The 70,832-nt window shown below is 43.8% G+C and overlaps 1 protein-coding gene and 1 long non-coding RNA gene across 2 annotated transcripts; both read left to right on the top strand.

Annotated features, from left to right (window-relative positions):
• Positions 1–11,253: 11,253 nt before the first annotated feature.
• LOC126106804 (uncharacterized) lies at positions 11,254–37,106 on the top strand. The gene is made up of 8 exons (XM_049913195.1): positions 11,254–11,288; positions 21,664–21,740; positions 23,271–23,361; positions 25,405–25,496; positions 25,826–25,952; positions 29,911–30,002; positions 34,553–34,691; positions 36,571–37,106. The coding sequence occupies exons 2-8, from the start codon at positions 21,666–21,668 to the stop codon at positions 36,672–36,674; spliced, it is 720 nt and encodes a 239-aa protein (XP_049769152.1). The 5' UTR covers positions 11,254–11,288; positions 21,664–21,665; the 3' UTR covers positions 36,675–37,106.
• A 22,263-nt stretch (positions 37,107–59,369) lies between these two features.
• Positions 59,370–64,442, top strand: LOC126106307 (uncharacterized). The gene is made up of 3 exons (XR_007523328.1): positions 59,370–59,400; positions 63,999–64,116; positions 64,291–64,442. It is a non-coding gene; the product is annotated as an uncharacterized LOC126106307 (long non-coding RNA).
• Positions 64,443–70,832: the final 6,390 nt, after the last annotated feature.

Raw genomic sequence — 70,832 nt, 5'->3', positions numbered from 1 at the left:
TTAAAAGATATTTTCTGATTATTTCGACGAAACATTTAATATGTCGTCGTCGTGGCCCTCAGTCGTTACCTGCAATAGCCCAAAACTGTTCCTTACCTTTTTTACTGTTACTGGATCGCCATCTGACTGCTACATCGAACGGAGACATGAATATGCATGAGAGCATGTTATTCTCAATGCAGAGAAGTCTTCCGAAGTAAGAGTGATTTCAGGTGTGCCGCAGGGGAGTGTCATAGGACCGTTGTTATTCACAATATACATAAATGACCTTGTGGATGACATCAGAAGTTCACTGAGGCTTTTGCAGATGATGCTGTGGTATATCGAGAGGTTGTAACAATGGAAAATTGTACTGAAATGCAGGAGGATCTGCAGCGAATTGACGCATGGTGCAGGGAATGGCAATTGAATCTCAATGTAGACAAGTGTAATGTGCTGCGAAACCATAGAAAGAAAGATCCTTTATCATTTAGGTACAATATAGCATGTCAGCAACTGGAAGCAGTTAATTCCATAAATTATCTGGGAGTACGCATTAGGAGTGATTTAAAATGGAATGATCATATAAAGTTGATCGTCGGTAAAGCAGATGCCAGACAGAGATACATTGGAAGAATCCTAAGGAAATACAATCCGAAAACAAAGGAAGTAGGTTACAGTACGCTTGTTCGCCCACTGCTTGAATACTGCTCAGCAGTGTGGGATCCGTACCAGATAGGGTTGATAGAAGAGATAGAGAAGATCCAACGGAGAGGAGCGCGCTTCGTTACGGGATCATTTAGTAATCGCGAAAGCGTTACGGAGATGATAGATGAACTCCAGTGGAAGACTCTGCAGGAGAGACGCTCAGTAGCTCGGTACGGGCTTTTGTCAAAGTTTCGAGAACATACCTTCACCGAAGAGTCAAGCAGTATATTGCTTCCTCTTACGTATATATCGCGATGAGGCCATGAGGATAAAGTCAGAGAGATTAGAGCCCACACAGAGGCATACCGACAATCCTTCTTTCCACGAACAATACGAGACTGGAATAGAAGGGAGAACTGCCAGAGGTACTCAAGGTACCCTCCGCCACACACTGGCAAGTGGCTTGCGGAGTATGGATGTAGATGTAGAATATACTGACTCTGTTTTACTATACTCTATTAGCTGCTGGTGGGGTGTCATAATAAGTGGCTGTATTTATTACCAAAGCTGATGTTATTCTTTAATAGCAAAGCTGACGTCATTCTTTAATTAATTTGACTGAAATTACGTAATTCATAGTTAAACTTTTTCTTGACAACAATAAAATTTTAGGAAGTTTTACGTTGATGGTTTTTGAGATGGATTATAATCAGTAATGCAATATTGCTGGCAAAAATTTATTATATTCTGAATGAAATGATTTTACAAACGTTCAAATGGGACTTACTTTTTACAATAATCTTACAACTAGCATTGCGCAAACATACGTTCAGTAGTCTTGACTTTCTCTTAAAAAAATAATTCAATAATATTAGTTCCTCTTATGATACTAGTTAGCTGATGTCTCTGTACATCCGTTTATAATCTCTTATAAATCATAGCTGGTGGCTGGCAGGCACACCGCTCCTCTCAACCTCTCGCTTCAGACCTGCTACCAACTCGCTTCACATCTCGCTTACTACAAACTTCCTACGAACGATAAAGTGCGGTCTCTCCCGCCAAAAATGCTTTCTAGTGCAGATAATCCCTGCTACAATTGCAAAATGTATCACTGCGAGGTCTTTCCCGCTCTTTTCTTAAAATGTATCCATGCGCTGTCTCTCCCGCCCTTTTTAAAATTGTATCAATGTGCGGTCTCTCTTGCCAACAACACTTTAGTGCAGACATTCCCTGCTAAAACAATTATTTCCAACATGACAAATATTAATTATTTCTACTTAATCCTGTTAATAAAATATAAACATCTTCCATAAATTGTGGTTTGACAATAGACAATAGAAATATACACGTCTTACAACCTCATCGACTCTACATCTGACCCGGTGGCCTTTCTTTGTTTGGTGTGTGGGTATTTCTGGTCTCAGTAACTTTTATCCCGTTCACTGTTTCATTCGCGAATGGCGCGTGCGGAAAAACGACAGTAGAGAAACCTCCGTATGAGCTGTAAGGTCTACAACTTTGCTAATGCCGTTTTAGAGGCTTTCTTGTGAAAAACTTTCACATAATTTACGATTCAAAGTATTCGCCATCGCTGATCACTACTTTTTCACATCTTTCTGGCAGCATAAGGATGCTGCGGAGGAAGATCTGGGCTTCTGTTGAGGAGATCCACGAATCCATCCAATTGTGCAGTTTTTCATGTGACGGGAGGCGCTGGTCAGCCACTGATAGAAAAAGGTAGCAGTCAGACGGAGCAGTGCCTGGAGAATATGGCGGGTTAAATAGGACTTCCAATTTCAACGTTTCCAAGTATGATTTGACAGCCCCCCCAGAACGAGATTTTCATCTGCAGCGGAGTGTGCGCTGATATGAAACTTCCTGGCAGATTTAAACTGTGCGACGCAGCGAGACTTGAACTCGGGACCTTTGCCTCTCGCGGGCAAGTGCTCTACCATCTGAGCTACCCAAGCACGACTCACGCCCCGTCCTCACAGCTTTTACTTCCGCCAGTACCTCGGTCTCCTACCTTCCAGACTTTACAGAAGCTCTCCTGCGAACCTTGCAGAACTAGCACTTTCAGGAGTTCAAGTCTCGGTCCGGCACACAATTTCAACCTGCCAGGAAGTTTCACATCAGCACACACTCCGCTGCAGATTGAAAATCTCATTCTGGAAACATCCCCCAGGCAGGGGCTAAGCCGTGTCTCCGCAATATCCTTTCTTTCAGGAGTGCTAGTTCTGCAAGGTTCACGGGAGAGCTTCTGTGAAGTTTGGAAGGTAGGAGGCGAGGTACTGGCGGAAGTAAAAGCTGTGAGGACGGGGCGTGAGTCGTGTTTGGGTAGCTCAGATGGTAGAGCACTTGCCCGCGAGAGGCAAAGGTCCCGAGTTCGAGTCTCGGTCCGGCGCACAGTTAAATCTGCCACGAAGTTTCGTAACAGCGGACACTCTGCTGCACAGTGAAAATTTCATTCTGGTCTAATGACTGACTGTCCACATTCACAACTGCAAATACGAATCATATATTCTGTAACGGCTATAATCACTGCAGCGCCTGTTGCTTAGTATATGCATGCATTTCCGAAGTAAAACTGCACCGTACTTCTCATCTACACATACTCTGCAATATCGTAATCGTCAGATGTCTGTGAGGGAATTTTCAAGTAATCGGAAAACCACACATTTTTTATTACTTCTCCATGAGCTTTATTACCCTTTCGGAATTTCTGTTTGGTTTCTTATGCTGTTTGCTTAGTGTATAGATTAAATATTGTCGAATACAGGCTGAAACCCTGTCTCACTCCCTTAAATGCGGCTTCTCTCTCATGTCGTTTGACTGTCATAGCTACAGTCTGGTTTCCCTACAAATTCTAAATAACGTTTCAGTACCTGTTTTTTCATCCCTACTACATTAAAAATTTAGGAGTGTGTAGTCCAGTCCACATAGTAAAAAGCTTTCTCTAAAACTAAAAATGCTATAAAGTTAGGTTTTATTACTTCAGACTATCTACTTAGATGACTCATAAGGCCAGTACTGACTCGCGTGACCGGCCGTTGTTGCCGAGCGATTCTAGGCGCTTCAGTCTGGAGCCGCGTGACCGCTACGGTCGCAGGTTCGAATCCTGCCTCGGGCATGGATGTGTGTGATCTCCTTAGGCTAGTTAGGTTTAAGTAGTTCTAAGTTCTAGGGGACTGATGACCTCAGATTTTAAGTCCCATAGTGCTCAGAGCCATTTGAACCATTGACTTGCGTGTTCCTACCTTTCTGCGGAAACCACAAGGTCATGTTCTACTAGTTTTTCTATACTTCTGTCGATAATTGGTGTAAATATTTTGCAAGTGTTACTTATTAAACTTACGGTATTTACACCAGCAAACACCCTAAACTTTGTGATTAGTTTATTAAATAACTGTAATTTATATATGTACAGGCAGTAAAGGACACATTTTAGTTGTTTAACTGGAATTAATCATTGATTATGCTCTAACTTCAGCGGAACGTAGTTAGGTAAAAGACTGACTTGTGAGCAAACATGGACAGAAATTGCTACACCATCAAGATGAATAGAAATATTACTTTACCGAGAAAATCGATTATCGACGTTGCAAATAGGAGGAGTTTCCCTGAAAATTTTCCAATGAACCGTAGTCGGTCATTCGTCTTTCCTACAAATGCACCTTCTTTCAATGCAGTTTGAATTATTTCATCCATCGTGAAGTACTATGTATTTCAGCTGTGTAATGTATCTTGTGCTCCAAATGAAGAAATTTTGTAATTGCTGGCTCTGACATGGATCTCACTAACTTTGAAAGAATATTGTAAAGTCCAAGGGCACTGTTTCCACTTAGTTCTGTCGTTGCCGTTTCAAATTCTTCTCGCCGTATCATGTCTACCATATCCTCTTCACCTACTCTCCATTGTTTTCCTTTAATATAGTTCTCAAGTTTGTTCCCCTTACACACCTTTAAGATTTCTTTGCTTAGTAGCCTACTAGCTTCCCATCTGAGCTCTTGGTATTCATCCTGTTGCTAATCTTTCCCGCCGCAAAGAAATCTTTAATTTCCCTATAGTCGACATCTACCATTCCTATAGTTACGGATTTTTCTACAGCCTTAAATTTTTTTTCTAGCCATTTCTGCTTAGCCATGCTGAACTTTCTACAGTTAGTCTCATTTGTTAGACGTCTGTATTCTCTTTAGCCTGCTGCTTCCATTGAATTTTTATATTCCCTCTTCTCTTCGATTGAATTCAATGTTTTCTGAGTTATCCGGCGATATGCTTTAGACACAGTTTATTTTTCTTTTTTTTTTTTACGTATGTATCCTCTGCTTCCTTCCCTATTTCCCCTCGAGTCATTCCTCCACCAAGCGCGGGCTTCGTTTACATTTCGGTTACCAGCTTCCGCGTTCTGAGCGAAGTCGCAATTTTCTTCCCGTACCTCAGGTCGAATCGTTTCTCTGTACGCTGTCCTAATTCAATCGGATCAGTCATAAGATAGGGAGAAATGTGTGATGTATCACTGGGATAATATAACGAGCCCAATGGAGAGGTGTCTTTCTCGTGGGAGTGTTTGGAGTCTTTCACGAAACTCATTTGTTTCTAACGCCACTGTCGCTGATTCAGCACAAGGTCTTCGACTTACAGTATTCTGAAGTTTTGTTTGGCGCATAAAGTAAGGTCAAGATACGCACTGACGTTTTCATTGTTACGGCAACGACACATTGGCAGAAATGTTGCATGATTGTGGTCTGTGAGGCATGTGTAGCGCACTTAGCCGCTATACCAAAAATGGACACCGCTGTTCGTACGGGTCTGGGGAGACGAGATGCGACCGTATATACTGTATGTTGCGGCATATTTCTAGTTTCTTGAATATGTTCTGGGTCGAAATGACCTTTAAAAAATTCAATAGCCTAATTAGAACAACCAGTTTTGGTCAAATAAACCACTCACAAGTATAAAGTGTAATCACCGTTGCTGATCACCAACTGATAGTATCTGGCTATTACTGTCTGAACATGCTTCAGATTTCATTCCTTTGTTACAGAGAAACTTCCCGGACAGAAAACCACTGTTGCAGAGATGGCAGACCTGAATCAGTTCTGCTGTGGGTGCTCTCTCAAGAACGCTACAATCATCCTTGCCTTCCTATTCGTGGTGAGTACATGAGGAAAAATAAAATAAGATACCTATAGTAATTTAAGTATTGGGGCTTCTTTGCATTGAAAACTTCACTGTGTTCTGTACATCGCGGGTAACGCTCGTTTCACAACAGTTCCTACAAACGTGACGTCATTCTGAAATCACATGCAATATCAATGACCGCATCATCGGCTATCGACTTTCGTTAGCGTTCGATAAAAACACGTCATTCTTGGAACGATTTATCATAACTTGATTTAGAAATTAAGCATGACACATGCTTGTTTTATAATTTGCATTATGCCGTTTCATGGTAACGGAACACTGAAAACACGTCACCATTATCATTAAATGTCAATAACGCATTAACGATACAACCCTCCAAGTGAGACTATGAGAACCCAGATGGCAGACAAAACACCGGATTAAGTGTGTGTGTAATGGATGACATCGTGGATTTTGGAGTTCGCATCGCATCATATGCCAATATATTTTTTTCGTGTTAGCGTTGTTAACGCATTCTGGGACTTTCTTATGAATGTAATACAAGTATGTTGTGCAATATTCGATGTTATTTACATTCCATCAGATCTGAGAAATATTTAGCGATTTTAGAGTGTGTGGTAGGGCAGGAACATAGAACAACTTAAATTGCTGCGACTGAAACGAGCAACAACAAAATTCAAATTTTTCCCTTTCACAAATATTTCTCTGGTGAGTGTGTGGTTAGACAGGAACCTAAAAGGACAGCTTAAATTGCTGCGACTGTATGGAGGACCAGTTACATTCACATATTTGACTCCCGCAGTGGGGTACACCACGAGTACATACCACGGGGTCAAACAATCACCTACAGGAATGTCCCACGTCGCTTACATCATGTTGGGCACGTTGCTTACATCATGTTGTGCGATGCAAGAGACTGGACTTGCGGCCAACTGGAAATTGGCGCCTCCATCACGACAACGCTCCAACACGTTCCTCACACTTGGTTCAGACTTTTTTTGGGCAAAAAATGAGATTCCTGAGCTTCTACAGGCTCCTTACTCTCGTGGTATGGCCCCACGCGACTTCTGCCTGTTCCTCAAACGCCGGCCGCGGTGGTCTCGCGGTTCTAGACGCTCAGTCCGGAACCGCGCGACTGCTGCGGTTGCAGGTTCGAATCCTGCCTCGGGCATGGATGTGTGTGATGTCCTTAGGTTAGTTAGGTTTAAGTAGTTCTACGAGGTGCGTTCTGGTTCTAAGGCCTCAGATTTTTTTTCTAATTAACTACTCACCCGAAATCTATGAAACTGGCGTTACTTCTCGATGTAATCGCCCTGCAGACGTACACATTTTTCACAACGCTAACGCCATGATTCCATGGCAGCGGCGAAGGCTTCTTTAGGAGTTGTTTTGACCACTGGAAAATCGCTGAGGCAATAGCAGCACGGCTGGTGAATGTGCGGCCACGGAGAGTGTCTTTCATTGTTGGAAAAAGCCAAAAGTCACTAGGAGCCAGGTCAGGGGAGTAGGGAGCATGAGGAATCACTTCAAAGTTGTTATCACGAAGAAACTGTTGCGTAACGTTAGCTCGATGTGCGGGTGCGTTGTCTTGGTGAAACAGCACACGCGCAGCCCTTCCCGGACGTTTTTGTTGCAGTGCAGGAAGGAATTTGTTCTTCAAAACATTTTCGTAGGATACACCTGTTACCGTAGGGCCCTTTGTAACGCGATGGGTAAGGATTACGCCCTCGCTGTCGCAGAACATGGACACCATCATTTTTTCAGCACTGGCGGTTACCCAAAATTTTAGTGGTGGCGGTGAATCTGTGTGCTTCCATTGAGCTGACTGACGCTTTGTTTCTGGATTGAAAAATGGCATCCACGTCTTATCCATTGTCACAACCGATGAAAAGAAAGTCCCATTCGTGCTGTCGTTGCGCGTCAACATTGCTTGGCAATGTGCCACACGGGCAGCCATGTGGTCGTCCGTCAGCATTCGTGGCACCCACCTGGATGACACTTTTCGCATTTTCAGGTCGTCATGCAGGACTGTGTGCACAGAACCCACAGAAATGCCAACTCTGGAGGCGATCTGTTCAACAGTCATTCAGCGATCCCCCAAAACATTTCTCTCCACTTTCTCGATCATGTCGTCAGACCGGCTTGTGCGAGCCCGAGGTTGTTTCGGTTTGTTGTTGCACGATGTTCTGCCTTCATTAAACTGTCGCACCCATGAACGCACTTTCGACACATCCATAACTCCATCAGCACATGTCTCCTTCAACTGTCGATGAATTTCAATTGGTTTCACACTACGCAAATTCAGAAAGCGAATGATTGCACGCTGTTCAAGTAAGGAAAACGTCGACATTTTAAGTATTAGTTCTCATTCTCGCCGCTGGCGGTAAAATTCCATCTGCCGTACGGTGCTGCCATCTCTGGGACGTATTGACAATGAATGTGGCCTCATTTTAAAACAATGCGCACGTTTCTATCTCTTTCCAGTCCGGAAAAAAAAATCGGAGGCCTTAGAACTTGAATGCACCTCGTAAGTTCTACGGGACTGATGACCACAGATGTTGATTCCCATAGTGCTCAGAGCAATTTTTTTTTTGTTCCTCAAACTCAATAGGCCATTGAAAGGAACGCGATTTCAGACGACGGACGACATTATGGTAGCAACGACAGCCGAGCCGAACTCCATTCTGAAAGAGGCTTTTCTGGCGTACTTCCAACAATGGCGGCAGCGCTGGGAGAAGTGTGTGGAGTCATAAGGCAACTACTTTGACGGTGATTAGGAGTCCAACGCGCGAGGTAAGAAAGATTTTTTTCCGGCCAAAGATCAGATACTTTTTTAACAGATCTCTTATACTGACACATAGAGGGAGCTTTACTGAGGCACGTCTGAGAAGAGCATAACCTTCTCCAGTTGTATCAGGTAAGATCTAGCCCGGATTCTAAGTCATGACAATGCAGCTGTGGCAGAGTAATGTGTCAGGAGCCGGTCGCTCAGGAAGATCCCCTCAGAGCCATTTGTATATTAGAATATTGTTTACATACATGACGAACAACAGTAGGTCTAAGATTGAGCCCTGAAGAACCCCATATGCGATTTCTTCCCAGTCAGAATTATGTCCTGAACAACGTTGGTTTGTATAGTTAAGAACTTTCTGCATTCTTTCGGTTAGATATGACTCTATCCCCTATAAATGGATTATCCTCAAACGTAATTAAGTTTGTACGATACCCACAGAACGCGAGCCCTATTCGCAACTGTCCGACTTATAAATAGACAATAAAAGTCCTTTATAATAATTCCTCGACACCGTCGTTAATCCGCGCGAATTTGGTGATTCCACTGACATTAACTGTCTCTGATTGTGCCACTTGCAATTACTACAAATTTTTCGCCTCCACTCTTTCATCACATTGTGCAGTGAGCGCGATGCCATCGTCTAATAATGTATCTTTCGGCGTCTAATGCACACAGAGTTATACACAGAAGAAAAAAAAATCAGAATCTAATTTACAGTATTTTAAAATATTCGTTCATAGCTCGTTTTCATTACGTTACGAAATATGCTGGATGAAAGAAAATGGAAAGAAAATATTATGTGGGGTTAATTTACGTTTGCCCATATGCCCGATACTTTCATAACGAGCACGCAGCAATAGAGAAAGAAGAGAAATTTCATATTCGTCTTAGGTATCATGGAAAAAAATTTAGACTCTTGTTTATGATGTTTTAAAATATTCCTTCACGGCTCATTTCCATTATGTAGCAAAATATGGCGCATGAAAGAATGTGTCAGGCAAATCCAACACCTTCCATGAAAACCCTGACATGATAGCAAATCCGACAGTATGTCACATAGTTCCGAATAAATCCTGACATTAAATTAACCAAAGTAATACGATCAACGAGTGAGCAAATGGAATACCACAGACTAACACAAGAATGCCTAAATGGATGTCATACCTCCCCACCGTGAAACAGACGCAGTTCCGAGGGGAGAAACGAGAACAGAAGCCGAGAGCAGAGTCGTGTAGGCTAGGAGGCCCTACAACAAGGGACGGACACCCACGTCGCCAGCCGACCGCCAAGGCTACCCCCAGCCCATGTTAAAAGATAGAGCCCTCCAGAAGAACAGTATAGATCTTACGAAAACACTAAAAGGGCCACACCAGCTGCAAGTTTTAGCGTGAGACTATACGCGTCTCTGTTACGTAGAAAACATTAAAAACATTGCCCCACCACGAAAAGTATAACGTTTCTCATTGGATACCCAGACTTTTTGTAGGCGGAGTTTAAGGTTAACACTGAGACCCTGACTGGTCAGTCGAAAACACAGCCAGATAGCTTTTCTCAAACCAACTTCGGTAAATCGTGGTAAGGAGAAGTTAGGAGAGAGTTGCTTCTGAGACGGCGAGGTGCGTGGAGCTGCGCCGCCCGCCACCCCCTGACGCTGCCTAACCAACGACAAGGTAATGAACGCACGCGATGCCACATAAGCGTGCATAAGGCTTCACTCAGAACTGCAGAAGTCTCATCTGTTACATTCCTTTTTTACGTAATACTAGTGTCGACGTCAATTAAACTTCGTGGTATTCACATCTGCTACTAGAAGTTAAATTCTGAAACGCGATGGTTTTTCTGTTATATAATTATTGAGAAGCCACATCAGTCACTGTAATTTATGACAAGTTAAATAAGTAATTAAAAATAATTGAGGGTCACTGTAGACCATTTTGATAGTTTTTTCTTTTATGAAACTTAACTTAAGCCTAGATTATAGATGTGATATGGCATAGGTCACCCTTCGATCCATTGTAGAACTTGGAAACCCATTCAGGGAATATTCGTTCACATTTTTGTTGAATGCAGGTGGTTTTTATCATCCTGTATTAAAATATTTCCTTTTATCAATAGTGCAATTTATAAACAATGTTTTGTGAGTAGAATAAAACTTCCAGTGGTAAACTTAACTGCTTTTTCGACGTTATTTTACCAGCTAACTAAAAATAGGAAAGCCTTGAACTCCTTCCACTAAATTTAGTTAGTATTAAGATTCTTTTACAGGGAGTGCAGTGGAGCTGACGCTGAAATCATTAAGTATTTGGTTATATCATCGTTAGTCTCACTGAACTCTTCTGAACTCTACATGTCATGTGTGGTCTGGCGTCTCCTTACCAGCAACAGGTCCCAGGTTCAAACTAGTCAATTCCCTAAAAAAAACACGCTCAGAGCGTCGTTGCGCGAAAGTGGCAGGGAGACACGACTTAGAACAGACAGACACCACGCAGAATGTTAGAGAGAATAAAGAAAGAAAGAAAAATATTACACCGAGTCCAGCTGCGTCCGGACAAATACCTGGTAACCGTCATGTCGGAAAACGCGGAAACAGAGGAAGCAGGAAATCAGATGTGTGAGCCAATCAGGTACAGTCCCTCTAGGCGTGGCCTAACGGGTGCGCAGGAAATGTCGATAAGAGGAAGCGGCGGCGCGGTGGGGGCGGCAGTGTGCGTCAGCGATCCGCGTAAGTACTCGCTCTGGAGGCGTTCTACTCGTCTGCTCTACATCTAACACATAGCGCGGCCGTAGGCGGCTTTCCTCTTTCCTGTTACATACGCGAACGGCACGTGATAAAACAAGACGTTAATCCTCCGTATGAGCTACAATTTCTCTCATTTTTCTCATCACGGCCATTTCGCGAGAGACGTTCGTGGTAGCAAGTAACATGTTGCCGGCCACTTCTTGCAACGTATGCGCACTGATAAACATCGTCGTGATGCGCAATGCCTCCCCTGCAGCGCTTGCCACTGTAGTGTTGGGTGAAGGGCTCTGTGCGATTCTAGCGCCTGCTTAACGATCATTTGTCGACGGAGCGATTGTTTTGTAGACCATTTCTTTCGTGGTCGAATTGAATTTCTCCATGATTCTCAGTCTGGCACCTACGTTTCAAAAATCTGTTTTTTTTTTTTTTTAGAATGAAATTTTCAATCTACAGCGGAGTGTGCGCTGATATGAAACTTCCTGGAGGATTAAAACTTTGTGCCGAACAGAGACTCGAACTCAGGACCTTTGCTTTTCGCGGGCAAGTGCTCTACCGCCTGAGCTACCCAAGCACGACTCACACCCCGTCCTTACAGCTTTAATTCCGCCAGTACCTCTCCTCCTACCTTCCAAACTTCAAGGTTCACAGGAGAGCTTCTGTGAAGTTTGGAAGGTAGCAGATGAGGTACTGGCGGAATTAAAGCTGTGAGGACGGGGTGTGAGTCGTGCTTGGGTAGCTCAGTCGGTAGAGCACTTGCCCGCGAAAAGCAAAAGTCCTGAGTTCGAGTCTCTGTCCGGCACACAGTTTTAATCTGCCAGGAAGTTTCACCTGTTTTTTTTTTTTATGCGATTGTTCTGCTTTATGTCACCAATGGTGTAATCGAATAGTAGTGGCCGCATCCGCCCCTTTGTGCATTACACGTTATACGAGAGTGAAAAATGTTCCTATCGTAACACAAAAAGGCGAATATTTCATGGGCAGAGAGAGGAGTGTATAAGAAGGGAAGTCGCCTTTCGACTTATCTGCCAACCTCTGATACATTTAGATCAAAACATCTTGATAGATTTGCGATTTTTTGCTAGTTAGTATTGGTACCCATGTCATGTAATATATTGCATCGTGTCAATTAAACTAACACGATACATGACATGTTGTGTAACACCACACATGCCATCATGTCATATCTACATCTACATCTACATGATTACTCTGCAATTCACATTTAAGTGCTTGGCAGAGGGTTCATCGAACCACAATCATACTATCTCTATACCATTCCACTCCCGAACTGCTTGCGGAAAAAACGAACACCTAAACCTTTCTGTTCAAGCTCTGATTTCTCTTATTTTATTTTGATGATCGTTCCTGCCTATGTAGGTTGGGCTCAACAAAATATGTTCGCATTCGGAAGAGAAAGTTGGTCACTGAAATTTCGTAAATAGATCTCGCCGCGACGAAAAACGTCTTTGCTGTGAAGACTTCCATCCCAATTCGCGTATCATATCTGCCACTCTCTCTCCCCTATTACGTGATAATACAAAACGAGCTGCCCTTTTTTTTGCACCCTTTCGATGTCCTCCGTCAATCCCACCTGGTAAGGAGCCCACACTGCGCAGCAATATTCTAACAGAGGACGAACGAGTGTAGTGTAAGCTGTCTCTTTAGTGGACTTGTTGCATCTTCTAAGTGTCCTGCCAATGAAACGCAACCTTTGGCTCGCCTTTCCCACAATATAATCTATGTGGTCTTTCCAACTGAAGTTGTTCGTAATTTTAACACCCAGGTACTTAGTTGAGTTGACAGCCTTGAGAATTGTACTATTTATCGAGTAATCGAATTCCAACGGATTTCTTTTGGAACTCATGTGGATCACCTCACACTTTTCGTTATTTAGCGTCAACTGCCACCTGCCACACCATACAGCAATCTTTTCTAAATCGCTTTGCAACTGATACTGGTCGTCGGATGACCTTACTAGACGGTAAATTACAGGATCATCTGCGAACAACCTAAGAGAACTGCTCAGATTGTCACCCAGGTTCAAAAATGGTTCAAATGGCTCTGAGCACTATGGGACTCAACATCTTAGGTCATAAGTCCCCTAGAACTTAGAACTGCTTAAACCTAACTAACCTAAGGACATCACACACACCCATGCCCGAGGCAGGATTCGAACCTGCGACCGTAGCAGTCCCGCGGTTCCGGACTGCAGCGCCAGAACCGCACGGCCACCGCGGCCGGCTGTCACCCAGGTCATTTATATAGATCAGGAACAGCAGAGGTCCCAGGACGCTTCACTGGGGAACACCTGATATCACTTCAGTTTTACTGGATGATTTGCCGTCTATTACTAGGAACTGCGACCTTCCTTACTGGCACTTGTCATGTCGTGCAATATGACACAACGTGTCATTAAACTTTAGAACGCATGCATCCTGTAATGCTATGTGAGCCTACTCCCTTTTTTTTAAACTAATTTGTGTTTGATTTTATTCTGAGAAGCTCAGTAATGTATGTAAATTTGAACCAAAAAGTACTTGAAGTGAAGTGAAGCGCAGTTGGACAGCAACAAACTCTTTAGCGCGCAATCCCTGCAACGATAGTAGTTGTGAATCTTTGAGTATGGACTCTAAAAAAAAAAAGAATTGATTTATTATTAAAAAAAAGAGAGAGAGAACTGTTAATCTGTATCTTGTGGAAAGAGCACAAGAGCACGTGTTGCTAGGCCGTTGCTTAGAAAGTATTGTTACATTTAATGAAAATTGATATTTTAGTCATAAAACCGAGTAAAGTATGCGTAAGAGTTGGCAAACATTTATGCATACAAATTTTCTGGAAGTGAAGAATAGAAATATCTTGTTTTTGGAAAAGGAGGAGAACTTCATTGTCGTCGCCGTCTATCAATCGACAGAAATGTAAGTGTAGAAAGTTCACTAAAATACAGGAAAAGAAACGCATTCTCTATAGTTTCCATTCAATAAGTAACAGCCTCTCATAGTTTCTTAATTACAGTAAATGGATTATGTTCTTGTACAATAGTATGGTGCTGAACTCCACTGACCAATTTTGATGTAGCAGGACGTGTAGTTTGAAGGAAATTTGTGTGCCAAGTAATCTCCTTTTCTCACGAAGAGCAAATTGCTGTTTGATCTTATTTAGTTACCAACAGTGGTCCCTTAGGTATGAAAAGCTACGAAGACTTGGGCTCAAAGCTACCCGCAATACGGCCACGTAGCCAACAGAGTCGTATTTTAAACCTTAAAGAACAATAATTCCTCCAAATTGTAATACGTCACCAACTGGTGCAGAAGCTGATCATTCAAGGAGGCAGCAACCAAAATTCAGGTACCAGTTACGACTTAAAGTAAAAATCTCAATCAAAAATCAATCTCTCTCTCTTCAAACACATAAGTAAATATTCATATTACTACGTTAAAAGTCATTTTATAATCGTACGCGAAAGAACTTGCCCCCCTTGTAACAGCCGTGTACCGCAAGTCTCTAGATGAACGGAAGGTTCCAAATGATTGGAAAAGAACACAAATAGTCCCAGTTTTCAAGGAGGGTCGTAGAGCAACGCGCGAAACTACAGGCCTATATCTCTGACATCGATCTGTTGTAGAATTTTAGAACATGTTTTTTGCTCGCGTATTATGTCATTTCTGGAAACCCAGAATCTACTCTGTAGGAATCAACATGGATTCCGGAAACAGCGATCGTGTGAGAACCAACTCGCTTTATTTGTTCATGAGATTAGATACAGGCTCACAGGTAGCTGCCATTTTCCTTGACTTCCGGAAGGCGTTCTATACAGTTCCGCACAGTCGCCTGATAAACAAAGTAAGAGCCTACGGAATATCAGACCAGCTGTGTGGCTGGATTGAAGAGTTTTTAGCAAACAGAACACAGCATGTCGTTCTCAATGGAGAGACGTGTACAGACGTTAAAGCAACCTCTGGCGTGCCACAGGGGAGTGTTGTGGGACCATTGTTTTTCACAATATGTATAAATGACCTAGTAGATAGTGTCGGAAGTTCCATGCGGCTTTTCACGGATGATGCTGTAGTATACAGAGAAGTTGCAACATTAGAAAATTGCAGCGAAATGCAGGAAGATCTGCAGCGGATAGGTACTTGGTGCAGGGAGTAGCAACTGACCCTTAACATAGACAAATGTAATGTATTGCGAATACATAGAAAGAAGGATCCTTTATCGTATGATTATATGATAGCGGAACAAACACTGGTAGCAGTTACTTCTGTAAAATATCTGGGAGTATGCGCACGGAAAGATTTGAAGTGGAATGATCATATAAAATTAATTGTTGGTAAGAGAAAATGTAGTCCATCAACAAAGGAGGCGGCTTACAAAACACTCGTTCGATCTATCTTACCAGGTCGGGGAGATAGAGAAGATCCAAAGAAGAGCGGCGCATTTCGTCACAGGGTTATTTGGTAAGCATGACAGCGTTACGGAGATATTTGGCAAACTCGAGTGGCAGTCACTGCAAGAGAGGCGCTCTGCATCGCGGTGTAGCTTGCAGTCCAGGTTTCGAGAGGGAGCGTTTCTGGATGAGGTATCGAATATATTGCTTCACCCTACTTATACCTCCCGAGCAGATCACGAATGTAAAATTAGAGAGATTCGAGCGCGCACGGAGGCTTTCCGGCAGTCGTTCTTCCCGCGAACCATACGCTACTGGGACATGAAAGGGAGGTAATGACAGTGGCACGTAAAGTGCCCTCCGCCACACACCGTTGGGTGGCTTGCGGAGTATAAATGTAGATGTAGAATACTTCCTGGTATATAAGAACCCCCACTCTCCGATGCTTTGCATTGTAGATGCCTCCCACTCTCTAGAATAACATACATTTGTGTCTATTTGTTCTTACATCCCTCTCTGTACATGTAATAGGGGATGATTTTGGGGGAGAAATAACCCCCCTGTGGAGAAAAATCAACGACCACCAACCAAAAAATCAAAAAAGTTTTTTAGCTCCCCACCAGGAGCGTATCCACCATCAGAAATTTTATCCATCGCCCCAGAATTTTTTTTTTAGCTATTACGTGTTTGTTCTTCAGCCATACGTATTGTTTACTATGGCGCGCGAGTCTTCTGGATTTTGAGCGCAGGAGCAGGGACTTTAGCCCATAAATTGCAAATGCATGTGTGCCAACACCTAGCAGCTAAGAGACCTCAGTGAGTTGGGGAAGTGCGGTTAACTCGTAAGGAAAAAAAAACAAACTAATACTCTGCCCAGAACTTATTCGCCTTTTTTGTGCTGAGATAGGAGCATTTTTCATTCTGGGTCACAAGTTTTACTCTGCCACAATTTTGGCATTAGACCGCCATAGCTGGGCAACAGATGGCTGATCCGGTATAGGTTCCTTTATTGTATTTCGAACCATGTTGCTTGAGTCTGGCCCCTCGATAGCTATCTGCCTGTTGTGGTTGTACGCGTCCAGTTATATTGGACTAGTGTCCTCAGAGCACATCAAGCTCACACGCCCAGGGGATTTTCTTTATTTTATTTTTCGTGTTTTATTTTTAATATTTTCTTTTAATTTTGTTTAATTTTTTGTCGCTTTTCTGTTTCACAGCTACACAAATTTTATTCGTATACACATGAGACTGCACACGCTAATATATGAAAAATTACCAGAAATGTTTAACACAGTGCACAAAATAACAGTTAACATAAATACGATGCCGAACGAAATATTATATGCCGTGTGAAGTTTATGCTAATAACGTATGTAAATAGTTTGTATTACGTAATCAAACTTATAACACGATCATATCACTTAGGTAAAGTTAAGAAACGATCGTATTATAAAGACAAACTTACTCAAAAGCTTAATCTATCACACGGTGAACGATTTACGCAACGAATAATAAACTACTGAGAAGCATAATCTTGTTTTTATGTGTTATCTCAAAATTTACATTATTTATTTAAAGTATGCAATAATAAAAACTGAAAATTAAGAAAAACTCTCGTTAATAGTTTTGTCGTGTAATGTTGCAAGAACCACTCCGAATTAAGTGTGAGTATGATGTGCTGAAATAAGCAGAAGTATTGCTCTAAGTTCAATTCTGAACAAACACTGACGAAATTAAGGGGGATAGGACGTCAAACGAGCCGACTTGGAGTAGGGGAGGTACCACAGGACATTTCAGTTTCCACTGCCTCTAATTTTACAAATAAATTCATAAAACTGTCAGCATGACCAGGAAGGATTCAGAATTCACACTCATAGCAGTGGAAGTTCGAAAACATAACGAATTAATTTTTTTACGTGTGAAATTTCATCATTTTTTCACTTACTAATGGCAGCATTTGTTGCTATAGGTACACTTTCCTTCATAAGTAAGAGAGATTCTTCGATGAATTTTGCACAGCATACAAACCATAGTTAAAGGTGTATGAAACTCTCGAATTTTCCAAATCTATTAAAACTGTGGTAAAAATTGAGGTAATTAACTATAAAATTTGTGTTTTTTCTAAACATGAAGTTTAAAATATAACAGCTCACTCGTTTTTTCATAATTTAAATAAATTCTAGACTTTCATACACCTTTAAGTATGATATGTATGCTGTGCAAAATTTATAGAAGAATCTCTCTTACTTATGAAGAACAGTGTACCTATAGCAACAAATGCAGCGATTAGTAAGTGAAGAAATGATGAAATTTCGCGCGTAAAAAAAAATTGTTTTGTTATATTTTCGAACTTCCACTGCAATGGGTGTGAATCCTGAATCCCTCCTGGTGATTCTGACAAAGTTTTATGAATTTATTTGTAAAAGGATAGACACTGGAAATTAAAATATACTGTGATGCCTCTCCTGCTCCAAGTCGGCCCGTTTGACGTCCTACACCCCTTAAGCTTTTCTTTTTTTTTAAAAAAAACGCAATGAATCGTTTTTTATTGGTTAGAAATGAAAAAAATCATACATAGCTAAGTGAAACGGATAGCTGTTCAGCCAAAACTATCCTATGGGATGTATTTCTTTGCCAAAAAACCCTCTCTCCCACAGCCATTCAAAGCCAGCGAATAACTCATTCATGTTAGCGAACACTCAGAGGAGTGATGAAATAGCTAAACTCGAACGACACACTAGCATCGCACTTTCAAGATGCAACACAATGTAAGCACGATGTCTGAATCACTGTAATGGTCCACCGTATATTCCAAAGTGGGCGACGAAGTCCGTTCAAATTACAGGTGGCAAGTCAGGCCGATAAGACTAATCAAATTCAGAATATACAGGGCTATTACAAATGATTGAAGCGATTTCATAAATTCACTGTAGCTCCATTCATTGACATATGGTCACGACACACTACAGATACGTAGAAAAACTCAAAGTTTTGTTCGGCTGAAGCCGCACTTCAGGTTTCTGCCGTCAGAGCACTCGAGAGCGCAGTGAGACAAAATGGCGACAGGAGCCGTGAAAGCGTATGTCGTGCTTGAAATGCACTCACATGAGTCAGTCATAACAGTGCAACGACACTTCAGGACGAAGTTCAACAAAGATCCACCAACTGCTAACTCCATTCGGCGATGGTATGCGCAGTTTAAAGCTTCTGGATGCCTCTGTAAGGGGAAATCAACGGGTCGGCCTGCAGTGAGCGAAGAAACGGTTGAACGCGGGGTGTAAGTTTCACGCGAAGCCCGCGGAAAATTGGCTCATGCCACAACTGGAGACCGACAGCGCCGACTTCATCTTGCAACAGGATGGTGCTCCACCGCACTTCCATCATGATGTTCGGCATTTCTTAAACAGGAGATTGGAAAACCGATGGATCGATCGTGGTGGAGATCATGATCAGCAATTCATGTCATGGCCTCCACGCTCTGCCGACTTAACCCCATGCGATTTCTTTCTGTGGGGTTATGTGAAAGATGCAGTGTTTAAACCTCCTCTACCAGGAAACGTGCCAGAACTGCGAGCTCGCATCAACGAAGCTTTCGTTCTCATTGATGGGGACATGCTGCGCCGAGTGTGGGAGGAACTTGATTATCGGCTTGATGTCTGTCGAATCACTAAAGGGGCACATATCGAACATTTGTGAATGCCTAAAAAAACTTTTTGAGTTTCTGTATGTGTGTGCAAAGCATTGTGAAAATATCTCAAATAATAAAGTTATTGTAGAGCTGTGAAATCGCTTCAAACATTTGTAATAACCCTGTAACTTCAGACGATATGCCCCATTACAAATGTAATTCTCTCACACTACCTACCAAACGAAAAGTGGTGTACAACCACAATACATTGCCCAGTAACTCACTGCCGCTGAACGCTCACAGTGTTCCCCACACTGCTTAGACAACCACCACAAATCGCGCGCGCTGTTCACTGTTGTGCTCTCTCGCACAAAAATTCATCAGAAACAGACGGTTGAAACCCCACCGTCCGACTGCAGTGGTTCGTGGCTTTCAAAAACAGCTCCCCACTTCGCAAGCCAGAACCTCGCGCCCCATACACTCCTCCTTGGAGACCCACTCGACTCACTCTGACCTTCGCTGCACACGCCTCATCAATTTCAGGACCACGCCGACCATTCCTCGTAGGGGGCACGGCACGGAGTTCTTCCATGCGACTTGCAGTGCAGCAGATATAAAAATGTGTGGGCGACGAGTACAAACTTGGCTTACACATGCTATGGTGGCTTACTTACATGCAACACAATTCTCATCCAGAGAAGTGCAAGTAATAGGTCGATAAAAGTAAACCAGTCACATGCTAGGCAGTCCAGTTGAAGGCACAGAGCACATGTACACTACTGGCCATTAAAAATGCTACACCAAGAAGAAATACAGACGATAAACGGGTATCCATTCGATAAATATATTATACTAGAACTCACGTGTGACTACATTTTCAATCAATTTGGGTGCATAAATCCTGAGAAATCAGTACCCAGAACAACCACCTCTGTCCGTAATAACGGCCTTGATACGCCTGGGCATTGAGTCAAACAGAGCTTGGATGGCGTGTACAGATACAGATAGCCAAGCAGCTTCAACACGATACCAGAGTTCATCAACAGCAGTGACTGGCGTATTGTGACTAGCCAGTTGCTCGGCCACCGTTGACCAGACGTTTTCAGTTGGTGAGAGATCTGGAGAATGTGCTGGCCAGGGCAGCAGTCGAACATTTTCTGTATGCAGAAAGGCCAGTAAAGGACCTGCGAAATGAGGTCGTGCTTATTCCTGCTGAAATGTAGGGGTTTCGCAGGGATCGAATGAAGGGTAGAGCCACGGGTCGTAGCACATCTGAAATGTAATGTCCACTGCTCAAAGTACCGTCAATGCGAACAAGAGGTGACCGAGACGTGTAACCAATGGCACCCCATACCATCACGCCGGGTGATACGCTAGTATGGCGATGACGATTACCCGCTTCCAGTGTGCGTTCACCGCGATGTCGCCAAACACGGATGCGACCATCACGATGCTGTAAACATAACCTGGATTCATCCGAAAAAATGACGTTTTGCCATTCGTGCACCCAGGTTCGTCGTTGAGTACACCATCGCAGGCGCTCCTGTCTGTGATGCAGCGTCAAGGGTAACCGCAGCCATGGTCTCCGAGCTGATAGTCCATGCTGCTGCAAACGTCGTCGAACTGTTCGTGCAGATGGTTCTTGTCTTGCAAACGTCCCCATCTGTCGACTCAGGTATCGAGACGTGGCTGCACGATCAGTTACAGCCATGCGGATAAGATGCCTGTCATCTCGTCTGCTAGTGATACGAGACCGTTGGGATCCAGCACGGCGTTCCGTATTACCCTCCGGAACCCATCGATTCCATCCTGCTAACAAGCAGCAATGTCGCGATACGATGAACCGCAATCGCGATAGGCTACAATCCGACCTTTATCAAAGTCGGAAACGTGGTGGTACGCATTTCTCCCTCTTACACGAGGCATCACAACAACGTTTCACCAGCCAACGCCGGTCATCTTCGTGGTGTAGCAATTTTAATGGCCAAGAGTGTATTTTCAATGCTGCCCACCAACTCCCATAAAAAAATGGCCATCAGTTCCCTGACCGCTACAAGTTTCTGAATAAAACGTGGCCATCGATCCTTTGTTACAGAGCAACTTCCCAGACACAAAACCAAAAAGTGTTGCAGAGATGGGCCGGCCGCTGTGGCCGAGCGGTTCTAGGCGCTTCAGTCTGGAACCGTGCGACCACAACGGTCGGAGGTTCGAATCTTGCCTCGGGCATGGATGTGTGTGATGTCCTTAGGTTAGTTAGGTTTAAGTAGTTCTAAGTTCTAGGGGACTGATGACCTCAGATGTTAAGTCCCATAGTGCTCTGAGCCATTTGAACCATTTTGTTGCAGAGATGGAAATTCTAACCCAGTGTTCCTGTGGGTGCTCCCTGAAGACAGTCACCATCAGCATTGCCGTCTTTTATCTGGTGAGTACACGAGAAATTATAGTAATTAAATTATTGTGGCTTCCTTGCATTGACAACTTCACCCGGATGTTGTACATAAAAAGTGAACTCTAATTTCCCCTCATGCTCTTTTTTATGTTTTCTAACGTAACAAGCATTTCACTGGTTTTGTGCTGTTCTATCTTTTGCTTCTACGTGGTTACTGCACCCAACATTCCACATAACCTAATTTGGCTATTTTACTCTTTACATGGTCCTACTATATTTTCCCACTACCATTCCCTATCACTGCACCCAGTCAGTTATTCCTGGATGCTACAGCACATATACCACCATCCAGTCCTTTTTTCTGTGTAGTTCTGTCCATAGGATTTTTTTTCGGTAGGTAATTGTTCACTTTGACGTTCCACTGTCCAGTCTTTGTTTTAAATTCTTCCATATTACTCCATTTCATATTCCCCCCATCAGAAAGTTCACAAAAAAATATTTTCTGCAGAAAAAACTTAATATTTTTTGTTAATAAATTTAAAGGTATTTCTTAAAAACTATAAAATGGATAAAGTAGATTTTAGTACAGCTGACTATTAGCATCATGTAACATACAGTAAAAATATTAAGGTCCTGCATCAAATATTTTTTTTCAGAAATGGGTAAAATACTTGCCTAAATTAACATGGGTTAGATAGGCAGGGTGTGGTCCCCTTAAAATACAGAGTGTTACAAAAAGGTACGGCCAAAGTTTCAGGAAACATTCCTCAGACACAAAGAAAGAAAATATGTTATGTGGACATGTGTCCGGAAACGCTTACTTTCCATGTTAGAGCTCATTTTATTACTTCTCTTCAAATCACATTAATCATGGAATGCAAACACACAGCAACAGAACGTACCAGCGTGACTTCACACACTTTGTTACAGGAAATGTTCAAAATGTCCTCCGTTAGCGAGGACACATGCATCTACGCATCCACCCTCCGTCGCACGGAATCCCTGATGCGCTGATGCAGCCCTGGAGAATGGCGTATTGTATCACAGCCGTCCACAATACGAGCACGAAGAGTCTGTACATTTGGTACGGGAGTTGCGTAGACAAGAGCTTCCAAATGCCCCCATAAATGAAAGTAGAGAGGGTTGAGGTCAGGAAAGCGCGGAGGCCATGAAATTGGTCCGCCTCTACCAATCCATCGGTCACCGAATCTGTTGTTGAGAAGCGTACGAATACTTCGACTGAAATGTGCAGGTGCTCCATCGTGCATGAACCACATGTTGTGTCGTACTTGTAAAGGCACATGTTCTAGCAGCCTAGGTAGAGTATCCCGTATGAAATCATGATAACGCGCTCCATTGAGCGTAGCTGGAAGAACACGGAAAATGAGCTGTAACATGGAAATTAAGCGTTTCCGGACACATGTCCACATAACATTTTTTCTTTATTTGTGTGTGAGGAATGTTTCCGGAAAGTTTGGCTTTACCTTTTTGTAACACCCTGTATATCACGCATAACCCGGAACCAAGTTTAAGTGGAAATGTCTTTCTTTTTTTGCATTGCAGGTTTCGAGCCGTGTGCAGATAGCAACAACAGCGTACAATTTGGAGACCCATCAGTACGTCGATGGCGATGAGGTTAAGGCGGAAGAGATGGGTAAGAATGCACACTTCATATACTTTTTGCTGTGGAAAGACCAATTTTACTCTATAACAAGTAAAGAATTCGTCAATGTGCACTTTATCTAGTAGTCTGATTTACCAGTTTTATGACAACTCTAACTATAAATTATTTGTTTTAGCGATTTTTTTTTACGAAGTTTACATTTGCGCAGTCTGGGCCAACTTGTCAGGTAAGGCCGGAGTTGGTGGAGGTTAAAACCGCGCAATCATCAAGCTTGAATAATGATCAGAAAGATGAGATACTGAGCCTGCATAGTTACAAAATGGCTTGTGCCCTTGTTGCTGACACCGCGTTCAACAGTGTTCAAAATTCTCACCGCAACTGGCGCAAAAGATTTCTTTCTTTTTTTCCACCTCGTAGCTGGCGCACAGTTTTGGTTTAATAGAGTTTGAGGTCTTCTATTTTAAGTTTTCTTTTCACAGATTGTTCCTAAAGCTTATCGCCTTTTACTTTCTCCTCTCAGCATTTTTTCGAAGTTCTTGTCCCTCTTTTTCTATTTTTTTCTCTTTCAGCATAATTTATAATGGCATGATTGATACTATTTTAGACTTTTGGACATCACCTTGGCTTTTGTTAAACTCTGCGCTTTGACAAGAGGTGAATTGTATGCAGCTAAAAATTATTTTCTTTTTTGCATTTAGTCTTAATACACCTGAACGAACATATTTTATTCTCCAGTTTTGGACCTATTTGAAAGTTTTAATGCTTTTATTTTCAAATTAACTCTACTTCTCTGTGTATTTGTTCTTCATCTAAGCAGAATTGAGAGGCAGACATAATCATTGATTCGGAAGCGTTTCGTCTTATCTGTCACGTTTTCTCGAATGAAATGTTCAACATTTATGCTGCAATGACAATAACGAGTAGAAGGGTGAGCTGTTATCGCGAAAGTCATATATAATACTTCATTGAACTTTCGTTAGTAATACATGTCTTTTTCGTTCTCCTTCCCCAACTTATCTTTACATTTCGTTTCTTTCGCTAGCTACGTGGGTAGTTAATCATAAAAAAGAGCTGACATAATGAAGAAGGAAAAAAATGGCCAAGTGTGAGTAGGGCTAGCACACTGAGGGTTCTGTACAAAATTTCGTTAGTTCGTCCATCATGGGAATTGAGAACCCCCATGATTTTTGCCTGCAATCGATATCGCTACTGGTAGAATATTGATCCTGGGAATTCCAAGACCATACCAAATTCTCTATAACAGTTCCTCAGACTAGCCTGGATATACAAGAGGAAACTAGCAGTGGACATTTTTATGTCAGGAGAGAAGGTTTAACAAAACATTTTTTATTTACGTACTAAGACATGACTACAAGTGACGTCTTTTGTTTGCATGCAGGAATGTTCGCCCATTATGCTTGTGACGGATGATGAATGAAATGCGTGTTCCAATGGCAAAAGATATTTTTATATGATATAATAGCAATTTAACAAGTTTCAGATTTTTTATTTTACCTATAATGTGAAACCTTGATTTTTGTGTAATTACGTGGCTATAGGACAACGGGAAGCATCAGATAGGCTTGATGAGCGAGTGTTCTAGTATCAAAATATGTGACGCAAATGGCCATATCATTTGATTGCATTGACTTAGAAACTTAAAATTTTTACATCGTCACGGGTTCCTGTACCTTAGTAAGTACCCTGGAGTTTACCTTGATGCAATTAACTTTTCCTGAGGGAAAATTGTCCTTAACAGTTGGGCAGACGGACAAGAAAGCGAACCAACTAGTTCCGTTTTTACAGACTGAGGGGTGGAACCACATTAATAATTTATAATGACAGAGCTAAAGCAGCAAATTAGTTGTACAGAGACATTTTCGAGGCCATGTGTGTTAAGGACCTCATTCAGTGCCTTTATTGAGTTAATTTGCCTGCCCTCAGTACACCATTAATAACCTAAACACACGCTTGTGTAAGGAGAAATATGGAGGCGCTACAGGTATTAATTTACAATGTGACTTCTTCCATACCATAGTTATGGAAAGTCAAGTAATAGTTTTCCTGTTTCAGTTGCAGATACTAAACTGGAACTAATCACAGGTCTCGTGTGTGGCGTTATCCATGCTGTGTGCAGCGTATTTCTCCTCGTTGGATTCACGCAGGTAAAATGTGATACTTCAGAAATACACTTTGTTGATCAGAAACTGAACAAAATTATCTTTTCGTAACCTTTAATTTCATTCCTGATATTTCAAATGAAATACTGAGACTTTTTTACGTATATTATTATTGTTACTATTTACTGTACAGTATCTGATTTTGGTAAGAAGCACATTTTGTCAGTTCCGTACAAATGATTATTTTTATTAGCTGAAGTTAGGGGATTTTGTTTTGAGGACAGCAAATACATTGTACTCACAACACAACATTTATATAATTAAAGAAGCAAATATATATACCAGTAAGATGAGATTTTCCTTTTACATTTCAGGAAAAGGCTAGCAAGCTTCTTCCATGGATCATTGTGGAAACTCTAGGCACCGTAGCAGCGATCGTAATTTGTATGGTCGTCTTCATTGCGGCAAGTTCATACAGCGTTATTATCTTCTTGCTTGTGTGTAAGTAGAGGATTATTATTCAGACTATACATCTAATTATTATTATTATTTTCTTTCCTTTCTCAGACGTTATGTCTGGTTAAAAATGGAAAGTGACGCGGGCCTTGATCAAGCGTGACTTCCTTTTAACTGTACGTTATATGTTACATTGCATTTAGGAACTTTCTGGTAATTGAACAAGTATCAATAATTACAGATTTCTGTAGTTGTATATATACGTTTGGATGCAGCTGTATTGCGTTGATGTACTGGTGGATATTGTGTGGTACTACTCCTGTAGTTGATAATATAATTGGTATAATGTCAACTTTATCCTGATGCCACATGTCCTTGACTTCCTCAGCCAGTTGGACGTATTTTTCAATTTTTTCTCCCGTTTTCTTCTGTATATTTGTTGTATTGGATATGGATATTTCGATTAGTTGTGTTAATTTCTTCTTTTTATTGGTGAGTATGATGTCAGGTTTGTTATGTGGTGTGGTTTTATCTGTTGTAATGGCTCTGTTCCAGTATAATTTGTATTCATCATTCTCCAGTACATTTTGTGGTGCATACTTGTATGTGGGAACGTGTTGTTTTATTAGTTTATGTTGTATGGTAAGTTGTTGATGTATTATTTTTGCTACATTGTCATGTCTTCTGAGGTATTCTGTATCTGCTAGTATTGTACATCCGCTTGTGATGTGATCTACTGTTTTTATTTGTTGTTTGCAAAGTCTGCATTTATCTGTTGTGGTATTGGGATCTTTAATAATATGCTTGCTGTAATATCTGGTGTTTATTGTTTGATCCTGTATTGCAATCATGAATCCTTCCGTCTCACTGTATATATTGCCTTTTCGTAGCATTTGTTGGATGCGTCTTGATCGATGTGTGGCTGTGTTAGATGATACGCGTGCTTGCCATGTAGTGTTTCCTTTTTCCAACTTACTTTCTTCGTATCTGTTGATGTTATGTGCTCTAAAGGGTTGTAGAAGTGGTTATGAAATTGCAATGGTGTAGCCGATGTATTTATATGAGTGATTGCTTTATGTATTTTGCTAGTTTCTGCTCGTAATATAAAGAATTTTCTTAAATTGTCTACCTGTCCATAATGTAGGTTTTTAATGTCGATTAATCCCATTCCTCCTTCCTTTCTGCTTAAGGTGAATCTTTCTGTTGCTGAATGTATGTGATGTATTCTATATTTGTGGCATTGTGATCATGTAAGTGTACCGAGCGCTTCTAGGTCTGTGTTACTCCATTTCACTACTCCAAATGAGTAGGTCACTATTGGTATAGCGTAAGTATTTATAGCTTTTGTCTTGTTTCTTGCTGTCGATTCTGTTTTCAGTATTTTTGTTAGTCTTGGTCTATATTTTTCTTTTAGTTCTTCTTCAATATTTGTATTATCTATTCCTATTTTTTGTCTGTATCCTAGATATTTATAGGCATCTGTTTTTTTCATCGCTTCTATGCAGTCGCTGTGGTTATCCAATATGTAATCTTCTTGTTTAGTGTGTTTTCCCTTGACTATGCTATTTTTCTTATATTTGTCTGTTCCAAAAGCCATATTTATATCATTGCTGAATACTTCTGTTATCTTTAGTAATTGGTTGAGTTGTTGGTTTGTTGCTGCCAGTAGTTTTAGATCATCCATGTATAGCAAATGTGTGATTTTGTGTTGGTATGTTCCAGTAATATTGTATCCATAATTTGTATTATTTAGCATGTTGGATAGTGGGTTCAGAGCAAGGCAGAACCAGAAAGGACTTAATGAGTCTCCTTGTTAGATTCCACGCTTAATCTGTATTGGCTGTGATGTGATAGTATTTGGATTTGTTTGGATATTAAGTGTGGTTTTCTAATTTTTCATTACTATGTTTAGGAACTGTATCAATTTAGGATCTACTTTGTATATTTCCAATATTTATAGTAACCATGAATGGGGTACACTATCAAAAGCTTTTTGGTAATCGATGTATGCGTAGTGTAACGACCTTTGTTTAGTTTTAGCTTGATATTCATTTCTGCATCTATTATCAGTTGCTCTTTACATCCTCGTGCTCCTTTGCAACAGCCTTTTGGTTCTTCATTTATAATTTTGTTCTGTGTTGTATGTGATATTAATTTCTGTGTAATGACTGAAGTTAATATTTTGTATATTGTTGGTAGGCATGTTATGGGGCGATATTTAGCTGGGTTTGCTGTGTCTGCTTGATCTTAAGGTTTCAGATAAGTTATTCCATGTGTAAGTGCATCAGGGAATGTGTACGGGTCTACAATGCAACTGTTAAATAATTTAGTTAGATGTGAATGTGTTGAAGTGAATTTCTTTAGCCAGAAATTTGCTATTTTATCATTTCCAGGGGCTTTCCAATTGCGATTAGAATTAATTGCTCGGGTGACTTCATGTTGCAAAATTATCACTTCAGGCATTTGTGGTATCATCTTGTATGTGTCCGTTTCTGCTTGTATCCACCGTGCATGCCTATTATGTTGTACCGGGTTTGACCATATGTTGCTCCAGAAGTGTATGATGTCTGTTATGTTTGGTGGATTGTCTATTTTAATGTGTGTGTTATCTACTATCTGGTGAAATTTCTTTTGGTTTGTCTTGAATGTTTGGTTTAGTTTCCTTATATTTTTACTTTTTTTGTATCTTCTAAGTCGTTTGGCCAATGCTTGTAATTTCTGCTTCTTTTCGTCTAATTGCTCTATCGCTTCTTGTTGTGAGATTTTACCTAATCTTTTTGTGTTTTTTGTCTGATATTTCATTTCTTATAAATTGTGTTAGCTGTCCGATGTCTTTTCTCAGTTTTTCTATTCTGATCTGTAGCCTGTGCTGCCATGCTGGTTTTGTGGGTTTCTTCTGTGTGTTGGTTTGTTTTGATCTCTGCTTGGTGTGTATATTTAGTGTAGTGAGTGCACCTAAAAAAACCAGTAGCTGTAACTCTTCCATAGTTGTATTTTCATCTATTTTGTTGTCTATGATTGTGTTGATAGTTTTTATTGTTGTTTCGACTTCTGGGTTATTTGGTGGTCTATGCAAGAATGGTCTAATGTCTGTATTTGTGTCTTTGTATTCTATATATGTCAGCTGAAATTTTTCTTCTATATCTAACATTTGTGTCACTTCGTGTTCTATTTGTGCTTGTTCTGGTGGCTGCTTTAAGATTTCTTTTTCCTCTGATTGCTTAATTGGTGTGTGTTGTTCTTTGTTTGTTTGCTTTTGCTCTGGGATTATTATTATTATTATTATTATTATTATTATTATTCATTGTCCGTTGGTTGATTGTTCGTGCACACAGTATTCTGGCGAACTAAACGAATGTTTTCTAATGACGTTAATTTAACTGCACTTCACCCACTTAGCCAAAGGTAACACGTTCCACATGCTTTGCAAAAGTAAATAAACCAAGGTTTTTTTGTTTTGTTTTTTGTTTTTTTACGCAGTCAACTATTTTCAGAGAGCAAATAAAATTAATTCAGTCACTTTATTAAAACACATTTCTGTTTCGTAATTCTAAGAGTTTCAGCGGTCTTTGGTAGCGATGTGCCTTTGAAAATTCTTTAATGTTATTTCTGGCCATCAGTCATCTGCCTCATTGACTGCTTGGTCTTGCTTTATCCCGAGGAAGCAGTTGCTTTCTTAGTCCTCTTTCTGAGACTAATACTGCCCGGTTTCTCTTTCTATTCAGTTTCGATAACAACATTAATAATTTATAATGACAGAGCTAAAGCAGCAAATTAGTTGTACAGAGACATTTATAAGCTCATGTGTGGTAGGGAGCTCATTCAATGCCTTTATTGAGTTAATTTGCCTGCCCCTCAGTACACCATTAATAACCTAAACACACGAATGTGTAAGGAGACATATGGAGAGGCAGCAGGTATTCAAGTACAATGTGATTTCTTCAATGTCTTTTGTATACATACCTTAGTTATGGAAAGTCAAGTAATAATTTTCCTGTTTCAGTTGCAGATACTAAACTGGAAGTAATCATAAGTCTAGTGTGGGGCATTATCCACACTGTGTGTAGCATAATTGTCCTCGTTGGAGCCACGCAGGTAAAGTGTGTTACTTCAGAAATACACTTTGTTGATCAGAAACTGAACAAAATTATCTTTTCATAACCTTTAATTTCATTCCTGATATTTCAAATGAAATACTGAGACTGTTTTACCTATATTATTATTGTTACTATTTACTGTACAGTATCTGATTTTGGTAAGAAGTACATTTTGTCAGTTACGTAGAAATGACTATTTTTATCAGCTGAAGTCAGGGGAATTTGTTTTGAGGACAGCAGATACATAGTGCTCACAACACAACGTTTATTTAATTAAAGAAGCTAATATATACAGCTACATCTAAATTTATACTCCGCAAGCCACCCAACGGTGTGTGGCGGAGGGCACTTTACGTGCCACTGTCATTACCTCCCTTTCTTGTTCCAGTCGCGTATGGTTCGCGGGAGGAACAACTGCCGGAAAGCCTTCGTGCGCGCTGGAATCTCTCTAATTTTACATTCGTGATCTCCTCGGGAGGTATAAGTAGGGGGAAGCAATATATTCGATACCTCATCCAGAAACGCACCCTTTCGAAACCTGGACAGCAAGCTACACCGCGATGGAGAGCGCCTCTCCTGCAGAGTCCGCCACTCGAGTTTGCTAAACATCTCCGTAACGCTGTCACGCTTACCAAATAGCCCTGTGACAAAACGCGCCGCTGTTCTTTGGATCTTCTCTGTCTCCTCTGTCAACCCGACCTGGTACGGATCCCAAACTGATGAGCAATACTCAAGTATAGGTCGAACGAGTGTTTTGCATGCACCCACCTTACCAAACAATTTTATATGATCATTCCACTTCAAATCGTTCTGTACGCATACTCCCAGATATTTTACATAAGTAACTGCTACCAGTGTTTGATCCGCTATCATATAAACATACAATAAAGGATCCTTCTTTCTATGTATTCGCAATACATTGTCTATGTTAAGGGTCAGTTGCCACTCCTTGCCCCAAGTGCCTATCCGCTGCAGATCTTCCTGCATTTCGCTGCAATTTTCTAATGTTGCAACTTCTCTGTATACTACAGCATCATCCGCGAAAAGCCGCATGGAACTTCCGACACTATCTACTAGGTCATTTATATATATTGTGAAAAGCAATGGTCCCATACCACTCCCCTGTGGCACGCCAGAGGTTACTTTAACGTCTCTAGACGTCTCTCCATTGAGAACGACATGCTGTGTTCTGTTTGCTAAAAACTCTTCAATCCAGCCACACAGCTGGTCTGATGTTCCGTAGGCTCTTACTTTGTTGATCAGGCGACAGTGCGGAACTGTATCGAACGCCTTCCGGAAGTCAAGGAAAATGGCATCTACCTGGGAGCCTGTATCTAATCTCATGAACAAATAAAGCGAGCTGGGTCTCACACGATCGCTGTTTCCGGAATCCATGTTGATTCCTACAGAGTAGATTCTGGGTTTCCAGAAATGACATAATACGCGAGCAAAAAACATGTTCTAAAATTCTACAACAGATCGACGTCAGAGATATAGGTCTATAGTTTTGCGCATCTGCCCGAGGACCCTTCTTAAATACTGGGACTACCTGTGCTCTTTTCCAATCATTTGGAACTTTCCGTTCCTCTAGAGACTTGTGGTACACGGCTGTTAGAAGGGGGGGGGGGGGGGAAGTTCTTTCGCGTACTCTGTGTAGAATCGAATTGGTATCCCGTCAGGTCCAGTAGACTTTCCTCTGTTGAGTGATTTCAGTTGCTTTTCTATTCCTTGGGCACTTATTTCGATGTCAGTTATTTTTTCGTTCGTGCGAGGATTTGGAGAAGGACCTGCAGTGCGGTCTTCCTCTGTGAAACAGCTTCGGAAAAAGGTGTTACCTTCACGCGTGTCATCCTCTGTTTCAATGCCATCATCATCCCAGAGTGTCTAGATATGCTGTTTTGAGCCACTTACTGATTTAACGTAAGACCAGAACTTCCTAGGATTTTCTCTCAAGACGATACATAGAATTTTACTTTTGAATTCACTGAACGCTTCACGCATAGCACACCTTACGCTAACTTTGACATCGTTTAGCTTCCGTTTGTCTGAGAGGTTTTGGCTGCGTTTAAACTTGGAGTGAAGCTCTCTTTTTGCTTTCGCAGTTGTTTCCTAACTTTGTTGTTGTACCACGTTGGGTTTTTCCCGTCCCTCACAGTTTTACTCGGCATGTACCTGTATAAAACGCTTTTACGAATGCCTTGAACTTTTTCCATAAACACTCAACATTGTCAGTGTCGGAACAGAAATTTTTGTTTTGATCTGTTAGGTAGTCTGAAATCTGTCTCCTATTAGTCTTGCTTAACAGATAAACCTTCCTCCCTTTTTTTATATTCCTATTTACTTCCATATTCAGGGATGCTGCAACGGACTTATGATCACTGATTCCCTGTTCTGCACTTACAGAGTCGAAAAGTTCGGGTCTGTTTGTTATCGGTGGGTCCAAGATGTTATCTCCACGAGTCGGTTCTCTGTTTAATTGCTCGAGGTAATTTTCGGATAATGCACTCAGTACAATGCCACTCGATGCTCTGTCCCTACCACCTGTCCTAAACTCGAAGTGTCCCAGTCTATATCTGTTAAATTGAAATCTCCACCTAAGACTGTAACATGTTAAGGAAATTTATGTGAAATTTATTCCAGATTTTCTCTCAGTTGTTTTGCCACTAATGCTGCTGAGTCGGGAGTTCGGTAAAAGGAGCCAATTATTATCCTAGCTCGGTTGTTGCGTACAACCTCCATCCATAATAATTCACAGGAACTATCCACTTCTACCTCACTACACGATAAACTACTACTAACAGCGAAAAACACGCCACCACCGGTTGCATGCAATCTATCCTTTCTTAACACCGTCTGTGCCTTTGTAAAAATGTCGGCAGAATTTATCTCTGGCTTCAGCCAGCTTTCCGTACCTATAACGATTTCAGCTTCGATGCTTTCTATCAGCGCTTGAAGTTCCGGTACTTTACCAACGCAGCTTCGACAGTTTACAATTACAATACCGATTGCTGCTTGGTCCCCGCATGTCCTGACTTTGCCCCGCACCCTTTGAGGCTGTTGCCCTTTCTGTACTTGCCCGAGGCCATCTAACCTAAAAAACCGCCCAGTCCACGCCACACAACCCCTGCTACCCGTGTAACCGCCTGCTGTGTGTAGTGGACTCCTGATCTATCCAGCGGAACCCGAAACCCCACCACCCTATGGCGCAAGTCGAGGAATCTGCAGCCCACACGGTAGCAGAACCTTCTCAGCCTCTGATTCAGACCCTCCACTCGGCTCTGTACCAAAGGTCCGCAGTCAGTCCTGTCGACGATGCTGCAGATGGTGAGCTCTGCTTTCATCCCGCTAGCGAGACTGGCAGTCTTCACCAAATCAGATAACCGCCGGAAGCCAGAGAGGATTTCCTCCGATCCATAGCGACACACATCATTGGTGCCGACATGAGCGACAACCTGCAGATGGGTGCACCCTGTACCCTTCATGGCATCCGGAAGGACCCTTTCCACATCTGGAATGACTCCCCCCCGGTATGCACACAGAGTGCACATTGGTTTTCTTCCCCTCTCTTGCTGCCATATCCCTAAGGGGCCCCATTACGCGCCTGACGTTGGAGCTCCCAACTACCAGTAAGCCCACCCTCTGCGACCGCCCGGATCTTGCAGACTGAGGGGCAACCTCTGGAACAGGACAAGCAGCCATGTCCGGCCGAAGATCAGTGTCAGCCGGAGACAGAGCCTGAAACTGGTTCGTCAGACAAACTGGAGAGGCCTTCCGTTCAGCCCTCCGGAATGGCTTTCCCCCCCTGCCACACCTCGAGACGACCTCCCACTGTACCAGGGGTGAGGGTTCATCCTTAATGCGGGCAGTATCCCGGGCAGCCACAGACATAGTCCGATCGGGGGATGCGTGGGACGAGCTGGCCGTCCGCGACAAACCCCCATTCGGACCCCCACAGTGATGCCCAGTGGCAACAGCCTTAAGATGCGTGACCGAAGCCAAAACTGCCTGAAGCAGGGAGCGAAGGGATGCCAACTCAGCCCGCATCCGAACACAGCAGTCGCAGTCCCTATCCATGCTAAATACTGTTGTGCAAAGAACGTCTGAAATAATCTACAGAGAGCAAAAACAATTCGACACACAATTTAAACGGTTATTAAAATACAAGACTGCCCAGTAAATGCAGTAATGTTGCTACTTGCGCACTGCTGACACACTGCTCGGCGGCAGAAAACTAACTGTACCGTCAGTAACATACAAAGACTATTTGAAGGAAATAAACAAATGACAGACGACTACGCGACTTTACACGTCACAGATATTAAAATGCAAATCTGCCGCTGCTAATTACGAAACTACACAATGATTTGACGGATTTAACTAAACAATTGCACAAAGAACACTCAAACAAATTTTTCAACTTGACTACTACACTTATATGAACGCTAAATAAGCCACTTGCTGCTACTTGCGCACTGCTGACACACTGGTCGGCGGTAGAAGGCTAACTAAGAAAGCTAAGTAAGATCAGATTTTCCTTTTCCATTTCAGGAAAAGGCTAGCATGCTTCTTCCATGGATCGTTCTTGAAACCCTGGGCACCGCAGTAGCGATCGTGATTTGTGTGGTCGTCTTCATGGCGGCGGGTTCATACGGCCTTTTTATTGTCGCTTTAACCTTCTTGCTTTTGTGTAAGTATACGATAATTATACAGACTATACATACTATTATTATTATTATTATTATACAGACTGGTGCAAAAGTCACTAACCGCCACCAGAATTACTCTATTCTTTCATTCCAGCCTGTGGTACTATAAACAATCGAATAAATGCTTCTCAAAATTATTGCAACCAGTCCCCTTTGGTTTTGTTCTTCAATTTTTAATGTCCCATTACCAGTTTCGAACCACCTAGCGATTTATCATCAGATCTACATCGACATAGATACTCCGCAAGCTACCGTACGGTGTGTGGCGGAGGGTAACTAGTCATTTCCCTTCCTGTTCCACTCGCAAGTAGACAGAGAGAAAAACGACTATCTGCGTGTCTCCGTATGAGCCCTAATTTTTCGTATCTTACCTTCGCGGTCCTTTCGCGTCAGTAGAATCGTTAGGCAGTCAGCTTCAAATGCCGGTTCTCTAAATTTGGTCAATAGTGTTTTTCGGAAAGAGGGTCGCACTGCCTCCAGTGATTTCAAGTTTCCGAAGCATCTCTGTAACACATACTCATTCTTCAAAGCTACCGGCAACAAATCTAGCAGCCCGCTTCTGAACTGCTTCGATATCTTCCATCAACCCGACCTCGTATGGATCCCAAATACTCGAGCGGTACTCACGAATAGGCCGCAACGGCGTCTATATACGGTCTCCTTTACAGGTGAAGCACTCTTTCCTAAAATTCTTCCAATGAAACCACGCTGATTCGTGGACATAATCCCCTGAGCCTCAAGAAAGCTTGTTATATTCGAACTGAAAATTTGTTCAAGGATTCTGCAGCAAACAGAAGTTTGGGATATTGACATGTAATTTTGCGAATCCGTTCTTTTAACACTTCTTATACATAGGGGTCCAAAAAAATGTATCCACTGTTTAAAAGTCCATAACTTGCAAACAAATTGACGGATTTGTCTCATTTTTTGTGAAAGTGTAGCTTAAGGTCAAACGTAAAGATATCACTGTAGGTGTTTGAAATTGTCACCATTAACATTCACACACAAACAATACTGCCGAACTGCAGCACGAACTACTGACTAGTTAGCTGTCAATAGAATATAAAGAGTAGTTATTTAGATAGTATAACTGAGGAGACAAAATGTTCAAATGTGTGTGAAATCTTATGGGGCCAAGGTCATCAGTCCCTAAACTTACACACTACTTAACCTAAATTATCCTAAACACAAACACACACACCCATGCCCGAGGTAGGACTTGAACCTCCGCCGGGACCAGCCGCTCAGCCCATGACTGCAGCGCCTCAGACCGCTCGGCTAATCCCGCGCGGGCCGGCCGGAGTGGCCGAGCGGTTGAAGGCGCTACAGTCTGGAACCGCACGACCGCTACGGTCGCAGGTTAGAATCCTGCCTCGGGCATGGATGTGTGTGATGTCCTTAGGTTAGTTAGGTTTAAGTAGTTCTAAGTTCTAGGGGACTGATGACCAGAGCAGTTGAGTCCCATAGTGCTCAGAGCCATTTGGACCATGTTTTAATCCCGCGCGGCAACTGAGGAGACAGCAACTTTGTCAAGAGTATCAGGAATATTTCTAGTCTACTCGACTAAATTTAGCTGGCATGAAGATAAAAAAACTCAGAATAGTGTAGCAAAAGTTTGGTGTTAATACAGTCTGCAGGTTATATTTCTTTGTCTTCTGTTACTGTATACCTGGCACGACCTATGAGTGAATGAATCATCTGCCATTCTATAGAGTGATACAGTGTGTTTCAATCTAAACAAAACCTTTGATTCTCGTATCTAGAACCTGTGATACGTTTCTTAGCAATACCACTTCATATTTGATTTGCTGAACATCTGCCTATACCCTCTGTGTAATTCTCACTTTTTTCTTCCGCCAGTGCTCAACATCTACTTCCTGCGAGTCGTGTACAGCTACTTTCGAACTCTGTGTGAGAGACCACGCCCTGCCAAGCTGACAGACATCGAGACTGCTGGGATGTGATGTGAGGTGATTACAGTTGACAGGTTCAGTCAACATTACTTATGTGAGGTGTGTCACTGGTGAAGTTGCTTCTGACTCAGGTTTTTTCTTGTGGACACATCTGCGAATATTGGAGGAAGCAAAGTTATCAGATAACATCATTGGCCCTGACAGTGCATCTAGAATCCAGCTACAACACTTACTACAAACAGTGTCAACATTTCGAGAACTATGTACCTCTTACTGATCATGCTGTTCCCATTTTCACAAAGAGAGAATTTCATGAATAATTCCAGAAATCACTGCAGAGTACATTAATTCATTTCGAACTTTTTTCCACTAAACTTTAAAGCCTCGCCTGTTGCAGCTAATGAGCAACTGTTCACTTTTCGCTATTGAATGTGCTCGAAAATATATACCTATTTACTTTGATTATGTGCATTTCTACCACCACATTTCCATTTTTGCAAATGAGTGATGTTTGTCTTCATCTTATGTTACATGTGGTTTGTAGAACAAATGAAAGATGTTTTGACTACTTTGTGCAACTGACTGAAGATCAGTGCTTGAATGTATTTTTACTGAAATTAAAAAATGACAAATTTTTACATGTTACTATCCTTGCTAATTTCCTTCCATGTCGTAATTAAACCGACCTTATGATACTATTTATTGCTGTAGATGATTAACTGTCTTGCACTGGATAGTATAATAAATTGCCAAAGCGTATGATGGTCACGAAAGTAAGCAATATTATTTTCAAATGTTCAAATGTATGTGAAATCTTATGGGACTTAGCTGCTGAGGTCATCAGTCCCTAAGCTTACACACTACTTAACTGAAATTATCCTAAGGACAAACACACACACACCCATGCCCGAGGGAGGACTCGAACCGCCGCTGGGACCAGCCGAACAGTCCATGACTGCAGCACCTGAGACCGCTCGGCTAATCCCGCGCGGCTATTATTTTCAAGTCAACCACGTAAATAATGTATGTTTTGATTGTAGTATTCTTATACACTTTTCGATCAAGTACAATTATTTCACATAAATGTTCGTGTAATAATTCATTACGTCAGGATCGCTTAGATAGATGTAAAGTATTCACATTAACAGTTTCGGCAAAGAAGTTGCCGTACTGAGACTGCTTAATCCACTAAAAAGCTTGGTACAGATGTATGAACAAATATACTTAAGCACATTGAACTTCTTGAAGTCATTTTACATATTTCATCGAATGTGCGTCCTATTGCCACATGGTAAACGAGACCGAAATTATGAGGGATTTTCCGAAACTAATGTCCGATTGCCGGTCGGATTGGCCGCGCGGTTCTAGGCGCTATAGTCTGGAACCGCGCGACCGCTACGGTCGCAGGTATGAATCCTGCCTCAGGAATGGATGTGTGTGATGTCCTTAGGCTAGTTCGGTTTAAGTAGTTCAAAGTTCTAGGGGACTGACGACCTCAAATGTTAAGTCCCTTAGTGCTCAGAGCCATTTGAACCATTTAATAACCGATTGGCCGGCCGAAGTGGCTGTGCGGTTAAAGGCGCTGCAGTCTGGAACCGCAAGACCGCTACAGTCGCAGGTTCGAATCCTGCCTCGGGCATGGATGTTTGTGATGTCCTTAGGTTAGTTAGGTTTAACTAGTTCTAAGTTCTAGGGGACTAATGACCTCAGCAGTTGAGTCCCATAGTGCTCAGAGCCATTTATTTGAATAACCGATTGGGCGCGAAATGGCAAACACAGTGAAAAGCTGATGAGGCTTTCCACAGATGTGTTGAGCAGTATCTCTAGTATGCCTGCCGATCGCGTCATGTCGCTCTTTTCAATCCTAAGGGCCCAGTGAGCACGTAAAGATGCCTGAAAAAGGTCTCCCAGCATCTAAGAAGGCCTGGTGAGAGATTTCGCCTGATGCTCTGCAGCCCACATAACATACCTGTCATGCGTTTCCTGCCTCATCACGATTCTCCGCCGTGCTCTGCAGGGCAGTGAAAATGCTCCTGCCTCGTGGGAAGTGTTTGATCACTCACAATACAGCCTGTAACTGCTACCACCGAGTTTCATGTCTTCTCACACGAACTGCTGGCTATGAAGGCAATATTTTGGCAGTGACAACGAACTGCAGTCCAGTGTAGAGAATTGGCTCCTCCTTCCATGAGGAGAGCAATGGAAACAACGCTACGACCAATGTCTGAGACAGAGTGGCAGCTATATAGAGAAGCTGTTAGAAGGCATAGCTACCTGTTGCAAATAAAACATTTCTGATATTCACGGTGGTTTCTATTTCGCGACCGATCGAACCTTACTTTCTAAAGAGCCGTCGTAGGATGTCGTCTTGCAGAGACTAGATGAGTACCCAACGTTGCTGGGGTGTATATTTATTTCAGTTCTAGAAGTCCATCTCTTCCTCCTCTCCCTCTATGTTCATCTCCTTTGCCTCCTTCTCTGTCAACCTTCTCCATCGCCCACACTCTATCCACATCCTTCCACCCCTCTCTGTCTATCTGTTACTCCCTCCTGTCTGTCGATCTGCTCCACCCCCTCTCTCTATTCATTTCTTCTTTGATTTCTATATCCAGCACCTCCTCCCCCCCTCTCTCTCTGTCCCTCTTTCCTTTTAATGTCCATCTAACATTAGCCATCTCCCTGTACATCTCTTTCTCTTTTGTTTCTTTATCCATCACCTCCTTACCCCCTCTCTCTCCGCCTCCTCTTTCCTTTCTATGTCCATCTAACTTCTGCAATCTCCCTGTACATCTCCTCCTCTTTTCTTTCTCTATCCATCTCCTCCTCGCCCTCTCTCTGTAATGTAATCATATAATTTTGTTGGGCACATTCAGCACCGTATGTGGATACTGTCTGCTTAATGTGTGTGAATAGAGTTAGTAGCAAAGTAGTAATAAATTTTAACATCATGAAGGCACGCTGGATGCGATTGTTTTACCGTATGAACGTCGAAAATATAGTAAGTGATACATATTTTCTTTTCATGAAGAGAAAAAGTTTGAAATTATGTCTAAAGTTTGTTGAAAATCTCTAAGTACTCTCGTTCTCAATTTTTTTTCTCGGTCATCAATCTTCCGAGTGGTTTGTTGCGGCCCGCCAAGAATTCCTGTCCTGTGCCAACCTTATCATCTCAGAGTAGAACTTGCAACCTGTGTACTCAATTATTTGCTGGATGTATTCCAAATCCTCTACAGCTTTTGTCCTCTACAGCTTCCTCTAGTATCATAGAATTCATTCCCTGATGTCTTAACCGATTGCCTATCATCCTGTCCTCTCCCCTCAACACTGTCTTCCACACATTCATTTCCTCTCCGATTCTGTGCAGAACTTCCTGATTCCTTACCTCAAGAGTGAACCTAATTTGCAACTTTCGTCTTTAGCACCACATCTCAAATGCTTCGATTCTCTTCTGTTCCAGCTTTCCCGCAGTCCACCTTTCAATACCGTACAACGCTGCGCTCCAAACGTATATTCTCAGGAATTTCTCGCTGAAATTAAGACCTATGCTTGAGACTAGTAGCCTTTTCTTGGCCAGGAATCCCCTTTTTGCCAGTGCTATTCTATTTTTGATGTTCTCCTTGCTCCGCCCATCATTGGTTGTTTTCCTGCCTAGGTAGCATAATTCCTTAACTTCATCTACTTCGTGATCACCAATTCTGTTATTAAGTTTCTCGCTGTTCTCATTTCTGCTACTTCTCATTACTGTCGTTTTTCTTCGATTTACTCTCAATTCATGCTCTGTACTCATCGGGCTGTTAATTCCATTGAACGGATTATGCAATTCTTCTTAATTTTCACTCGGGATAGCGATGTCATCAGCAAATCGTGTCACTGATATCCTTTCACCTTGGATTTAAATTGCACTCCTGAACATTAGTTTTATTTCCATCATTGCTTCTTCGATGTACAGACTAAACAATAGGGGTGAAATACTAGATCCTGTCTTAAATCCTATTTAATTCGAGCACTTCGTTCTTGGTCGTCCACTCGTATTATTCCTTCTTGTACATATTGTATACTATAGTGAACTATGAGAAAAGAAACAAAATAGAAACAGTGAACGGTTAAAGCTCCAGATGTGCAACGTTCTGCGCATTTGCACAAGCACGGCGCCGTGGTTCTGTGGTCACGGTGTTGGACTGCGGCTGGAGAGATCCGTGTTCAAATCTCCCTCACGCCCCACTGGTCTTTTTTTTTTTTTTACCTACAAAATTATGAACTCTTATCTGGGCATTGTAATTCTTGAACTCTTTCGTTGTAATGTAGTTCACACCCACTTAGTTGTTTTCATTTCTGCAAGAGTTCTATGCCGCATCTCGCCTGCTCTCACTATTCATCATACACTCCTGGAAATGGAAAAAAGAACACATTGACACCGGTGTGTCAGACCCACCATACTTGCTCCGGACACTGCGAGAGGGCTGTACAAGCAATGATCACACGCACGGCACAGTGGACACACCAGGAACCGCGGTGTTGGCTGTCGAATGGCGCTAGCTGCGCAGCATTTGTGCACCGCCGCCGTCAGTGTCAGCCAGTTTGCCGTGGCATACGGAGCTCCATCGCAGTCTTTAACACTGGTAGCATGCCGCGACAGCGTGGACGTGAACCGTATGTGCAGTTGACGGACTTTGAGCGAGGGCGTATAGTGGGCATGCGGGAGGCCGGGTGGACGTACCGCCGAATTGCTCAACACGTGGGGCGTGAGGTCTCCACAGTACATCGATGTTGTCGCCAGTGGTCGGCGGAAGGTGCACGTGCCCGTCGACCTGGGACCGGACCGCAGCGACGCACGGATGCACGCCAAGACCGTAAGATCCTACGCAGTGCCGTAGGGGACCGCACCGCCACTTCCCAGCAAATTAGGGACACTGTTGCTCCTGGGGTATCGGCGAGGACCATTCGCAACCGTCTCCATGAAGCTGGGCTACGGTCCCGCACACCGTTAGGCCGTCTTCCGCTCACGCCTCAACATCGTGCAGCCCGCCTCCAGTGGTGTCGCGACAGGCGTGAATGGAGGGACGAATGGAGACGTGTCGTCTTCAGCGATGAGAGTCGCTTCTGCCTTGGTGCCAATGATGGTCGTATGCGTGTTTGGCGCCGTGCAGGTGAGCGCCACAATCAGGACTGCATACGACCGAGGCACACAGGGCCAACACCCGGCATCATGGTGTGGGGAGCGATCTCCTACACTGGCCGTACACCACTGGTGATCGTCGAGGGGACACTGAATAGTGCACGGTACATCCAAACCGTCATCGAACCCATCGTTCTACCATTCCTAGACCGGCAAGGGAACTTGCTGTTCCAACAGGACAATGCACGTCCGCATGTATCCCGTGCCACCCAACGTGCTCTAGAAGGTGTAAGTCAACTACCCTGGCCAGCAAGATCTCTGGATCTGTCCCCCATTGAGCATGTTTGGGACTGGATGAAGCGTCGTCTCACGCGGTCTGCACGTCCAGCACGAACGCTGGTCCAACTGAGGCGCCAGGTGGAAATGGCATGGCAAGCCGTTCCACAGGACTACATCCAGCATCTCTACGATCGTCTCCATGGGAGAATAGCAGCCTGCATTGCTGCGAAAGGTGGATATACACTGTACTAGTGCCGACATTGTGCATGCTCTGTTGCCTGTGTCTATGTGCCTGTGGTTCTGTCAGTGTGATCATGTGATGTATCTGACCCCAGGAATGTGTCAATAAAGTTTCCCCTTCCTGGGACAATGAATTCACGGTGTTCTTATTTCAATTTCCAGGAGTGTATTTACTTGCGACAGTAATATATGCTTACCAAATGACTCGTGTTTGAGAACCAATGGCCGGCCACTGTAGCCGAGCGGTTCTAGGCGCTTCAGTCCGGAACCGCGCTGCTGCTGCGGTCGCATGTTCGAATCCTGCCTCGGGCATTGATGTGTGTGATGTCCTTAGGTTAGTTAGGTTTAAGTAGTTGTAAGTCTAGGGGACTGATGACGTCGGATGTCAAGTCCTATGGTGCTCAGAGCCATTTGAAACATAGCTCACTCAGCAGTGGAAGCGGCCGTGCGGTTTAACTGCACACTGTGGCCGCCGTGATGGCGGCAACAACTAGGTAGAAAGAGGGTGCACGCCTCAGACTTGTGATATGGCGAGACTCCGCGCAGTTTGCTTCAGGGTTATCTGGCTGGCTGTTACCGGAGCAGAAAATGGATACATCGGAATTGCCTGTGTGAGTGTGTCAACAGACAGGGCTGTTCTCTTGTGTGGAAGGTCTGCAGATGTTTTTCAGTGGTGTACGCTGACGTGTGTACTGAGTGAATTCAGCCTGATAAGCACACGTATTACAAAACCAGTACTTGCCTTCCAACTGTGCTTCGTATCTGTCAACTGTCGATTCTCTAAGATTTTCAGATGTATATTCTTTTGGCCACTGGATTTGATGTTATTTGGTTCTTCGTTATGTTCTATGGAATCAATGCTTATTTAACTGTCACGCTGCAGGTGATGCTAATTTTAATTGTATTTTTATTATAAAAATTCTCTTACAGATCTGAAGCAGAATTTGCCTCTTGCGTAATATTTTTTGTGTAACGTTTAGTACGAGTGTAGTTTAAATCATTCTTTTATTACGAAGTAGCATTGATACTTCAAGTCTTTTCACTGTAGTGGAATTTCATGCTGTTATTTGAGCACTTAGGTGTCGAGTAAATTCTTGTTAAGTAGCTACAAAGCTGATATGTTTGCCAATACAGTAACAATTTTAGTCTGGAAAAATTAAGTCTATTAAATTTCTAAATTCTGGTACGTTTTATGAGAAAATATTCAGAACTCGTTTCAATAAAATAAAAATTATTTTAGCAAGGAGCAGGAACCACTCACAGCTCAACCGAGTCCTACCACTCCCTCTACCGGCAGGAAAGCCGCAAATTATAATGTAAAATCTAATTTTTTAAAACATTATTGAGTGTAAGCGCATGTTTACACCACTCGTGGATTAGTGATTAGGCGTGTTATGACTGCTCGAATGGTTCGATTGGCTCTAAGCACTATGGGACGTTTTTCAACATCTGAGATCATCAGTCACCTAGATTTAGAACCACTTAAACCTAACTAACCTGAGACCATTACACACATCCATGCCCGAGGCAGGATTCGAACCTGCGACCGTAGCAGTCGCACGGTCCCGTACTGAAGCGCCTAGAACCGCTCGGCCACAACGGCCGGCTACGACTGGTCGACTGCTGTCTAAAAGACAGAACGATCAGCGATTTAAAATCGTGACCAGCGTGCCGCCAAATCCAGTAGACGAATCCTGATGACGCGGTTTGGTTCCTTTTTTCAAGCAGCTCCTCATTCGGCCTCATGAGACCGAGTGGTCCCCATCCCAGACCTACGCACCTAGGAGAAGATCCTCGCAGGTCTGCGGTCTCGTCTTTGTACAGAAGTCTCCAGACTGTCTGAGCAACTATTACAGGACAGTCGGAACGCGGAAAAGTCGAGCAGCACACAGATCACGTATTAGTATATGACGGAGTGCGGCAGTGGCGCCGGTTCCTATTCTTGCTTCTTATCGAGCACTAGCTGCACTGTATCTATCACGAAAAAATAGTTTAAGGGGCTCCGGAACGCCCTATACTTGCAATGTTAAAATAACGCTTATAAATTACATCTTTCCTCACAAAGTATTTGAGGTAGGAAGTTGAACTTTTTACAGATTATTTATTGGAATATGGGCTACAACTTAACACAGGGATTTTACAAAATTTTAGTTCAGTTATTAAAGATGATTTTTTTTTCAATTGTAATGAAAATTCACAACATTTTTTTGCAATTTTTTATTTATATATTCAAAAATATACGTTTTTTTGGAAAACGGCTGTGTTAAATTATGCAGAAGGTACTGTGTAACATTTACTGAAAGTTTGAAACAAATATGTTTGGAAGATCCTTAGAAAACATGTAATTAGTATGAGAAAATAAAAGTTTTGGGAATCGAGCGACACAGATTGGATTAACTTTTTAGTGCACTCCAGGTGCATAGGATGGATTATCTTCATCCTCTGCAAACTCCTCCTCCAGCCTCCTCTTGTTCCTCCTCCTGTTTACTCTTGCTTGTATTTCTAGACTCTTTACAGCCCTGTCTGCAGCCCGAAGGCGTTCCTTGTCTAAAGCAAGCATCGCTCGTACCATGTTAGAACCTATCTTCATTCCCATATTTCTAAATACCTTGCACCTTACAATGTTGCCATCATTGAAAGTCGCAAAAGCAACTTTACTTTTACTCATTATTATACTTCAACAAAACAGAGACTCAAGAAACAGAATTAATTACGAATATTTTCGAGATAACGACAGAGTAAATAAACATGAAACAATCGACAATCACACCAGCGATATATATTGAACCATCACAGGTTAGCCACAACACATACTTTATCTCACATCACTAAAATGTACCTGATGAACACGGACGTTAATAATAACACCATTTGACAGCAGTTTAACAGCGCCACATTGGGTCACGCCCATGTAGAACACATTTCAAAAAAAATTTAAAAATAGTTGTAGTCTTCGAAATTGAATAAATTATATATCTATTAAAAGGTAATAGTCTGCAGATTCAGAAAACGCAAAAAAGTAAAAATTGAACTTTTCATGATTTTTGAGCCTTTCCGGAGCCCCTTAAATATTTAATACTCGCCTGATAATTTTTGTCCTTATTTCAGAAGAAACGATTTCCGATCTGATGCAAAGAGTTTACTACAATGGTTCTTCAGCTAACTGTGTTAAATTGGATGATCGCTACTATAAAAAGAAAAGATTCAAGAAAGGCACACTGTCTTATGTCATTACAACTCTTTAGTTAATATATTGTCTTTTAATGGTGGTGACACTCACATCCATTCTTATAACGATCATTGGCTCTGTATTTTACTTGGTATCTTCAAATCAAGCAGACATGTATGCACTACCTGATCCAAAGTATCGAGATATCTATTGCGCATACAGGTGCTAACGCAGAGTGTGTCCACCTTTATCCTTTATGACGGCTTGATCTCTGCTAGGGACAGGTTCAGTGAGATGGTTCAAAATGGTTCAAATGGCTCTGAGCACTATGGGACTTAACTTCTAAGGTCATCAATCCCCTAGAACTTAGAACTGCTTAAACCTAACTAACCTAAGGGCATCACACACATCCATGCCCGAGGCAGGATTCGAATCTGCGACCGTAGCGGTCGCGCGGTTCCAGACTGTAGCGCCTAGAACCGCTCGGCCACGTCGGCCGGCTTCAGTGAGATGTGTGAATGTCTGCGGAGTAATGGTAGCCCATTTTTGCCGTACAGCTGCAAGCAGATGCCGGCCGGTGTGGCCGAGCGCTTCTAGGCGCTTCAGTCTGGAACCGACCGCTACGGTCGCAGGTTCGAATCCTGCCTCGGGAATGGATGTGTGTAATGTCCTTAGGTTAGTTAGGTTTAAATAATTCTAAGTTCTAGGGGACTGATGACCTCAGTCCCATAGTGCTCAAAGCTATTTGAACCATTTGAAAGCAGATAACGCAGAGATTTTGGATGACTCGGTCTGGAGCATAATCGACGTTCTAACTCATTCCGGAAATACACGAAATGTATTTGCAATTGCGAATGTGGGCAACCATCAGCTGTGTAAAGGAATGACAATGATAATTGTTGCCAGACAGGGACTCGAACCCGGACTCCTAATGGTCACGTTACCACTAAGTTATCCGAACACGCTTCACTGTCAGAATCAACGTTTCATGCGTCGTCAACAATGTGTCACAACCTGCACTCGTATATAAATTACCACGGGAGACACTTTAAATGAGCGTCGCCGGCCCGGTTCAAAATGGTTCAAACGGCTCTAAGCACTATGGGATATAACATCTGAGATCACCATCCGCCCCCTAAACGTAGAACAACTTAAACCGAAGGACACATCCATGCCCGAGGCAGGATTCGAACCTGCGGCCTTAGCAGCAGCGCGGTTCCGGACTGAAGCGCCTAGAACCGCTCGGCCACAGCGGTCGGCGCCTGTCCGGTGTCCGCAAATAAATACGATATTGCAGTTCCTGTGTTGCTCAGAAGTACCCTTCGGACATGCACGCGTCTTATTTGTGACGTTACACCCGATAGTTACAACTAAAGTGCAGTTTATCACATAGGTCCAGTATGGATTGTACGAGCGTTGCCCAGAAAGTAATGCACTGCACTTTTTTCTTCGACAATTCTTTATTGAACATAATGAGAATTACACACACGAAAGAATGGTGTTTTATCTACACACGCTATTTTTCCACGTAATCTCCATCCCGTTCTATGACCTTCCTCCAGCGCGAAACAAGGGCGTGTATGCCCTGTGGGTACCAATCCTTGTCCTGGTGGCGGACCCAGTGCTTCACTCTGTGAATTACCACCTCATTGTCCTCAAAATGTCTTCCACTATTGGCATCCTTTAATGGCGAAAGCAAACATTAACTCTCTGACATCGAAATAAGTGTCCAAGGAATAGAAAAGCAACTGGAATCACTCAACAGAGGAAAGTCCACCGGACCTGACGGGATACCAATTCGATTCTGCACAGAGTACGCGAAAGAACTTGCCCCCCTTCTAACAGCCGTGTACCGCAAGTCTCTAGAGGAACGGAAGGTTCCAAATGATTGGAAAAGAGCACAGGTAGTCCCAGTATTTGAGAAGGGTCGTCGAGCAGATGCGCAAAACTATAGACCTATATCTCTGACGTCGATCTGTTGTAGAATTTTAGAACATGTTTTTTGCTCGAGTATCATGTCGTTTTTGGAAACTCAGAATCTACTATGTAGGAATCAACATGGATTCCGGTAACAGCGATCGTGTGAGAACCAACTCGCTTTATTTGTTCATGAGACCCAGAAAATATTAGATACAGGCTCCCAGGTAGATGCTATTTTTCTCGACTTCCGGAAGGCGTTGGATACAGTTCCGCACTGTCGCCTGATAAACAAAGTAAGAGCCTACGGAATATCAGACCAGCTGTGTGGCTGGATTGAAGAGTTTTTAGCAAACAGAACACAGCATGTTGTTATCAACGGAGAGACGTCTACAGACGTTAAAGTAACCTCTGGCGTGCCACAGGGGAGTATTGTGGGACCATTGCTTTTCACAATATATATAAATGACCTAGTAGATAGTGTCGGAAGTTCCATGCGGCTTTTCGCGGATGATGCTGTAGTATACAGAGAAGTTGCAACATTAGAAAATTGCAACGAAATGCAGGAAGATCTGCAGCGGATAGGCACTTGGGGCAGGGAGTGGCAACTGACCCTTAACATAGACAAATGTAATGTATTCCGAATACATAGAAGGAAGGATCCTTTATTGTATGATTATATGATAGCGGAACAAACACTGGTAGCAGTTACTTCTGCAAAATATCTGGGAGTATGCGTGCGGAACGATTTGTAGTGGAATGATCATATAAAATTAATTGTTGGTAAGGCGGGTACCAGGTTGAGATTCATTGGGAGAGTCCTTAGAAAATGTAGTCCATCAACAAAGGAGGTGGCTTACAAAACACTCGTTCGACCTATACTTGAGTATTGCTCATCAGTGTGGGATCCGTACCAGATCGGGTTGACGGAGGAGATAGAGAAGATCCAAAGAAGAGCGGCGCGTTTCGTCACAGGGTTATTTGGTAACCGTGATAGCGTTACGGAGATGTTTAACAAACTCAAGTGGCAGTCTCTGCAAGAGAGGCGCTCTGCATCGCGGTGTAGCTTGCTCGCCAGGTTTCGAGAGGGTGCGTTTCTGGATGAGGTATCGAATATATTGCTTCCCCCTACTTATACCTCCCGAGGAGATCACGAATGTAAAATTAGAGATATTCGAGCGCGCACGGAGGCTTTCAGACAGTCGTTCTTCCCGCGAACCATACGCGACTGGAACAGGAAAGGGGGTAATGACAGGGGCACGTAAAGTGCCCTCCGCCACACACCGTTGGGTGGCTTGCGGAGTATAAATGTAGATGTGGATGTACATGTAGGTCAGATGTGACAGCCGTGGATGGTCTCCCTGACCACTGCAAATCGTGAAGCTCAGTCCAACCGCCTTCTCGTGACGTCACCCTCCCTGCTCAGCGACTAACTGTACTTCTGTCGACAGCTGATGCTCCATAGACTTTGCACAAGTGTTTGTGAATATTCCCCGCAGTTTCTTTCCTTGCAGTGAGAAATTCAGTGAAGGCACGTTGCTTGTAACGTACATCACCTACAGACGTCATTTTGGAACTGTTCTGCAGCTACGCTATCTGTCGGAAGAGACGGAAACTTGGCACACTCAGTCAAGATACTTCAAATAATACATACATAACGTTTCGCATTCGTATAATTGTTTTCGACTGAGAAAAAAAGAATTTTCTGGACAACCCTCGTAATTATCGTACGTCAGCGAAACTTGGTAGGTATTCCGATATGTTAATGCGGAACCGGTTTAAGCTGTAAAAAATAAAAATAAAAAATAAAAAAAATTGGTTCCAATGTTGGCCACTTCATGCAAGTCTGGTGCTGTGAATGTAACACATACAGAAATCCTTCCACATGTTGGGGTTGTTCTGGGGTACGAGACCAAACTGCGAGGCCATTGGATTAGGAAAGAACGGGGAAGGAAGTCGGCCGTGCCCTTTCAAGGGAACCATCCCGGCATTTGCCTGGAGAGATTTAGGGAAATCACGGAAAACCTAAATCAGGATGGCCGGACGCGAGATTGAACCGTTGTCCTCCCTTCCACATGTAATGGGGCAGTAAAGGCTCAATAAGTGAGAGAGGCATGGTACTATGACGATTTTATTATTATCCGCCACTTACACAATTTGTTCATTATGAGCATCAAAGACGTTAACAACATGCGTAAAATGACTCGCAACAGTTTTGGTGGAATCTGAGCAATTTGTTTCTTTATACTGGTCTTCAGATCAGGTAGAGACCAAATGTGTCCCAGCGTATCTTTCACAGGGCGAGCCACATGATGTGTTACTCCACCTTGCATGAAAACAACAGTGGTTTCCACGGAGTTCAGCTCCTCAAAAGCATTAATCACATTCTGTACAAGGAGGTCTCATACCTGACAGGTTCTCTGGGTGTATTGTCTTCAAAGACGAACGGACCGGGTGTAAAGGTACTTGTGAGTCCACACCACACAGTCACATACGGCGAGTGCAACGGATCTTCGTGCAGAACACGCGGTTTAGCAGTACCTTAAATTCGGCAGTTCTATGTATTCATTGTACCCTGTAGTGTAAAATATGCCTCATCAAAGAATCCTGCCAGTCACATGTCATCAGCTCCAATCCATTCCAGGAACTGAAAAGCAAATTCAGAACAATGCTTCGGATCATAAGGTTTCAGTTGCTGCACCATGTGGATCTTATAGGGGTAACAGTCTAAAATACAGTGTCTCCCAAAAAGAATGAAAAACAATTATTTATTAGGAAGAAGAGCGTAACACCAACAAATTGCATACTAATTACCCAGAAAAGACAGATGTTCAATATGCCGTCCATTGGCCGCACGGACGACTTCTAGCCAATAGCCAAATTCATCCCAAACTGAGCGTAAGGTGTCTTCTGTCACTGAAGTTAAGGCAGTTGATATTCTGGTTTTTAGTTCATCAATGTCACGAGGTAAGGGAGTAACGTAACACATTGTTTGTCATATCCCCACAGGAAGAAATCACACGGTGTTAAGTCAGGGGACCTAGGAGGCCAAGAGTGTAAAGCCTGGTCCCTCGGTCCTATACGCCCTATCCAACGTTGAGGCGCGTTGGCTTCGACGAAACTGCGCACGTTTTTTTGCCAGTGCGGTGGTGCTCCATCTTCCTGATTGATGAAATTGCCAGACTCAAATTGTGGGAATAACCAATTCCATAGCATGGCAAGATATGGTTCTCCTGTTACAGTTTCTTCCTCAAAAAAAGTACGGTCCATAAACCTTGCTTTGCAGACAGCACATAAAACATTCACTTTGGGTCCGTTCATGTTCAGTTGTTTCTTGAGGATATTCGAGCCCCCATATACGCACATTATGACGGTGAACCTTACCGCTAGTATGGAAAGTTGCTTCATCGCTGAGTATCAACCGCGACAAAAAAGTGTCATCTTCCATGTCCTCTAGAATAGCATTGCTCAAGTCCACTTGCTTCACTTTGTCAGTATCTCGAAGAGCTGGTACCAGTTGTAATCGGTATGGTTTGAGGACTAAACGCCGCCGTAACACATGCCACAGTGTCATGCGTGGTAACTCTAGTTCTCGGTTAGCACGGCGCGTAGACTAGAGGGGGCTGCGCTCAAATGCTCGTCGGATTTGATCCACTGTTTGTTCAGGCACGCGTGTCTGGCCAGGCCTTTTGCCTTTACAGATGTACCCTGTTTGTTCAAACTGTTTATTCCACGGTCGAATGTTCTTTGGTGATGGTGGTTTAGACCGAAATCGAATATGAAACGCCCGCTTAACTGCGACCACTCACTGAGTACGACTAAATTCAGTAACACAGTACGCCTTCTGTTGCGCGGATGCCATATTGCCCGACACTGGCTGCACGTTCCAGGTCAACGCTTGTAGTGACATCTAGCGAATTTTTTTTCTTGGAACTGTAGACCACGCCGATTACATCTAGCGCTGTTTCAGTTACCTAGTGACATTTGTCTCAATATTACATTACTGGCCATTGAAATTGCCACACCACGAGGATAACGTGCTACAGACGCGACATTTAACCGACAGGAAGAAGACGCTGTGATATGAAAAAGATTAGCTTTTCAGAGCATTCACACAAGGTTGGCGCCGGTGGCGACACCTACAACGTGCTGACATGAGGAAAGTTTCCAACCGATTTCTCATACACAAACAGCAGTTGACCGGTGTTGCCTGGTGAAACGTTGTTGTGATGCCTCTTGTAAGGAGGAGAAATGCGTACCATCCCGTTTTCGACTTTGATAAAGGTTGGATTGTAGCCTATCACGATTGCGGTTCATCGTATCGCGACATTGCTGCTCGCGTTGGTCGAGATCCAATGACTCTTAGCAGAATATGGAATCGGTGAGTTCAGGAGGGTATTACGGAACGCCGTGCTGGATCCCAAGGGCCTCGTATCACTAGCAGTCGAGATGACAGGCATCTTATCCGCATGGCGGTAACAAATCGTGCAGCCACGTCTCGATACCTGAGTCAACAGATGGGGACGTTTGCAAGACAACAACCATCTGCACGAACAGTTCGATTACGTTTGCAGCAGCATGGACTATCAGCTCGGAGACCATGGCTGCGGTTACCCTTGACGCTGCATCACGGACAGGAGCGCCTGCGATGGTGTACTCGACGACGAACCTGGGTGCACGAATGGGAAAACGTCATTTTTTCGGATGAATCCAGGTTCTGTTTAGAGCATCATGATGGTCGCATCCTTGTTTGGCGACATCGCGGTGAACGCACATTGGAAGCGTGCATTCGTCATCGCCATACTGGCGTATCACCCGGCGTGATGGTATGGTGTGCCATTGGTTACACGTCTCGGTCACCTCTTTTTCGTACTGACGGCACTTTGAACAGTGGACGTTACATTTCAGATGTGTTACGACCCGTGGCTCTACCCTTCATTCGATCCCTGCGAAACCCCACATTTCAGCAGGACAATGCACGACCGCATGTTGCAGATCCTGTACGGGCCTTTCTGGATACAGAAAATGTTCGACTGCTGCCCTGGCCAGCACATTCTCCAGATCTCTCACCAATTGAAAACGTGTGGTCAGTGGTGTCCGAGCAACTGGCTCGTCACAATACGCCAGTCACTACTCTCGATGAACTGCGGTATCGTGTTGAAGCTGCATGGGCAGCTAAGCTGTACCTGTACACGCCATCCAAGCTCTGTTTGACTCAATGCCCAGGCGTATCAAGGCCGTTATTATGGTCAGAGGTGGTTGTTCTGGACACTGGTTTCTCAAGATCTATGAACAGAAATTGCGTGAAAATGTAATCACATGTGAGTTCTAGTATAATATCTTTTTCCAATGAATACCCGTTTATCATCTGCATTTCTTCTTGGTGTAGCAATTTTAATGGCCAATAGCGTATTACAAGTTAAAATCGGGTCATTCTTTTTGGGAGACCCTGTAGATCGCAAAACTTCTCGTACTGTTGACTGTGGGTGGATAATTGTCGTAACACACCACGAGTCCTAACACCACTCGGGCCACGTGCTGCATGGTCAGTTACAGCAACAGCAGCCTCGCCAGTAACCTCCAACACGATAGGACACCGTCCTCTTCCAGGTGCCACACCAAGCTCACTCGTGTTTTCGAATTTCATTATCATCTTGTTTATAGCATTTAACGACATCGGGCCTCATCCCATACCTTTCAGTCGGCGAAATTCCCAAAATGCAGTACCGTAACTGCTGCCGTTAGCATAGAACAGTTCCACTAACAGCTCACGGTTCCTCTTCCAGATAGCTGTACTTTTTACTGACGTTATGGCTTGTCAAATGACAGCGCGGATGTCATACAAACAGTCTAGAGCCCTATATTTGCAAATGGTCTCCAAAATTGGAACTTTTTTTTTTCAGCGTGCATCGGTTCCTGATTAACACATTAGCATATCTACCAAGTTTCGTTGCTATACGATAATTACAGCACACACTGTACCTCCATGATTAGCTGCACTTCAGTTACACTAATTGTAAGTAGGCTATGTAAGTAGGCTGTTTAGGTTTTCTTATATTGGTAGCGCCGCCACCACGTAGCGCTCTCTGTATGAAAATCACTGGCTGTGCTGTGTGCAGTCTGTGGCTAGTTTGCATTGTTGTCAGCCATTGTATTGTTGGGCAGCTGGATGTGAACAGCGCGTAGCGTTGCGCAGTGGGAGGTGAGCCGCCAGCAGTGGTGGACGTGGGGAGAGAAATGGCGGAGATTTGAAATTTGTAAGACTGGATGGCATATATATTATGATTATTAAGGTAAATACATTGTTTGTTCTCTATTAAAATCTTTCATTTGATAACTATGCCTATCAGTAGTTAGTGCCTTCAGTAGTCTGAATCTTTTATTTAGCTGGCAGTAGTGGCGCTCGCTGTATTGCAGTAGTTCGAGTAACGAAGATTTTTGTGAGGTAAGTGATTTGTGAAAGGTACAGGTTAATGTTAGTCAGGGCCATTCCTTTGTAGGGATTTCTGAAAGTTGCGCTAAAAAATATTGTGTGTCAGTTTAAGCATAGTCATGTATAAATGTTCAAAGGGGATGTTTCATATGGCGACCCTGCCAGGATAAGTGATTTGTGAAAGGTACAGGTTAATGTTAGTCAGGGCCATTCCTTTGCAGGGATTTCTGAAAGTCAGATTGTGTTGCGCTAAAAAATATTGTGTGTCAGTTTAAGCACAGTCATGTATAAATGTTCAAAGGGGATGTTTCATATGGCGACCCTGCCAGGATAAGTGATTTGTGAAAGGTACAGGTTAATGTTAGTCAGGGCCATTCCTTTGTAGGGATTTCTGAAAGTCAGATTGCGTTGCGCTAAAAAATATTGTGTGTCAGTTTAAGCACAGTCATGTATAAATGTTCAAAGGGGATGTTTCATAATGAGCCAGAACATTAAGTCCACCTACCTGCTATCGATGTTAACCCATCCAGGAGATAGCAGCGTCACCTGGTGTGGAATGATTGCCAGTCAAACAACGCATGGTGCATGTAGTGAGCGTGCTGTCAATGTGGTGAATGGGGAAGGTGTGCGGTCTCTCTGAGTTTGACTGAGTTCAGTCTGTTATGGCTCAGAGGCTCGGCACAGCTATCTAGAAAACTCCACGATTTGTCGGGCGTTCGAGGAGTGGTGTGGTGAGCGTCGTGGGGTTGGGCGGCCGTCCCTCATGACAGATGTCGGGCGCCATAGGCCCGGGTAGACTGGTAAAACAGGACAGGTAGCTAACATTGGCGGAACTAACATTAGACTTTAATGCTGGGCAGAGTACAGGTGTGTCTGAACCGCCAGTGCACCAAACACTCCTAATGCTGGGCCTGCACAGCCAATGACGCATGGTTGGTTGGTTGGTTGGTTTTGGGGTAGGAGACCAGACAGCGTGGTCATCGGTCTCATCCGATTAGGGAAGGAAGTCGGCCGTGCCCTTTCAGAGGAACAATCCCGGCATTTGCCTGGAGTGATTTAGGGATATCACGGAAAACCTAAATCAGGATGGCCGGACGTGGGATTGAACCGTCGTCCTCCCGAATGCGAGTCCAGTGTCTAACCACTGCGCCACCCCACTCGGTCAATGACCCATGCATTTACCAATGTTAACACCACGACATCTCTAGGCAACCTCTTAACTAACATGTTAAGCAATAGGCGGTTTAAAGTACATCAAGGAGAAGAGAAAAGCAGATGGCATGTACTCAGTAACGGATTACCTCAGGGCTCTGTTCTTGCTCCATTGTTATTCAACCTCTACACAGCTGACCTGCCGAAAATTTCAGTATGCAGATGACCTGGCGATTTCATTTCAGAGTGAAGAACATCTAACGAACAGCGTTACTAAACTTTATGAGTATTTTGAGACATGGCGACTGAGACCAAATGTTTCTAAAACCGAGGTAAGCCTGTTCCACCTCTCTAATCGTCTTTCATCAGCAAGGATCAGTCCACAGTTCGGCCCTCTTGGCACAGTCAGATACAACGAAAGCCCAAAATACCTGGGTGTCACTCTGGGCAGAACTTTAACATACAAAAAACACCTTTCCAACTTGGCCAAGAAGATACAAACACGAGTGAACCTCGTGAGAAAGCTGGCAGACAGTACCTGGGGAGCAACCACATCAGTCCTCCGATGAGCAGCCCTTGCACTGGTATACTCTGCAGCAGAACACTGTGCACCAGTTTGGCTCCGAAGCGCCCACGTAGTGAAAGTAGAAGTCCCACTGAACTCAGTTATGAGAGTAATTAGTGGTTCAGTCCGGGCTACACCTACTCGCTGGCTACCAGTGCTTTCAAACATCTGTCCACCAGACCTCCGTCGAAAGGCAGCACGTTTCTGAAAACAACTCGATCCCTCTTCATGACGATTTGCTATCACTGCCCAGGAAACGCCTCAAATCTAGAAGACCAGCATATGAAATGGGAGTCCAAATGCTGTCCACAGGATTCGACCAGGACGCAGAGTGGAAACGTGAGTGGCAAGCTACAAGAACCCGAAACCGCGAACTTGTAGACAATCCAACAGTTTCAGTTCCAGGCTTCCACCAACCAAGGGAGGTGTGGGTGCGGTTAAACAGATATCGGACCGAACAGGGTAGGTGCAAATACAACATGCACAAGTGGGGCTTTTCAAGTGACAGTGTGTGTGACTGTGGCGACACCCAAACAATGAGCCACACTGTGAATGACAGTCCAATCAGACGCTTCCCTGGTGGCATTGAGAAGCTCCACAAGCATCCCACGAGGCACTCCACTGGATCGAGTCCATCAACATTCGAGTGTAGTCTGCGCCGTTTTAAAGCTTGTGTACTATATATAATTTCACATGTTCATTTTTATTTATATATTTCTTTGTTTTGCTAAATGTGTATTACTGTAATTGATGCATACGATAATAAATAAACCACGACATCGGCAACTGCAACTGAAATGGCATGGGACCATCGGCATTGGACTTTGGCGCAGCGGCAGAGTGTTGCCCTGTCTGCTGAATTCCGATACCTACTTCAACACACCCATGGGAGGGCGTGAATACAGCTTCTCGACACATGTACTGCGGCACGGAGACAAGCTGACAACGGTTCCATTATGCTCTGGGGAACATTCACGTCGGCATCTATGGGTCTAGTGGAGCTCGTGCAACGCGTCATAACGACTAAGGAGTAACGTGCACTGGTAGCAGAGACACCCCTTCATGACGACTGTGGTGTCACCGCCAGACACCACACTTGCTAGGTGGTAGCTTTAAATCGGCCGCGGTCCATTAGTACATGTCTGACCCGCGTGTCGCCACTGTCAGTGATAGCAGACCGAGCGCCACCACACGGCAGGTCTCGAGATACGTACTAGCACTCTCCCCAGTTGTACGGACGACTTAGCTAGCGACTACACTGACGAAGCCTTTCTCTCATTTGCCGAGAGATAGTTAGAATAGCCTTCAGCTAAGTCCATGGCTACGACCTAGCAAGGCGCCATTAACCATTTCTAGAGAGAGTCTCACTTGTATCATCAAGAACGCTGTATACAAATGATGGATTAAAGTTAAGTATTCCAGCAGCTACGTACTTTTCTTTATAGCATTCATTACGTATCCTGTTTCAGACCTAACGGCAGCCTACGTGAGTTGACCCGTGCATTTCGGCCTCCTCTCTCAATTAGTGTGCGTTGTGTTGGCTAATCTGCCGACACAACAACGACCATGTTTACTAACAGCAGTGGCAATTTTCAGTAAGATAATGCGCCAAGTCACAAGGCCAAGAAACAGTAGTTCGAGGAAAACAGATTAAACCTGATGGAACAGATCTGGTTGAAATGGCTCTGAGCACTATGGGACTTAACTTCTGAGGTCATCAGTCCCCTAGAACTTACAACTACTTAAACCTAACTAACCTAAGGGCATCACACACAACCATGCGCGAGGCAGAATTCGAACCTGCGACCGTAGCGGTCACGCGGTTCCAGACTGTAGCGCCTACAACCGCTCGGCCACCCCGGCCGGCGAACACATCTGGGATGTTATGGAAAGTGCCGTCAGAGCTCATCGCTCCCCTTCCCGAAATTCACTGGAATTAGCTTGTACACTCCTGGAAACTGAAATAAGAACACTGTGAATTCATTGTCCCAGGAAGGGGAAACTTTATTGACACATTCCTGGGGTCAGATACATCACATGATCACACTGACAGAACCACAGGCACATAGACACAGGCAACAGAGCATGCACAATGTCGGCACTAGTACAGTGTATATCCACCTTTCGCAGCAATGCAGGCTGCTATTCTCCCATGGAGACGATCGTAGAGATGCTGGATGTAGTCCTGTGGAACGGCTTGCCATGCCATTTCCACCTGGCGCCTCAGTTGGACCAGCGTTCGTGCTGGACGTGCAGACCGCGTGAGACGACGCTTCATCCAGTCCCAAACATGCTCAATGGGGGACAGATCCGGAGATCTTGCTGGCCAGGGTAGTTGACTTACACCTTCTAGAGCACGTTGGGTGGCACGGGATACATGCGGACGTGCATTGTCCTGTTGTAACAGCAAGTTCCCTTGCCGGTCTAGGAATGGTAGAACGATGGGTTCGATGACGGTTTGGATGTACCGTGCACTATTCAGTGTCCACTCGACGATCACCAGTGGTGTACGGCCAGTGTAGGAGATCGCTCCCCACACCATGATGCCGGGTGTTGGCCCTGTGTGCCTCGGTCGTATGCAGTCCTGATTGTGGCGCTCACCTGCACGGCGCCAAACACGCATACGACCATCATTGGCACCAAGGCAGAAGCGACTCTCATCGCTGAAGACGACACGTCTCCATTCGTCCCTCCATTCACGCCTGTCGCGACACCACTGGAGGCGGGCTGCACGATGTTGGGGCGTGAGCGGAAGACGGCCTAACGGTGTGCGGGACCGTAGCCCAGCTTCATGGAGACGGTTGCGAATGGTCCTCGCCGATACCCCAGGAGCAACAGTGTCCCTAATTTGCTGGGAAGTGGCGGTGCGGTCCCCTACGGCACTGCGTAGGATCCTACGGACTTGGCGTGCATCCGTGCGTCGCTGCGGTCCGGTCCCAGGTCGACGGGCACGTGCACCTTCCGCCGACCACTGGCGACAACATCGATGCACTGTGGAGACCTCACGCCCCACGTGTTGAGCAATTCGGCGGTACGTCCACCCGGCCTCCCGCATGCCCACTATACGCCCTCGCTCAAAGTCCGTCAACTGCACATACGGTTCACGTCCACGCTGTCGCGGCATGCTACCAGTGTTAAAGACTGCGATGGAGCTCCGTATGCCACGGCAAACTGGCTGACACTGACGGCGGCGGTGCACAAATGCTGCGCAGCTAGCGCCATTCGACGGCCAACACCGCGGTTCCTGGTGTGTCCGCTGTGCCGTGCGTGTGATCATTGCTTGTACAGCCCTCTCGCAGTGTCTGGAGCAAGTATGGTGGGTCTGACACACCGGTGTCAATGTGTTCTTTTTTCCATTTCCAGGAGTGTATGTGCACATACGGTGCCAACTCCCTCCAGTGGCGTATCAAGGGCTCAGTGCATCCGTGCCACGACGCGCCACCACTGTTATCCATGCCAAGAGTGGACATACTGGCTGTTAGCCAGGTTGCCATAAAGTTCTGGCTGATCAGTATTCATTCGTAACTCATTCCCATTATCTGACAAAATACGCAGGAGGAAACAAAAAAAGGAAGAAAAAATACCGCGGTGGGTCGAGTTACGTCACGAAAAGGTATCCCTTGATAATGTAACGAAAAACGCAACAATGCGCAAATCGTATGGGTCGTCATCAGAGACGTGTTTAATCGTCTAGGAGAGCTAGGCAAAAAGAGGATGAGAACAGAAAGAGGGAAGATCTAGCGCAGAAGCCAATGGGCCACAGCGTCACTGTGTGACGTCACAGGGTGCGCAGAAAATGTCGATAACGGGAGCACGCTTGGGCGTGGTCGAAGCAGCGGCGTGCGCCAGCGACCAGAAGAGGCGTCGCCATAGACTGGAGAACGGCGAGGCTGCCTGCACATCCTGGTGAGTACTCGCTCTGGAGGCCTTAGCCTCGGCAGTTCTATATCTAACACTTTCACTTTCCGTAGTGTGGTCGAGGACACTTCTGGTGCTTGCAATTTTTCTCCGCCTTTCTGTTCCATTCGGAATGGTGCTGTGGGAAAAAATGCAGACGCTAAACTTCCGTATGGGCTTTAATTTCTCCGATTTTCTCATGGTAGCCAATACGAAGAGACGTACGTTGGAGGAAGTAATAGGTTGCCTGGCTCTTCTTACAAGGGAACCTCCCCATCGCATCGCCCTCAAATTTAGTTATAAGTTGGCACAGTGGATAGGCCTTGAAAAACTGAACACAGATCAATCGAGAAAACAGGAAGTAGTTGTATGGAACTATGAAAAAATTAAGCAAAATATACAAACTGAGTAGTCCATGCGCAAGATAGGCAACATAAAGCAGAATCTGAGCTCAGGAGCGCCGTGGTCCCGTGGGTAGCGTGAGCACCTGCGGAACGATAGGTCCTTGGTTCAAGTCTTCCCTGGAGTGAACAGTTTAATTTTTTATTTCCAGTTTATGTGACAAACTCTTATGTTTTCATCACTTTTTTTGGGAGTGATTATCACATCCACAAGAAAACCTAAATTGGGCAAGGTAGAAGAATCTTTTTACCTATTCGCCAAGTGTATAAGTTAGGTGGGTCGCCAACATATTCCTGCCATGTGACGCACATGCCGTCACCAGTGTCGTACAGAATATATCAGACGTGTTTTCCTGTGGAGGAATCGGTTGACCTATGACCTTGCGATCAAATGTTTTCGGTTCCCATTGGAGAGGCACGTCCTTTCGTCTACTAATCGCACGGTTTTGCGGTGCGGTCGCAAAAGACAGACACTAAACTTATTACAGTGAACAGAAACGTCAATGAACGGACAGATCATAACTTTGCGAAAATAAAGGAAGTACACTTTTCACTCGAGGGAAGACTTGAACCAAAGACCTCTCCATCCGCAGCTGCTCACGCTAACCACGTGACCACGGCGCTCCTGGGCTCACACTATCCTCGATGTTGCCTATCTTACACATGGACTACTCAGTTTGTATATTTTGCTTATTTTTTTTCATAGTTCCACACAACTTCTTCCCGTTTTCTCGGTTGATCTGTGTTTAGTTTTTCAAGGCCTATCCAGTGTGCCAACTGCAGTGTTGGCAGAAGAGCCAACACCGTGTTGCTAGAGGAGGCCGAAATGCACGCGTTAAGCTCACGCAGACTGGCGTGAGGTCTGGAACATTCCAATGTAATTAACATCGGTCTGATGGTACAGGCATCACAATATACATAGCAAAGGATAAATGGCGCCTTGCTAGGTCGTAGCAAATGACGTAGCTGAAGGCTATGTTAACTATCGTCTCGGCAAATGAGAGCGTATTTGTCAGTGTAGCTTCGCTAGCAAAGTCGGCTGTACAACTGGGGCGAGTGCTAGGATCTGTCTCTAGACCTGCCGTGTGCCGGCGCTCGGTCTGCAATCACTGACAGTGGCGACACGCGGGTCCGACGTACACTAACGGACCGCGGCCGATTTAAAGGCTACCACCTAGCAAGTGTGGTGTCTGGCTGTGACACCACACCAACTTTAACTAAATCTGAGGGGGGTGCGATGGGGTGGTTCCAAATGGCTCTGAGCACTATGCGACTGAACTTCTCAGGTCATCAGTCGCCTAGAACTCAGAACTAATTAAACCTAACTAACCTAAGGACATCACACACATCCATGCCCGAGGCAGGATTCGAACCTGCGACCGTAGCGGTCGCCCGGCTCCAGACTGCAGCGCCTAGAACCGCACGGCCACTGCGGCCGGCTGGGGTGGTTCTCTTGTTAGAAAGTACGCGCTCTGAATCTGTAAACGTCTCCCTGTTGTGCAACGCCTCTCTTGTAGCGTCTGCCACAGGAATTTGATGATCGGTTTCGGGAGGCTCTCGCACCTACTTTGCGAACATTTGTCGATGGAACGACTGTTCTGCAGACCAATACTTTCGTGTAAAAAGTACACTATTCGGATCAATCTCAGTCTGGCACTTTGAGGGGCTGGACAAAGATATGGGAACACTGCGAAAAGTCCGTCCTTCAAGATAACCGCAGATGCTAGCCGGCCCTGTTGCATCTGACCCCGAACGGCATCTCTACGACGTCCCAAATAGGTTGCCAGTGTCAGCCGTGGTCAGAAATGTGTTCTGGGTACTGGTGAGTGCATTATTGTCGAAGCTCAGTGCATTCGACCGCTGGTGTTCGTATAATGGGCACGTCCGTAACCAAGATTGCCAGAATGTTCTGATGTTTCGATATTTGCCGCATAAGGGGAAGGGGAACGATGTCGTCCGCGAACACCCGAACCTCCACATGTCAGACAGTCAGATCGGTACCAAACGTTGTATGTCGATGGAGTATCAACCAAAACACCGATTTAGTTCGTGCTATATGTTGTCCAGCAGAACATGCGTAAACGGTAATTAAAATTAATACCAGAACTACAGAGCATAGGAAAACCGTGTCTGTCAGTTATTGGTTCATAAATCTCTCGTGGGTGAGTTGGTATTGCGCGCGGTCTTCGTATCAATGGTCCAGCGTTCGAACCCCAACGCCGACGATTTTTTTTTACCTGTTTACGCTTGAAACTGTAATATGGGAAAACATTTTTCTGACATGTAAAAGGACTTTTCGCAGTCTGCTTTTGATTCGTTAGTTGAATATTATGTACTTAATATTGATCTTATTTTTAGAATGAGATTTTCACTCTGCAGCGGAGTGTGCCCTGATATGAAACTTCCTGGCAGATTAAAACTGTGTGCCCGACCGAGATTCGAACTCGGGACCTTTGCCTTTCGCGGGCAAGTGCTCTACCGTCTGAGCTACCGAAGCACGACTCACGTCCGGTACCCACAGCTTTACTTCTGGCAGTATCTCGTCTCCTACCTTCCAAACTTTACAGAAGCTCTCCTGCGAACCTTGCAGAACTAACACTCCTGAAAGAAAGGATATAGCGGAGACAGGGCTTAGCCACAGCCTGGAGGATGTTTCCAGAATGAGATTTTCACTCTGCAGCGGAGTGTGCGCTGATATGAAACTTCCTGGCAGATTAAAACTGTAAAGTTTGGAAGGTAGGAGACGAGATACTGCCAGAAGTAAAGCTGTGGGTACCGGACGTGAGTCGTGCTTCGGTAGCTCAGATGGTAGAGCACTTGCCCGCGAAAGGCAAAGGTCCCGAGTTCGAGTCTCGGTCGGGCACACAGTTTTAATCGATCTTATTTTTGTTTATCATTACTTTTTTCCAATCACCTTCCATGGATCACCTCGTGGTTTCAGCGACCTACGATAAATTTCTGCTATAATGTGAGTAAGTCGTTTCACACAACGATGTCTGTTATTCTATGCCGTCGGCGGTGGCCGAGCGGCTCTAGGCCCTTCAGTCCGGAGCCGCGCGGCTGCTACGGTCGCAGGTTCGAATCCTGCCTCGGGCATGGATGTGTGTGATGTCCTTAGGTTAGTTAGGTTTAAGAAGTTCTAAGTGCTAGGGCACTGATGACCTCAGATGTTTAGTCCCATAGTATTCAGAGCCATTTCAACCATTTTTTGTTATTCTATCCTGCGATTTTAACAAATGAAGTAAAGCTACCATCATCCTCAAGGTTGTTTTGAACACTCCAGTGCCGTAGTAAGTCACTGAAGGTGCTATGCCGTTACCTGCATCAGAACTTTGAACTAAATTGCCCAGCCACCTACATGGGAATCTGCAGCTTTATATGGACTTTGAACCAAGTGCAGCTCGGCATATTTCACATTTACAAACGTTACCAGGGTTGAATTAAGTGCTAAGTGATAGATGAAGATCCTAGAACCGAGCGGTGATCGAACCCGAGAAATCTGAATCCATAATCGAGCGCTTTGTGTTGTGTACGATGTGACATAACGTATTGTGTTTTCGTAGTGTATTGCGTTGTGGTTTCAATGATTTTAAATACGCTTCAAATGGAAGTTAAAGCTGCTATCGTTAATCCTTGCATTAAAAACTGATCGTATTCGCAGAAAACAACTTCTGGTCTGCTCTGTATGAAGTGGATACAGCCTATATTTGGGCTAGCAGGACGGGGTTACGTGTCACACAACCTGCGAGACAATAACCCTATTCCGTGGAGAACTCCCTTTGTGATCTTACTCTGTGACGGCTCAAAGTTGCCTCCCAAATCTTGTGACCTTATTCGATGCAACTTCTTTTCACGGTGTTAGGTGAAGTCCAGTGTCTACATTTCTACAACTTAAGAAAGCAATACAACGTGCGAGCAACGAGATGTCGGTGAAAGGGTCACCATGAACGTCATAGACCAAGTAACTGCCTGCCGAGACAGTGGAGGTGGACAAATGAATGATATTATTCAACCACACTTAAATGAGTGTGTATGCAGCTGAAAATAAAATAAGAATTTTTATTTAGATGCACTTTCGACTTAATTACTGCATTTCTAAAAATTGCGTATGTTTGAGAGGTCCTGTATAAGTTTTTTCGGTAATTAATTTTGATATGTCCTTCCTGGAATGTGGACAGCGTGTAACTGTCCATCACTTTGTTACAGGCCAACTACCTTGTGACGAAAAGGAAAACGCAGTTTTGTGGAAATGGCAGCTCTAAAACAGTCTTGCTGTGGCTGTTCCCTCAAGACGGGTACCAAAATAATTGCCGTCATATATCTGGTAAGTTATATATTTGTATGTGGGTGTAGGCGCGCATGCTGCCAGTCTGAGCAGTTTTAAGATAACAAAAAAAGTGAATATAGTTCATCAGTGTATGTGTGTCCGAAAAAAATGTCATTACACTGCATGAAGCATAGTCTGGAAACAATTAACTAAATGTATTTTTTCTTTTAGGTCGCCAGTGTGTTCGAGATAGGAATGGCAGCGATATGTCTGCATGAGAACTACAGCAACGCCATGGACAAATGTAGGAGGTTCCCACATGATGAGAATTTTCAAGTTGTTGTTTTGGATTTCAGTAGCGAGGATTCCGGCTACTGCAACAAACTGGGCAAAGTGCTGCGCCTGTTGAAAGGTGAGCGCCACAAAATTCGCATTTCTAGTCGCACAATACACTTGCCGATTCAGCTGCCCCTACCGATTTCGTTTTATGCAACCTGACGTGACAGAACAATATTGTTGACCTGTTTGTTCTGGAGATGAGCACCACATTGTCAGAATGTCGCCGAGTAACTGGTAGAGTAGGTATACAAGAAGACGTCTTACAACTGTCGTACAAATTTTGTTTACGAGAATACTTCAGCAGATTACTGTGTGTCAGGTATCAGTCTTTTCATTGGATTATATATGATAAGTTGTTACTTCCATACTTCCCATTTCGATATCTCCTGTTAATTAAGTTGTTTCTGATGGTAAAACACACTTTACAAGGCAACGTTTCTGAACCATTTACTAACAATTAAGTAATATAAACAGAATAAACTTACAGAGACATCAAAAACATATATTGACTACACCGCTAATTGCATGAAGAGAGATTGGAGGCAGTAGGGTAAATTTGGCAAAAGTAAGGTGTCTCTTGGCGCAAAAATACCGTGTAACTCATCGCCAATCTTCGCTTGTATTCTTGCTGTATGATTCCTTTTGTGAACAGTCGCCCCAACCTCTGAGAGAGAACCATATCGATTGCATGACTGTCGCCAGTCTAGATACCATTCCTGATACAGACGTAGTGCAGGTTGCATAAAACGACATCGGTAGGGGCAGCTGACTCACCCTGTTTACGAACACAAAGCAACAATTATGATTACCACCGTCCTCGTTCGCAGTTGTTACCCTCTTACTTCCTCCTTCCCAAGCAGGTCTTCCACATTTCCTAATATTCTTAGATTGTACAGTCTGTTAAATTTCCTTTCCCCAGAACTCGCGATACCAGAAAACATCTATTTTGATCACTTATAAATTTTTTTATGTGCCACTATCATTATTGTTATCATTACTATTATCACTACTAATGGCAGCAGCAACACTAGTACAAGTACTGCCAGTATAAACTTTATTAATTCACAGTCAGTATTACTTACTTACATTGTCACTACAGACACTCAAATCATCTTAATACACTACTGGCCATTAAAATTGCTACACCACGAAGATGACGTGCTACAGTCGCGATATTTAACAGACAGAAAGAGGATGCTGTGATATGCAAGTGATTAGCTTTTCAGTGCATTCACACAAGGTTGGCGCCGGTGGCGACACCTGCAACGTGCTGACATGAGGAAAGTTTCCAACCGATTTCTCATACACAAACAGCAGTTGACCGGCGTAGCCTGGTGAAACATTGTTGTGATGCCTCGTGTAAGGAGGAGAAATGCGTACCATCACGTTTCGGACTTTGATAAAGGTCGGATTGTGGCCTATCGCGATTGCGGTTTATCGTATCGCGACACTGCTGCTCGCGTTGGTCGAGATCCAATGACTGTTAGCAGAATATGGAATCGATGGATTCAGGAGGGTAATACGGAACACCGTGCAGGATCCCAACGGCCTCGTATCACTAGGAGTCGAGGAGTCGAGATGACAGGTATCTTATCCTCATGGCTGTAATCGATCGTGCCGCCACATCTCGATCCCTGAGTCAACAGATGGTGACGTTTGCAAGACAACAACCATCTGCACGAACAGTTCGATGACTTTTGCTGCAGCATTGACTATCAGCTCGGAGACCATGGCCGCTGTTACCCCTGACGCTGCATCACAGACAGGAGCGCCTGCGATGGTGTACTCAACGACGAACCTGGGTGCACGAATGGCAAAACGCCATTTTTTCGGATGAATCCAGGTTCTGTTTACAGCATCATGATGGTAGCATCCGTCTTTGGCGACATCTCGGTGAACGCACATTGGAAGCGTGTATTCGTCATCGCCATACTGGCATATCACCCGGCGTGATGGTATGGGGTGCCACTGGTTACACGTCTCGGTCACCTCTTGTTCCCATTGACGGCACTTTGGACGTTACATTTCAGATGTGTTAGAACCAGTGACTCTACCCTTCATTCGATCCCTGCGAAACCCTACATTTCAGCAGGATAATGCACGACCGCATGTTGCAGGTCCAACACGGGCCTTTCTGAATACAGAAAATCTTCGACTGCTGCCGTGGCCAACACATTCTCCAGATCTCTCACCAATTGAAAACATGTGATCAATGGTGGCCGAGCAACTGGCTCGTCACAATATGCCAGTCACTATTCTTGATGACCTGTGGTATCGTGTTGAAGCTGCATTGGCAGCTGTACCTGTACGTGCCATCCAAGCTCCGTTTGACTCAAAGCCCAGGCTTATCAAGGCCGTTATTACGGCCAGAGGTGGTTGTTCTGGGTACTGATTTCTCAGGATGTACGCACCCAAATTGCGAGAAAATGTAATCACATGTCAGTTCTAGTATGAATACGCGTTTATCATCTACATTTCTTCTTGGTGTAGCAATTTTAATGCCCAGTAGTGTACTATTTGTCATGCTAAAATTGTTACTTCTTAGGGAACTATGACTAAAAAGGTAGTAGTGTATGTGCGAAACCCTGGTAGGGTGTAATATTACTCAATCTGTATTCTCCAAGCGAACAAAGACTCATTACAAACAATGCAGCGAGAATTAGAGTCTAGCTCAGACAATAGCAACTAGGACGAGGCTCACTGTTACTAAGCACAAACTATGGTGTTGTGGCAGTAAGAATCGAAGTGCAAGTGGGATCAAGTGGCCCCTGCCAGCTGTCCTATATTGCAGAGGCTGAGGGGTGTTGGCAGTACGGAGCCACTGCAGATGTGGTTGAGTGGGTGCGCACCATTGTGTCCACCAGATTCTGTACGACCACTATCGGCGTCTAACGGAAACTTGCAATTTCGTTACCAGTTTTGCGACGCCTGAGGGTTGGTATCCATAAGTCGTACCACGTACCGAGCATCTGTAGAATATTAGCATTGAGGAAAGTTGTCACTATGTACTGTACAAGAAAGTCGGAAATTCCCGAGGTTGCTAACTGTGAGTAGTGATTCGAAAGTGAAAGAAGAGACACGATAAAGAAAGAGACTGATCTATTGGAAACCATCGATTTGTGAATCAACAAACGTATCCGCTCAAATTTCGCTTTTAGGAGATAACTTCACTACAATAGACATATACAAGGAATGTCAGCAATAATTTAAGAGCTGTAAGGCCTGCAACATAATATACATCATTTCTAGTGCAAAATGTATTCTGAAACAAGATTTTGATAGAAGTAATGGGCGAGACATTAATTTAGACCAACTGCAGTAAGAGGAATATCATATTTGGCCCAACAAAAGTGTGCTTCAAAAAAGGAAATTGAATTATACATTGGAGATGGTGTTGACATTTACAAGGCATTTACATATGAACTGTATGTAGTAGATGCAATAAATGCAAAACGGTATAAATGTAGTTTTGGAATTCTCGTTGAAAGTGAATTAAATATTCGTATTGACAAGATTATACGTTGAAACGTAAAGGACGCAGTTTATTACCATGTGAACAAATTTATTGAACCTATTGGTTTGCATGGGGAATGATCTGTCAGTTGACAGCAGGACTGAATTATTAACGGTGAATCCACCAGTGATTTTCCGTTTTTTGCTATAATGTCTTAAGATATATGAGGCCATTGTATGGCACTAATAGTAGCCTCTTTTTGTTACGATCACCATAGTTCAGTTCTGATCCATCACCATACGTTACGCATTGTAAGTTTTCCCCATCACTATATCTACATACAAAGATACAGGGTGTTTCAAAAATGACCGGTATATTTGAAACGGCAATAAAAACTAAACGAGCAGCGATAGAAATACACCGTTTGTTGCAATATGCTTGGGACAACAGTACATTTTCAGGCGGACAAACTTTCGAAATTACAGTAGTTACAATTTTCAACAACGGATGACGCTGCAAGTGATGTGAAAGATACAGAAGACAACGCAGTCCGTGGGTGCGCCATTCTGTACGTCGTCTTTCTGCTGTATGCGTGTGCTGTTCACAACGTGCAAGTGTGCTGTAGACAACATGGTTTATTCCTTAGAACAGACGATTTTTCTGGTGTTGGAATTCCACCGCCTAGAACACAGTGTTGTTGCAACAAGACGAAGTTTTCAACGGAGGTTTAATGTAACCAAAGGACCGAAAAGCGATACAATAAAGGATCTGTTTGAAAAATTTCAACGGACTGGGAACGTGACGGATGAACGTGCTGGAAAGGTAGGGCGACCGCGTACGGCAACCACAGAGGGCAACACGCAGCTAGTGCAGCAGGTGATCCGACAGCGGCCTTGGGTTTCCGTTCGCCGTGTTGCAGCTGCGGTCCAAATGACGCCAACGTCCACGTATCGTCTCGTGCGCCAGAGTTTACACCTCTATCCGTACAAAATTCAAACGCGGCAACCCCTCAGTGCCGCTACCATTGCTGCACGAGAGACATTCGCTAACGATATAGTGCACAGGATTGATGACGGCGATATGCATGTGGGCAGCATGTGGTTTACTGACGAAGCTTATTTTTACCTGGACGGCTTCGTCAATGAACAGAACTGGCGCATATGGGGAACCGAAAATCCCCATGTTGCAGTCCCATCGTCCCTGCATCCTCAAAAAGAACTGGTCTGGGCCGCCATTTCTTCCAAAGGAATCATTGGCCCATTTTTCAGATCCGAAACGATTACTGCATCACGCTATCTGGACATTCTTCGTGAATTTATGGCGGTACAAACTGCCTTAGACGACACTGCGAACACCTCGTGGTTTATGCAAGATGGTGCCCGGCCACATCGCACGGCCGACGTCTTTAATTTCCTGAATGAATATTTCGATGATCGTGTGATTGCTTTGGGCTATCCGAAACATACAGGAGGCGGCGTGGATTGGCCTCCCTATTCGCCAGACATGAACCCCTGTGACTTCTTTCTGTGGGGACACTTGAAAGACCAGGTGTACCGCCAGAATCCGGAAACAATTGAACAGCTGAAGCAGTACATCTCATCTGCATGTGAAGCCATTCCGCCAGACACGTTGTCAAAGGTTTCGGGTAATTTCATTCAGAGACTACGCCATATTATTGCTACGCATGGTGGATATGTGGAAAATATCGTACTATAGAGTTTCCCAGACCGTAGCGCCATCTGTTGTTGACAATTGTAACTACTGTAATTTCGAAAGTTTGTCTGCCTGAAAATGTACTGTTGTCCCAAGCATATTGCAACAAACGGTGTATTTCTATCGCTGCTCGTTTAGTTTTTATTGCCGTTTCAAATATACCGGTCATTTTTGAAACACCCTGTACTAAGCGACTCATCACACAGTGCATGTGATACTATCATCCCTATTTAAGTTGATAATGGGGCAGATGGGGGTACTATATGTAACACGTGATGAAGTACTTTGTATGGATGTGTGTTGACCTCATGATGGGGCTAACCGAAAGCGCAGAACGTGCGGTGATTGGTCAGTACAGAATTTTGGCGACCAAGACGAAAGATTGTATATTTTATAAGAGTATTAACAGCTCGCTTCAGGAAGTTCTAATCATTATTTTTCCTGTTACTGTTTCAGTTACGAAGACGCAGCTTATCGTATGCCTTGTGTTTGGCATTACCCAGGCAGTGAGTGCCACGCTTCTCTTCTTTGGAGCGAGCGAGGTAAATACGTCGAATTCCAGAAATATGTGATTTTTGGCAGAAACTGGGCAAAGCAGGGGACGTTAACCAAATCTGGAGCTCCTGATACACTAAATTAGGGTTGCTACTTCATAACTGTTCTATTTCACGAAGCCTCTCTCAAAAACAGGGAGAGGGGACAACTGACTCTAAATAATTAAATACCAAGTTGCAAAATTATTTTACCGCAGACCTCAAACGATAGTGATGTTCGCGGCGCCCTAGTGTATTACAATACACAAGATCACTCCTTTTTGGACCAAAAATAAAGTTTACTTGACGTTCGTGCATCATTAGTTACAGGCGAATCGAATGATACTACTGCAATTTGGATTTGTGTCCTTGTGAAGAGAACCATATTACACTACCGGCCATTAAAATTGCTACACCAAGAAGAAATGCAGATGATAAAACGGGTATCCACTGGACGAATATATTATACTAGAACTGACACGTGACTACATTTTCAAGCAATTTGGGTGCATAGATCCTGAGAAATCAGTACCCAGAACAACCAGCTCTGGCCGTAATAAAGGCCTTGACACGCCTGGGCATTGAGTCAAACAGAGCTTGGATGGCGTGTAGAGGTACAGCTGCCCATGCAGCGAGCTTAATTTTGCTCATCCTGAATACAGTGTAAAATCACTTATGACATGGTTGTAATCAGTGTAATCCCTTATGGAATACCTGTCTAGACCTAAAGGCAG

The sequence above is a fragment of the Schistocerca cancellata genome, chromosome 10 (assembly GCF_023864275.1).
Source record: "Schistocerca cancellata isolate TAMUIC-IGC-003103 chromosome 10, iqSchCanc2.1, whole genome shotgun sequence".
Lineage (NCBI taxonomy): Eukaryota > Metazoa > Arthropoda > Insecta > Orthoptera > Acrididae > Schistocerca > Schistocerca cancellata.
Note: the sequence above shows the minus strand (reverse complement) of the source record. Positions and strands in the feature narration are given on the sequence as shown.

Coding starts and splice junctions, on each gene's coding strand:
- LOC126106804 (XM_049913195.1), top strand. CDS start 21,666: ATGGAAATTCTAACCCAGTGTTCCTGTGGGTGCTCCCTGAAGACAGTC. Junction 25,497..25,825: donor TCCTCGTTGGATTCACGCAG/GTAAAATGTGAT, acceptor TTTACATTTCAG/GAAAAGGCTAGCAAGCTTCT. Junction 25,953..29,910: donor TATTATCTTCTTGCTTGTGT/GTAAGTAGAGGA, acceptor TTCCTGTTTCAG/TTGCAGATACTAAACTGGAA.